The sequence below is a fragment of the Prinia subflava genome, chromosome 2 (genome assembly GCF_021018805.1).
Source record: "Prinia subflava isolate CZ2003 ecotype Zambia chromosome 2, Cam_Psub_1.2, whole genome shotgun sequence".
Classification (NCBI taxonomy): Eukaryota; Metazoa; Chordata; class Aves; order Passeriformes; family Cisticolidae; genus Prinia; species Prinia subflava.
This window is the reverse complement of record NC_086248.1, coordinates 77,738,414-77,800,517: the sequence shown is the minus strand read 5'-3', so window position 1 is coordinate 77,800,517 and position 62,104 is coordinate 77,738,414. Positions and strand designations below refer to the sequence as shown.

The window sequence follows — 62,104 nt, the reverse complement described above, 5'->3', positions numbered from 1 at the left end:
ACCAGTCTTGCCCTCCTCTGCCTCCACCCCCAGTCCTACTCAGCTTTTAAGCTTTAAAAGAATAAATCCAGCTTTACAAAGAAACATCCTCCCAGACAGAAGCTATCTTCTCAGAGGCACCTTCCTCAGACAGGTGAAGTCTTGGGCAGGGGCAGGGATAATATGCTTGCTGACCAGAACTAGTCTGAAGCATGGATTTTCCCCAGCTGGGAAAGGTGAGCCATTTTCCTTTCAGTACAGCAGAAGAGCTGAGCTGCACAGCAAGGTTAGGGGGAGCCACTGCCTGAAATTTTACATTTTTTCCAAATTAAACAGCCTGTCCCCTCTGTGGACTGTAGCTCAAGGACCCCTCTATGGAAATCAAAGTGAAAGCATGCCCTATGCACTCCTCTAAGGTCTTCCTCAGGGGAAACCTGGAAGCCTTTGCCTGAGATAGCCTGAGCAGCCACAGGAGGATCCTTGCAGCCTTGGACACTAGTTCTAGAAGCGTTAGGCATCCATATGGGAAATACAGATTTCACATGAAAGAAAGCTGCATGTGAAGGATGGAGACAGAGGACAGAGGCTGGAAAAAAACCAACAAAGCAAAACAAACCCCCACAAAACAAACCAACCCCCAAACCCCCCAAAACCCCAAAACAAAGCAAACCCCACCAAAAACAGAGAACAAATAACAAGAAAGACAAAGAATAAATGCAGGAAGAAACACACTAAGAGACCCTTTCTCTATGTGACACCAAGAATGGCAGGTGATCCCAATGGAGACCAAAAGGGGGGAGGGCGGGGAGGAAGGAGGGAATGAAGGACTGAATGAAAATTTTGTGGAGACAGGAGGCAGGAGAAACAAGGGTTTGTTTGTTTTGTGACTGTTATAGTGCAAAGAAACTCTAATCAAGGTTTGCTTCATTCAGGATCAGCCCACTAACTGATGAATATCCATATAGCACAGAAAATAGTTCCAAGTACTTCTCAAGAAACCTTGACAAAAGAGCTGGCTCACCCAGGGTCATTGCAGAAATGGACGCAACTTTGGAAAAAGTTTTTGAGTTATCAGCACTGATCTGGATTTCAAAACGAGCATTGCAGCCAACAGGCTAAACTTATTGGAAAATCTGTGTGCTGAACTTTAAAGTGCTGTTTACAGCTGCTGACAGTCTGGTCCTAGGAGACAGAAAAGCCATCAGCAAAAGGCTACCGCTGGGGCAGTATGAAATTTAGCCAGAAAGTCTGCTTTTTCCATGAGTGGAGCTAATGCCGGAAAGTTTAAAGAGGCCTTATCACCTTCATCTCTGCTTCATGTGTGAAAACGAGTTGTGACTTCCACCTGCCCACAGCATAGGCAGACTCCCTCCTTCTTTGGTTTTACAATAGTGTTTTCCTACTTTTTGTTCTTGTTTTTCTCTCCTCTGTTGTGGGAAAGACCCACGTGGACAAGAGGGGAAATTACTGGACAATAAAGGGGAAACAATGACACTGACAGCAGTCGGAGCTGTAAAAAGCACAAAGTAAACACAAAGGAAAAATATTTTTTCCCTTCCACCTTTGTTTGTCAAGCCATTAGAGGTGTGACTTATTTTGGGCCAAAGAGGGGAGAAGGCAATGTTTACAGCTGGTAATAGCACTTACTTTTTCAGATTGGGTCCCCTTGAAAAGTCCTAACCTGAAATAAGCAAGCACATGAGTCTACTGACAGCCTTCACAGGGGAAACACCTTGGCATACCACTCTCCAATCACAACATTGCTGTGACTCTAACCTCAGGGTTTGCTAGCAGGCTCATAAAGCAAACTCGGGGTTCAGCATGAGCCTGCTTGTTTAGAACTGCTAAATCATGCTCAACACCTTAACAACGCATTGATACAACTGTACCATTCCTGTTGTCCAGGGAAATCAGAAGTTCAGAGAGAGCAGAATCACAAGCCTGACTGTCAACACCTGACTCTCTACTGCAGTCTAAATATGGCAGAACTAAGACTAAATTATGTGCAATAAAAAGATACCTGAGGGCTTTTGTTTGCAAGTCTTCATTAACCTAACAGGGAGCTGAATTAACTTCTAGTACCACAAGAATTGACACAAGCCTTTTGAACACTCAAAAGTCATCAGATCCTAGTGAGAATCCTTATTCTCCACTGCATTCTTCCCACTTCTGCAGTTTAATTTTCATTTCCTAGGTGCATAACTCATTACAGGGAATACTCCTACACCACAGGATTTTTCAAACTCCAACCACTTCTCCTATCTATTGTCCTGAGTCCTGCTTCCTTTCTCCCCAGCTCTTAGACACTTGACTGGTAAGCCTCTAGGTTCTAATTGAGCCTCAGTGATCCTGAGGTTGGTCGAGGCACTTGCCACGTTGCTCAATTCAGATGCAAATAATAGTTTCATGGAGACACACAGCCAGAGCCTTAAGGCAGGTTACCCACATGCTCTGGCTGAGAAGTCTAATCTGTAGCTTGAGGAGCCCCTCTGGGGCCATCATGGCACATCACCATGGAGCTGCACACTTCAGGATTTTGGGTGCTGAAGTAGAGGAATGTCATCAAGTGAGAGATTACCAGCCAGCTAAAGAGAAAACTACTCAGGGAACAGCCACAAGCCAAAAGGCTCTCTGAGGTGAGTTATGTATGGTGCAAGCTCAGTTTGACCCATCTTCCCTTGTTGTGGTACGCCCTTACATGCAGTAAGAAATCATTTTTTATCTCTTCCTCAGACCTGCAAGAAAACCCAACCATGAGTACAGCACATATGGATCATGGTATTCCAAGTCATGCACCTGATGTGGGAAGCAAGAGTGCCACCCTCTCCCCATAGCTACATTACTGCACAGTGACAGCGATCCTACCAGAGGAAATGGAAAGGCAATGCATGTGAAGCCTTTAGGAAACAAAAACTGCTAGAGAAAAAAAGGCAGATGGGAAAAACAGAACAAGATGTCTACAGCTTGTGGGAGAACAGTGGCAAGAACAGGAAGGCCAAGAGGAAGAACACTGTTCCCCTTGCTTGCTTACTTAATTGCCTTTTTAATCTGCTGGAGTTCTGCTTTTGATCAGGATGCACAATGGAGCCAAGCATATATACCCAATCCACCACAGTCTAATAACATCCACAACCCATCTCTCCTCTCCCAGCTTCTTTCAGAGATTTCAGAGATTCCTCCCAGTGCAGCAGTGGAGGAATCATGTTTGGAAAACAGTAAATATCAGAGCATCATACAGAGAATAACAAAGCAGTGGCTGTTTGCTTTCATTAATCAAAGCTGCTCTCTCCACATATACAAAGCTTGTTTTCTCTGGGGAACAAAGAAGTCACAGCACACTAGGAGGAAACAATAGAGTAAGGAAAAACAACAACAGCTGGCAGAAGCAACGTGTTTTCTTTCCTGTTGGAAGAGTAAAGCCTCCTGTTTTTGCCTTCTGATTTTTTTTTTTAACTTTCCCCCTCAAAGAGCAATAAATTGGGACTTGGCTTACCCTAAGTCCTGGAAGAGGGAGGAGGAGAAGTAACATATTTTGATGAGAAAAACCTATCTGGGAGGAGAAAGGGGAAGCTCCCACCCTAGCATTAATTTACCATGTCACAGTGTGCAAAGGTGAGACTCTCCACGGCAGCAACAGCTATACCCTTGCAGAGGAGCTGGCAGCTCTGGCACAGAAAGCAATCCCTGAAGGTGCTGAAGTAACTCTAGCAAGGGCTCTCTAAAGAGCCTCCTGAGTTCCCTCTCGCTAGGAACAAGTTTACAGCACTCTTAATGCACCGACAGGAAACACCATCCTCTTTGCAATGAGGAGTATGAAAAAAGCAGAAGCTGTCATCTTGAGATTACATTTCCAGCAAAAGGCTTTTTTAATTTGTCAATCTCTTTACATTTGCTAGGCCAGGACTGACCCCACTGTAGGAACCCTAATTCTTAAAAAAAACCCACTAATTATTTTTTCATGAATGCAGGTGGTCACCAGCTAATGCTGGTAAGATATTACTCTCCCACAGTGGGGACACCTTCTCTGGAGAATGCTGCTTAAGAAACCATCAATAAACCTTTGTAAAGCAGCAACATTCAGTTTTAGATACTGATAATTTGAATGGTGTTAGGCAGAGACAGGTCTGTATCAGTGATCCTCGGAGACGTGGATTCAATACAGAAAGCTTTTCCCTCATCAGGCTTATTAATTTTTTTTTGAAACACTAAAGGGGAAAAGCCATTAAGTCAGATTCCCAAGTGCCTTTCTCAGGGATCTTTGCTTCCAAACCTGCGAATCACTAGCAGCATCTAGTGGCCACAATAAATCAAACAGATTTTCAGGTTGACTGTGGCATGAAATACAGGCAATTCGGTCCTAAATGTTATTTTTAGCTTATTTACACAATTATCTTAAATTACAGCAACACCAACATTAGAGAGATTGTCTCAGAATCTCATGCTATTACGGCAAGCCAAGGAACTCTTCCTGCCTGCATTGATCTGGATTCATCCCAAAGGACAAAACAGGTAGACTCTGCCATCATCACAGCCTCTGCTACAGTGATCTGAGCACAGTAGCAAGAACCTACATTTCCATACGGCTGGAGAGCACCAGGAACTTCCCAGAAGCAGCACACCAAGTTCCCAGGGCATGCAGGAGCATAACCTAGGAGACACATGCTCACACAGGCTAAGAATAACTTTACACAGCAAGAGTACTATGAGCTGCTGCACCAGGTCAGAGGAAGGAACAGAATGAAAGTGACTTTCCTTCATCAGTTCCTCCCACCTGCTCCTGTTCTGACAGCTCTTCAAAGGGCAGAAAGCATGGTACAGCTGGGACAACTACAAAATATAAAACAGATTAAAATAAAACAGAGCTGAAGAAGACAGAAATCCCCATGAATTCCCAGCCACTGTAGCAACTGCTTGTTACTCTCAAGAAAAAGAAACTAAAGCAAACAGAACATACAGACACTTTTATTGCTCACCTTTTATACAACAGCACACCTTCAGCCATTTTCTTTCACAGCTTTTTGACAATGTTTATGTACACAAAAAAACCCAGCAAGAAGCATTATGTGGCTTTCAGTAAAGAAAAAAAACCCAAACATTAGAATTCCAAACTCAGCCAGGTTTTGTTTTCTGCAGCAATAATAAAAGGGCTTCCTCTAGGCAGGAACTAATCTTCCCAGGCCGTAGTGCATTTCTTTGAAAAGACAACCCCCAAAACAAATTGCCCTAGATTTGCTGAGCCAGTGGTATTAACTTGCAAATAAAATAAACTTCAGTTTGTCATTTCTTCTAGCTGATTTCAAGTAAAAATTAGGTTTGGAGGAGGAGCAACTTGTTTTGGATGGATGCAGGTCAGTTTGAATTGCTACACCTAACTACAGGCCTACACACACTATCGGTTCACAATTTAGCTTAGTTTGAAATGATCTTTGCAGATTTTGGCGGCGGTCAGTCCTCAGAGTTGAGCGGGTGGGGAAACGCTGTGGAGCGGGAGATAAGGCTACTGAACATGGCATCCACAGCAGAGCTCAGGTAACACAAACCCCTCTGTCAGAGGAGATCCCTGTGCGTGCACACGCGCTGTAACGTCATCGTGACTCAAACAAGAGGTCGGTGAGCCGAAAAGCAACACTCCAGACTGGTTTAGAACACGTAACTCAACAATAATTCAGGGGGAAAAATGCAGAAGTGCTGCTGTGTACTGTAACAGACAAATTTGACAGGTATTGGTATTTTTCCAAATCAAAACAGAAGGCAAACACAGCAGGCACATTTAGAACAAAAGCGTTTTGAGCAAAGGGAACCAGTCCAACATCCAAAAAGCATGGCTATCAGTTGATATTTAGGGTGCAGGGGGTAGTGACAGTGTCTTTCATTCAGACAGGCAGAGGTGGGTGGGGAGGAGAGGTCTACACGAAGTTTAGACCTAAACTAAACCTTCGTGCTTTGCTCTATGCAAAACATCCCACCCGAGGAGATTCTACCTGCTGTGTACAAACTTGTACTAATTCAAGCAGCATTTAAGTCAGGCCTCTGAAACCAGGTTTCTATTACGTGAGCTCTGCTGAAGTGTAAAGTTTTAGCAGCCTCAGCTGGTGAAGTGTCTTCCTTGTCCAAAGCCAGACTGATTATACTGATAACCTCCATGCTGGAAGTGCTGCTCAAACTGCCCTCCTTGATTAAAGTTCTGTCCACCTCTGCCCCCCCAGCCACCTCCCTGACCTCCTCGGCCACCGCGACCGCCACGGCCACCCCTCCCTCCTCCGCGCCCACCCCCTCGGTCACTGTGGGACCCACCATCTTGGTATCTGTTGTCTTGCTGGTAGCCACCGCCGCCACCACCCCCTTGGTAGCCACTTCCAGAATAAGACGACTGGTAGCCACCATAGCCTCCTCCTTGGTAGCCACCACCACCATGGTAACCACCTGTTTGAAAACCTGCATCTCTGTAGTTGCTCTCCCTGTAGCTGCCATCCTGGTAGCCACCACTTCCACCATCTGTCCAGCCTCCTTGAAGCTTGTTTCCTCTGCCTCCTCCTCTGCCACCATGATCATAACCACCACGTCCTCCTCGTCCCCCTCGATCATGGCTTCCTTGTTCATGACCTCCTCGTCCCCCGTACGATGAGTCATAGCCTCCTCTTCCTCCTCGGTCGTGACCCCCGTGGTCATAACCTCCCCGCCCTCCATAGGAAGAGTCGTAGCCACCTCTTCCTCCTCTGCCACCGCCTTGCTGCGAGCCACCCTCTGGTCTTTTCTGCCACGGTGGCATCTCAGGAGGTGGAGGTTCAATTTCATTGGGCCTTCCTCCTCTGTCAGGCACTCTGCCCATTAGCACCTGCAAAGGGAAAGGGAAAATTGCCACAGGAGTTGTGACACCTCACACAAGAGACACACCACAGACAGCACCCACTCCAAGGTTTTTACATCCAGAGGCAAGCTTTGTGTTTGAATGTGACAGACCTCTGTCTCCAGTTAATAAAAGTTAACCAGGGATTATCTAGTACCTGAAGCACTGCTAACAAGACAAGTCAGGAGAGCTGTGCTTTGTGTTCAAACAGCAGGCACCACCATGGGCAGCACCAACACAGTCTTTCACACAATTCTTTATTAGTGCAGAGCGCTAAACTCAAATAAGCACAAGCACAATGCAACACATCTCTCTCCTAACTAGTGCTCTGAGTTGCTGCAGAAGCCATTGACTTGGTAAATAAAGGGGAAAATTCTGTTTTTCAGTGAGGATATGCAGAAACTTAACAGACAGGTGTCAGACAGCACCGATCAGAGCGGGGCAAGACTCTAGAGGTCTTTAGCTGCCTAAGGATTGTGTCATCTTAAAAATTTAGCAAGGCAAAATGGGACAGACATTTGTACTGCTGTAAGTTTTAAAACAATTTAACAAAGTAACTTCAACTGAAGTAGGTTACTTTGCTATTCCACGCTACTGTCTTTAAACAGTAGGAAGAAAACATTTAATATTGATAATGGAAATAAATTAACAGATTATGCATCAGTGCAGTACTGCATTCCTACTAAAACATATATACAGTCTGATGACAGAGTCAACCTGTCTTACTACTTAATTTCTTACACTCCAACAACACTAAAAAGGTGCAGAAATTATTTCGGTTGGATGGGCTGTCGCCAAATCAGCACACAACTATTCTTTCCTAAACTAATTAGAACTTCACCTGAGGTACAGTCAGAAGGCAGAAGGGCATGCACCTATCCCCACAATTTTAAAGCACAAGTATGCTGCTGTAGATAGCTACTGAGCTGCAAGTTCAGCATACATACTTTTGTGAGCCTATTACTCTTGTAAAATTGTGATTTTTTTGAAACAAGGCAAATTGTTTAGTTTAAGTCATGTTTCTACTACATCATTATTAAACTATACACTTCACTGTAATCTATTTATGTACCTAGGGCAATCTAATTTGTGGGATCCTTGCCTTATGATCTTAGCAGATTTCATTTACACAGACCAGAAATACAGTTACTGTGTAGGTGCTATTTTAGACATTGTGACAATCAGGTAGCAGTAGGGTAAGGGCTTCAGTAATTCTGGTAAGACAGAGCAGACCTACTCCCACTGAAAGTCATCCAATGTATTTCAGCAATTTTTACTGCCCCAAAGAAGGGACACTGTGAACCTCTACAGCTGAAATTGCACTATCCATAATCCAGTGATGCATTATCTGGAATATATAAAGACCAAATTTCTTATCCTTTATTTCCAAATCCCACTTACAATCCTGAAATAAATCAGGATTTATTCCTACATTCAAGTTACCTAAATATTCCTAAAAGAACAAGCCATTTGTCACCAAAGGTACCTTATTAATGGCACATGCAGTCTTCTCTCGGATGGACCCGCTGCTTGTTCTCATAATCTTTGACAGATCTTGCCGAGCTGCCAAGAGATTTGCAATTGATATAGTGCACTTAGTAGATAAGAGGGCACGTTTGGGCTGGTAGACTTTAGCCAGTTTTTCTGTTTGACTCTGTTGGAGCAAAGAAAAATAAAACCCAGTCAGTTCAAGCAATGGGACATCTCATCACAAGAATCAAATCAATACTGAATAACAAGCCACTACTGCAAACAGAACAAAAATATAAAATCAGTGAAAACCACTTTATAACTGAGGAATACTTCAAGAAAACTAGCATTTGTCACATTAATTTCTTAAGTAAATACGAAATAGAATTTTGACTGAAATGCCAAGACACCAGAGAGCTGACAATTTTAACAATATATACATGCAGACTGCAGTACTTACAGGCAAACACAGACTACAAGTGTGCCATATAGTTACATGAATTACTGCTAGAATCCAGAAGATACTGAAAGTGAAACCCATCTGTGTTTAGCCTACAGACCTCCTTCTGTGCCTTCACCCTGACCTGCACCCATTCCAGCTGGGCCACTATCACCTCATCTCCAACACTTATCAGCAAAAAAAGGTCCTGATAACTCTTGTCAGTCTTCATTCCAGTCACTGTCTTCACAAAGACAAGGCACCAAGAGCTAGAAATGAGATCCTACACTCATCTTTGCCTTCTATACAATGTCTCTTCCTCTACTGCCTTTCAGCATTAACCATTCTGGCTTTTTGAACACCTCAGAAGTCTTCCAGCTGAGACACAGGAGAAATCTGTGCTACCACACACAAGTTACTACACAAGTTACATCTCTCTTCAGTCACCATCAGAGTATAGTGTGTGATACAGTTAGGATAAACCAGATTACCACCTGAATGCAGATGATTGCAGTAGTGACAGGCAAGCCAGCTTTTCCAACACATCTTAACAGATGCAAAAACTTAAAGGCACATTTTAAAATCCTAAAATCTTATTTTCCATCCAAAGGCAGAAAACTGGAATATGACACTAGCTAAAGGTAGGAGAAGCAAAAGAATTCACCAGAATACTACTGTGTTTTTCCCTTATATGTTTGACTGAGCTCTGAACACAATATTTTGGTCCTATGATACTGTTTTAGGTGAAACTTAAAATTTTAGCTTCAAAAAAATCCCTAGTAATAGACTGCAAGAGTTTTTTTCCCTGGTGCTTCCACTATCTGGAGAAGTGGCTATTTCGTCATACTATTCTATTCTGATACTTTTCAAATAAAAAAGAAAATTAACATCTTGCTAAAAGTTACCGGTAAAACAAACTGTATTGTATGTCTGGAATACGACAGCAATATTCTCCAAATTTGAATCGTTATGCTTCTAAAAACGACTTGCATTTTAATAGATAGAAATGCATATACACAATCTGTGAGTTTTGTGAAAATATTTTGTGTAGGTAGTCAAGTTCAAAAATATCTAAGAATTCCTAGAAAAAAAAAATCAAAACCATATGGATAAAGATGCCAGAGCTGTAACACAACTAGAAAGTAATTTTTTAAACGTAATTCACATTTTTGCTCATTTTTATTCACTACTAAAATTTTTACCAGTCAGCTAGTTCTTCAGTCATCTACTAAAAAAGCCTGAAGAATACAAGGTTTAATAGAGAGTACACCAGAAGTCCTACTCAGATGATGAAACAGAAAATGGGACAGGTCACAGGTTATTATTAAAGTATAGTTGCTTTTTAAAAAACATTTATCAAGAAAAAACACTCAATGATTCTACGTGTCACAGCTCAACACTAATAACTCAGTCTCAAACACTGTCAGCAGCATACTTAACACCATGTTAGCAGATCTGTTTTAGTCTTGGAAAATAAACTATATGTACTAATTTTTAAAATCCTGTAATTTCTTTCTGAGACATAGGAAATAGGGAAACCACATAATTATTTCTAAAAGCAGAATATGTATCCCGTACTCAAGGGAGAACAGTTCTCATGTCACAGCCACTTGCACGGTTCAAAGACAAAAGAAGCACATAAAGCATCACCCTGTCTATGAGGTAAGAACAAGTAGTGCCTTAGCAGCTTTTCTCATGTGCATCTGTGGAGTTGTGATTGCAGATGCACTTGGAGTTAAGGAAATCTGATCACTGTGGTCAGCACAAAGATAAGGGACGGTAAACAGGAAGATGCTTCTTCACCACCACACAAGACACAGCACTTAATGGTTCACATTATGGTACTCTGGACATGGTTGGATCAGCAATCTCTACTTTTTCCAGTGGCTTTGGTGTGTAGTTACACACAGTCTGACTTCTTATTTTACAGATTGATTTAAAATCCAACAAATCAGTTTTAAGTAAAATATTTTTAATCATCTTCAATTGTCATAAACTTCTTTAGAAACTCCAAACAAAACCAGACAACTCCTGTGAGTATTTCTGATTCATGAAGGACAAAACAATGACACAGTTTTCCAGAGATACTTATTACAAAGGGTTATCAACCAGGACTTCACGGCAAGTTGTTTGTACCTTAGCTCTGTCTGACCAGCCGAAGGATTGCACAGTAACATCCAAACGTTTGACTAACAGTTTTCTTCGGACTTCGTATTCGTTGGCTATGGCTTGGTTAATTGCTTCAATTTTTTCCTGAAACAAAAATTTACAAACATAATCTATACATTGAAGTGTTTGTACTTAATTAACTACATGGATGGAAGAGAGTATGGCACAGAGATACTATGCAGGGCTCAAGACTGCAATTATCTACCTTGTCAAACGGACTCACAGCCAAGCTGTGCCTGCTGATGTTATTTTCCTGAAGCTTCCATGGCTCATGTTCAGCCTTCTAACATTTCTAACAGTACAAAAACCACACACACTGCTGAGGCATTTGTCAACATCCACCAGGACAAAGAAGCAAAGGCGAGAAGATACTACAGGCAACAAGCTTAAGCAAGGGCATACGTAACTCCTAAGAAACAGGATATCCGTGCCTTCTTAAAAAGTCGTAAGCTTAAGGACAAAGATAGAGCAAAGATAAAGGACTACAAGTAAGTACAGTACTGTAAGAGGATCATGATCAAAGTACAATCTGCCTACAGGCAAAACAATACAGTGCCCTATAGGAAAAAGTCTTCTTGAGAAACACCTGGTAGCAGACAGTGGTTCAGTCAGAGCAGCAGGTGAGATGTGCACCATTAGGGAAGTAACAGATGTATGTAAAGAGGCCTGGCTGGAGCAAGGGCAGCGGGGCCCAATTTCAGTCTCAACAATAAAAGCACTGAAGGAAGCAGACTGCTGGGAGAAGATGTGCTTCAGCCTTAAGCAAGAGAGACAAGAGAGACCCGAAGTCTTGCAGCAGCAGCCATAGCGTTGAGCTTGGTGCAGCAGCAGTGATTAACCCAGGCACCATGCTCCTGGTCCAGCAGGTGACAAATCCCAGCTGGAGAAGACCATAACTCCACAGCCTGGGTGGACAATGTCTCTCCCAGCTCCTACCTGCATCCTCACTGCCTCTTGAAGAGGCTATGAAGGAAGCAGACCACTCCAAATGAGAAAAGGAGGGTGACATTACGAACAGACCCACAGTTCAGCTCAAAAGAAGCCCCAGAAGCAAACCTGACACCATCTCAGCAGGACTAGGTCACACAGACACTGCTGGCCAAGGGCAGGAGAAGATTTAAGCTACTACACAAGCATGCTGGTCAGCACCACCACTGTAGATCTCTCATTTTGGAAAAGTTTAGCCTGCACCTGGACCTAGAGATTCATATAAGATCTTATCAACTGCTGTACATTTATTGCACCAACATATATATTATACTGCAAGAAATCATATTCTTGTCTTCAGAAAAAGAAAAATTATTTTGCAACACAGAGAATCAAGATCAATACTTGGTATACTTCAAAGAGGGAAATGGGCTCTATTACTTGCAACTACTCACCCAGTGAGCTGGTCCCAGTTGTTTCTTCAATAAAGGTTTTCCAACATGATTAGGTGGAACCTTTGCTAGAGTTTCCTTCAGCTGTTAGGAGACATATAAATATATAAGCTTTGACTAAAAAAAATAAGTTTTTCAAGATTCAAATTAAAGGAGAGGACTACTGGACAGTGAAAGGCATGACACAGCAACCTCCAATATCAAGTTATGTTCTCTGGAACAGAGAGCCAAGCACACTTCTTTTGGAAAGTAACTGTTTTTAGATTTCTGGTAGTTTCAGCTATAATTATTTAAAAATTAAGAGAAGGGACTACAGAATAGATCTACAGTTAAAACAAAAACACCATAAGGTACTGCTGCTCTTGAAGCCAGAGGGATTATTCTGCACATCATCTCTTTACTCCAGAAAAAAACCCCACATTGTATCAAAACCCTTACATTAAGGCTGCGTGAAAAATACAATATGACCAAAGAAGGGTCCCTCTTCACAATCAAAAGAAGAAAAATCTTTAATATGAAATTTTAAATCTAACTTGCATTTTAGGAGTTTGGGCACACATCATCTATCCCATCTCAAAGTTTCTTAGGACTTCAAGGGGGAAGAAATGGAGTAGCAGAGACAAAAACTTCTAAAGTAGTTTAGAAAAAAACCCATCAACCTGTTCATTCCAGCTCGTGATCTAACACATTCAGTGACCTGGTTTTCCAATGGTACTGAGACCAATTTATTTAAGATTTTAAACCTAAGTGCTTTCAAATCCCAGAGGCAGCTCATTCACGTATCAGTTCCTTTTTTAATGTGGTGGATCATTAACAGAGAGAGTCAACTACATAAAGATCCTACTCCAAACTGTACTACATATGTGTGAAGAGAAAGATAGCTTGATTTTCATACATTAAATCAGAACATTGCCATTCTAAGACTCACCCATTTTAAAACAAGAACACTGTGCTGTATTTTCATTTACGAAGTGAAGTAAGTTTTTCAGTTATTAGTCAGCTTTACTGTCTCATTCTCAAATACTGCTAACATGTGAAGCATTCAGACTGTAAACAAGACCAGTTATATACAATTTCTGCTAAAACTAGGTTAGAAATTCCTGATTGTATTCCATTACACTGTAAGGATGGTTAAGGAGGAGGGAAGTTTATGTAAGTCATTGAGAAAATATTCATTTAACCTTACTAGACAATGTAAAAGAGAAGTATGTTAAGAAAACGTAACAGAATTCCCAGGGTAAAAGTATTTTAATCTACCTTATATTCTGTATTTTTAGAGAGTCTCTTTCAACAGCAAAGCTTCCTAGCATTGTCCATTATTATGAATATTTTCTGCCTTTTATATAAAATAGAAATGGCCCAGCATTTCTTATGTGTCTGTGTAGTGCCCACAATAATTCCAAAGTCAGAAAATAAACTGCTTCCATTCTACACCTTGGATTTCTGATGGGAAACCATCCTCCTTCTCTTCTTAAACAGGTCAAACCGAACTGATATCTTGCACAGAAACAAAACACTATTTTCAGTTTCTTGGTTTTACTTAAGTAAAGTGAAACAAAAAGGTCTGTCATACTCTGAAAGTGTTTTGGGGAGCTTTATAATCACAGAATGTTCTGCATTGGAGGGACCCATATCTGTTCTTGAAGTTATCAAGGCTTGTCTTCTGCTGCTCTGCTCTCCCCTGTCTCACAAATTAAGTCATTAAATGTGACTTAAAAGCTTTCCATCCCCTTGGATGGAAACTTTTGGTCTTGGTCTGTGCACTGGACAGTCCATTCCATTTAATTTCTCTGATTTATAAAAGTTACTTAAAAGTAAATTAATTTTTTTAAAAAAATCACAACAGCCTGGAGAACACACATGTGAAGGAATAAAAATAAACGGAATCACAAGAGTTGATGAAGTCTTAGGAAAAGGGTGTTAAGTTTTTACTTTAGTTACACGACCTTTTAACAAAAACATCTTTAAAACATTAGGTTCCCTTACAAATTTGTTTAGGTGTATTTCTTGAAAAACATTTCTCTTCAGCATTCTTCCTGAGGCCTAAGCTGAGCATTTTCTGTCTTCTGCAACAAGTGATGGCATTAAAACCTAGAGCAGTCACCCTGGAAGGTGATGACAGGAGTAGTCCCTGACCTCACGCCTTGGCATGGAAAAAGCCTTTAAAATAATTTTCAAAATTATGACTCTGCATGTGCAGTAAAAGACATTAACTCTCCTTCACAATTCAAAACTGGAGTTTCACAAGAGGCAAATCTTGCCTGTGTAGCAGAACTATTTTCCACCAAAACAATATTTAAATATTCCAATTTTTCTTCCTTTACATCTTACTTTTTTTTCAATTCCGCTGAAGAACTGGAACATCGTTATGTTGGCGGGAGGCTTGGACATGCCTAAAGCAATACAGATGCCTTTTAGCTCCTGAAAGACTTCACTGCCACCTCCTTCCTGGGCTTTTTTAGGAGGGGCATTCACACACAGCATTCTGGCAGCTTCCAGTTCTGAGATGAGGTATGCTGGGTAAGAAAAATCAGATTTGACCATCAGATATAGCAGAGTTATTTCAGAGCCAGTAAAAACTCAAGTGCTTACAACCAACAAATGCACAAATGGACTGTTTAGATAGAGTGAAAGATAGAAATTTTATATCTACAGAACACTCATATTTACAATTACTGAGTTCAGTGCTAGAAACACAACAAACAGAGGACAGGTTTAGAACAACCAATGAAAGCCTGGAAAAAATCCCTATGATTCCAGCACAGCTTTTTTCCCCTCAAGTTTTGCCCAGTAAAGACAGGAAACTAGGAACAGGGAAACAAGCAGGATTAGGGACTGGGATGTGCATTTTAGGGCAAACAAGCAAGTACTTCTTGAGGCTCTAGGAAACAAGAAAGGAAATGAGTAGAGATAAGTGAAATATTAGATGAATCTCCTCTATTTCCCCATGCAAAATGCAGAGTGGAAAAATAATCCCTCTTAGAAGTACTATTGAGAATTCATGTTTACAATAACTTCATAGAGGAAGGCTGTAACTGATGAAATAGAAGCTAGAATGGCTGAAGTTTTCTTCAACATCAGAACTGTAAGAGCCTACCATTACATTGTAACTTCTTTATCAAACAAAAACAGAAATATCAAAATCACAATTTCTGAACACAATATATGCCCAGAATTTCAGCACCAGGTGTAATTTACAGTGATATAAATTTACAATTAAATTAACAGCCTTTATTTGCAGATGTCACAACTTTAAGGTTTGAATTTTATAAAACACACAAGTTTAACAATACTTTCCTCATTAATCACAGTGAGTGACCATAGCAATAACGTACATAAACACTTCCAAAAATAAGAAAAACTGATACTGCAGACACACTTGTGACCAGGGAAGTAAACCCAGGGCTATACAAAAGAAGCTTATTATTTATAAAACTGGGAGAGATAAAAAGATTAAGAACAGAACACAACATTTTAATGATCTCTAGAATGTCTTCTGCAAAAGATACAGAATACCTTATGAATAAGAAAATTCTTAGAATATGTAAAGCAGTGAAGCATCCTTTATATGTTCTTTCAGCAACACTTCATACAGGTTTTTCTTACCTTGAACATTCAATTGTTTACACTCTTTTCAGGACAACCAAAAAAGAAACTAGCAGGAGAATTTTGTTTCCAAAATCTAGAGATCACATTCATGCTATCTTCAACCTCCTCTGACAATGACAGAAATTTTTATGCCTATCACTAAGACAAATGTTCTTCAGATAGCAATGCTTTTTGCACCCCTCTTCTGAACCAGCCTGAAACTCTTGTACCTTTTGCTTTTGCAGATGCCAGTACCTAACATTGCATTCTAGTGATGCTGCACATTAAGACAATCAATTCTAACTACTTGGGATTGTTTGGTGCTTTCCTCTCCCAGCAATACTGCAGCATCTTCCAAGTGACAAATACTGTGCTGCATTTCATTAAAATGTAAAATACTCTGGCATTTCGTTACAGAGGGTTATCCTCTTTTTCCTGAAAAAAACTAATTTTATGGCTCACATACAACAGGCTACCTAATAAGTTCACTTCACACAGCTAAAGAAAGCTATGCAACTGTGGTGGTACACAAAAAAGGAGTTTGGCACTACTGCAATTTCACATTTGACAGTAAACACAGTATTCCTGCCAGATGGGATAGCAGAGCTCAGCTCCTGAGCACAGCCTTATATTACCAAAACGTGCATCCTAAAGGACCTCTGGGATAAACTGTGTGTCACAGACAAGCCAGATTTATTGAATGGCTTGGCTTACAGAAAACAAGCTGAAGGGGAGACTGTTTGAGCTACAAACTATTCTAAATGCAACAACTACCTCACTTCATCTGACCTTTTTTTAACACACTATAAAAAAATATTCAGATTAAGTCTAATCATCTTTCACCTACTGTTGAAATACAGGAACCTACTCTGTAATTAATTTCTTGTATGTCAGATGATGGCAGAACTAAATTTTTGGTTTGAAAAGTTAAAGAATCAGCAGCAACTGAGGCAGAAAATAAAACACAAACTCATCTTGAATTTAAAATTAAATTAAAATTAGTACTACAATGTCTAACTCTAAAGGTTGTATTTTTTTATTATAATGTGAATTAGTATCACACATCTTTCACAAAGTCAAGTACTATTTCTTCTCCTCTAACATTTCATAAGCAGAAAAAAACCCAATTTAGCTACTGAGATCTGATGGGTGGAAAAGGGAAGACATCGCCATCATTAATGTTAATTTCCTTTTAACCAACAGAAAGTAACAATGAAGCTATGTACTGAGGATGATGATCAAAAGAACTAGGAGCTGGGATAAAACATTCTCTCTTTGCTAACAATTCTGACTGCTGTCAGTGTAGGAAAATGCAGGTTTTATTACACGTTCCAAGTCACCACACTGGGAGCCTCTAAATGACGACGCTTCTGATGTTAGTGGTCATTTTTACAACCATGCTAAGCAGAGTTCAGTGGCTAAATTCTGGCAGAAGTCTTCAAATAATTCCCTCTTTGTTGTGCCTTTTGGGAGGTAATAGGACAGGCTTTTTGCTCGAGAATGCAAAAAAGGTTAACACTCAGAATATCTTTCATCATATACTGGGTACATATTGACTGGCAAACCCAGAAGTACAATACTTTGACACTGTAAATTGCAGAAAAAATAATCGATATTTTCAGGTAACTAGACTGTGGTAAACAAACCAGTATCTCAGTAAGTGTAAGAAACAACACTAAGAATCTAGCAGAAAACCAGATTTGCTTGCAAGCACCCTTTTAACTTACTTAGCAGCAAGAGACAGTTCTTTTGATTATGAAGGCGTTTTGTCACATCTCCTGATGTTAATGACACATATGGACAGTTCATTTCAGACAGCAACCCACTCATTTCAAGCTGAAATTCTTCTGCTTCATTTGGACCTTAGAAAGAAAAGAATAATAATTCATTCACTGCTGATAGATATTGAGCTATGATTAGAATAAATTAGCTATTTAAAAAAATAAATATTTTGCTCAAGTTGCTATTTAATATTAAGGCCTGTTTATAATGGAGGCCAAGTGCATTTCTTGGGTTCCTCCAGGACACAGCACAACTTATGTGGAATCATGATATGTCTCTTCAATATAAAATCATGTTTCACTGACAGCTTTTCCATGCTACAACAGACAGGCACTAGCAATTTCTCCAATGAAAGCAGACATCAAAAACATTGCAAACTTTACAGGCATTACTTTAAATATCAATTATCTCTTCCCATTACAAATGTATCAGATGGTGATGACAAAGTCATGAATAATAAATATGGCTTATGAGTTCTCTTTTTTTTCCTATTACTTCTCCCTGTAAGCTCACATTTGTCAATTGATTTTATTTCATATCAATATATCCTTTAAAAATAAATAAGTCATGTAAACCAAACCTTTTGACTGATTTTTGTGAAAAATTATTGAAACTAATTAGAATTTCCTAGCTAAAAAACACCCCAAAAACAGTCATGAGAAGTAACATTTTTTTATCTTTTGGAAAGAGACTTCAACCCCAAATGTCTGCTATTCCCAAACTCAAGACATACAAAATGAAGGTAGGACCTGACAGTACTCCAGCTAACATGATTCTATCACTGTGTTTAAGGAATTTGAAATAGGAGTTGGAAGGCTTCTGGATTGCATTTTTACACAAAACAAAGAATAGAAACCTTATACCACTGGAATGGTAGTATATATCACATTGTTTCTCTGTAACAATACATTATCTCACCCATGTAATAAGGTATTATTACATTAGATAATGTATTGTTACAGAGAAAGAATGTGAAATACATTTAAAGAAGAAAGAATGAACTTGTCAGAAACAGAGATAAAGGAAAGTAACAGATGCTGGGGTAAAAGGCAGCAACCTTTGGCCACTGAGTACATACAAAGCTAAGCTCATAAAGGCATTATGAGTTAATATATCAGATACTCAGGAATATGGGTTGTCATGCCAATTTAACAATTTCATCTGTAGAATGTCACAACAAGAAAATAACATTTTCTTTGAAAGATAAGGTTTGCTTCCTCCAGCAAAATGAAAAATAATCATTTACAGGCTTCTTCTCAGTGATTCATGAAGAGGGAAAAACTCACAGCAAGCACAGAGTTAAGGGAACAGCAGCAAAAAGAAAATACGGTTACTGTAGTCATGAGAATGCTACCTTGAACAGTAGTACTACTGACATCAAAATAACAAACAGAACCATGGAAATAAAAGTATTCGCATGATCTAATAAAAATCCCACTAGCATTAATGGTTCCCTAAATCCATGTAAGCATTGTAAAATGCAATATGGTTGAAAAATTAAAAGCAAAAGCTGTTTTCAGAAGAAAGACTCTTTGATCCCCACTATTATTTCAACCTCTACCGGGTTGTTCACTAGGCAAATCTGAGGTGGAAAATACCCAGAATCTGGCAGTGGGTAGGCAGCATTGCCTGGTACAACAGATACCGCCAGCCCTAATCTCTGCGGCGTGCAAGAACACACATTCAGTGCATGTCTGTGCTGGAGTCAGGACTACTTACTGTTGGTTGCCTGCACGTTTTCCTCTAGTTTACAGAAGAGTCGTAACTCAGATACCAACCAAGCACAGAGTTTGGTGAATTCAGGGGAACTGGCTCCATGAGAGACTGCCTGAGCCAGCGCTCCGTCGTCTAACAATGGACCTTTGTAACTGAGAAGTAAAACAAAAGCACAGCTCATTAACGTTTGCTGGGACCAGTGTCCTTTGGCAGATTTATTTTATGCTGTACACATATAGAGCTACAACCACAACACATCTGCAGTGCTGATCTCCTGTAGTGGTGATTCCTGGACTGAACTGTAGCAAGAACCACATTGAAAACATCAGAGTAAACTCAGAAATTGTGTGCACATTACCATACCATCAAAGAGACTGTGTCACAAAGTATCATCATCACAGGTTTCCTCCTGGAGAAGGTTGCCATGTACAGTGGCAACTTCTCTGTCACCATCTCCTGAAGATCTTACTGACAATAGACCTATCTAGGGCAACTGCAGTCTCAGAGAATCCCACCTGAGCTCTACATACTGCTTTACAGTATGCTGGATAATTACTGCTGAACAAGTGCATCTTTTCTGTCATTCCCTATCACGAATGAAAGGGTTGCCTGACAAAACAAAGCCTTTGATAGAAATACTACAAAAGTGATCTACATAACAATATCCTCTCTTGAAAAACCAACTTCCCTAAATATACACAAGAAAAAGTAATGGAATTGGTTCTTTGCATAAGCAAAATAGCCAAAAATCAGATCTAGAGTAAGAAAGCACGAGCTTATAGATCAGATCTTAGAAAACATACTTTTGAGGACACCTGTGTACTGATAATCTCTCAGGGGGAGAATGAAGAGTAGGGAGAAGGCTGCCTTATTAACCAGGTAGGCACCCGAGTCAGAGTCTACCTGAGTATTTTAGAAAAACATATTAGAAAAAAAATGTACAATATTATTTTGATATACTGCCCTGAAAAGAGAAAAATGTCCAAGAGTGCTCACAACCAACTGAAATCTCTCTTGGAAATGTCTGGGTAAAGTCACCACTACATCACAACAATCCAGTGAGTCCACGCAACTCTTGGCAAACCTCAGGAATAAAAAAATCATCTCAAATTGAAATGTAATTCTCTTCACTCTGCTCCTGTGCTTAATACCACACACAAAGGATTTGGCCTTCACTGTCATGGCCTGTTACTTCAGCCAAGTAAAATGAAGAAGCCACACTCAAAAATAACTTTTAGCTCACGGAGCAGCTTGATTTGTGACACAGTTAATCTACTGGCAGCTGGTGGGAAGCTGTAATCTCATGTATTACAATCCTACTGCATGACCACAATAGGCTGGACGCTTCGAGAGGTTAATGAGAGCAAGTTTCAGTCCCTTCCACACACCTTTCAGGCCTACATGTCTGGGAATATCTGGGACTCAGAATAGAAACATCCAGTTAATAGATCTAAGCAGAAAGGAAGCAATGGCAAGCCTTTTGCTTTGGCAGGATTGGGATTTAAGTCTCTGCTCAGATCTTCTAGAGGTACCTTTTCTAGAATTTTTCTTTAACAGAGGTAGCATCTTGAGTGTGTTATTGCTTATAATTATGACTTCAGCTCCACATCAATCTGGCCAATAATCCATCTTGCAGATTCCTAACTGCAAGCAGCTTCTTCCTTCTGTTTCTGCCCATGGCACATGTTCCAGAGCTATGCTCTCTTTTGGTAACATTGTGCTGTCCCATCTGTTTGCTTTTCCAACAGTTCAACAAACTGATTTACAAGACAAGAGGCCACCATCTGAACACCTTCAGCACAGTTACAAAAAGAAACAACTCTCTAACATGTAACGCTGTAAGAAAAAAAACAAATAAGTGATATATTAGAAATATCTTCAGTATCTGGAAAGAAAAAGTTTAATCATGAAGACCACAGAGCTACTGCCAAAGCATAAAGCCTCAAACACCCCAGTTTTTCCAGACACCAAGAATCAGAAGTCCTTTAGACACATGGAATAGTTTTCCCAGTTGTTACCGATATTGCTGAGGTCTCATGTCTTTCATTCTCCAAATTTTCTTTTCTTTTCACTGTTGTCAATTTTGCTTCATATAACTTATTTGTTCATCTACTTTCACTGTTTGCTTTACTTATTTATGTCAAAAACCAACAACACTTTCTGTCTATAACTGCACAAATCAGGAGCACAAATCACAAGTCCTTCAAGTCACTAGTATCCCTTTAAATGTATGACAGAAAAAAGAAGCCAATCACAGTATTTTCACTGTGGCAGAGCTGCCTTTTCACATTTCAGTCAAAGCAATATCTGCCAAAACAGAAGCCTATTTGTCAAGCTTTGCAACTATCATCACTAACTTAGCCTGGAAATACAATTTTTGTTGGAGCATAATGACTCTAGCCACAAAGTGATTTATGGGAATGGGGCCAATGTGAGTAAATACAGATGTTTGTACAGAACCGGCAGTAGAAGTGAAAATTTAGCTACCTGTCCTCTGAACTCTCAACAGTTTACAGACATGAGAACTTACAGCAGGATGTGTTCTCCATGCTCTCCCTTTCTTACTTATGCAACCTTTACTGACTCTGACAAAGAAACAGGTTTACACAGCAAGTCTCCTGTGCTAAATTACACTTTAAAAAAATGTAAAGAGGGAAAACACTTACTCATTTCAGATTATTTTTACTTGACCCCCCCCACCAAACATGAAACCTGAAAGTTTTCCTCTTGTCTGACATATCTCTTTATCCCCTCCCACTCTCAGCTAGGGTCGCTGTGCAGAACAGAGGAGCAGTGGACCGGATGAATCCAAGAATCGAGGAGATCAGCTCGCAGGGAGAAGTGACACACTCGCCAAGGCCGCGCAGTTAAAAACCTGCCCCTTTGGCTTGGGACATCATCACCAGCCCCGCTCTGGGGGCGCTCCTGACGAAAAGGGACCGTTCCTGGCGCTGTCCTGAGCCGCGGCCCTCGGGCGGACAGCGGCGCCGCCTGTGCGGGCGGCCAGCGCCGCCGTGCCCCATGCCGGGGCCGCCCTCTGCTCCCGGCCCACACCGGGAGCGCCCGCACCCTCAGCACCGGACACGTACCCCAGGTCCTCCAACGACTCCAGCACATCGTTCTCCAGGAGCTCGAATTCCATCCTGCGGCGGGGCACGACGGGGGGACCTGCGCGACAGCGGAACTCAGCCCCACCAGTACTCCCACTCCCACCGCCCGCCATTCCCCCCTTCTCCAGCCCATCCCGGCCTCGTGGGGGAGACTCAACTCTCACCCCGCGCCGTGCGGGGAGGGAGAGCCCCTGGCGCCGCAGTCCGTCTCCCCGCGCTGCCCATGCCCGCCCTTCTCCCCGAGCCCCGCGGCCACACGCACCGCGCTCGCAGCTGCGCCGCCGACTGCCGGGTTGGCATCTCAGGGCGGGGAGCGCGGCGCCGCAGGGCCCCGGCCTCGCTCTTCACCCGGCTTCTCTAGGGCCGCCCGCCCCGGCGCCTCACCGGCGCCGCCTCCCTCCCCGGCAGTCTCCGCCTATCCGCCGCGCGGAGCATCATTGCCACACCGGGACACGGGTGCGAGGCCGGACAAAGGGCCGTTTTTGTGGGAGAGGATCCCGGGACGAGCCGAGGATCTCACTTTTGTGTTCAGGCACCACCACGGGCAGACCCGGAAGAAGGACTCCTCCCTCCCCGCCGCGCAGCCCGCGCAGGAATGTGCTGCGGCGTCGCGGCAACGGCCGTGGGGAGGGGGGGGGACGGGGCGGCGGAAGGGTCAAACCGCGCCAGAGAGCGAGATTGCGTCCCCACGCTGCAGGACCCCGCGCCACGGCCGGGACCACAAATCCCGGCATGCCTTGCGAGCGCTAGGGCTTCTCGCGGGGGGCGGTCGGCGCCGAATAAAATTAATAAAATTAATAAATCGGAACCATCTCAGTTCAATTACTTAATGCAATCCGCGGGTTGATTCCATTGCTCCGTGGTCCGGCGGCGCGTGCTACAGCGGTGCCCCCCGCAGGTCGGGACGTGGCATTTAGGGATGCTGAAGGCAGCGCTGGGCGGGCTGAGCCTGCCCGACTCTGTGATGGCCGGGAAACTCCTCGAGGGGACGCTCTGGCAGCTTTAAAAAATTATTTTAAATTCAGGGGGCGGGAGGGGGACAGGGGAGTGGTGTAGCAGCGTTCACTTTTTCTAGTTGCTCAGTTGCCAGCGTGTGGAGAGGGAAAGCGGTGCGCGGGGTACAGATGCATCCTCAGGAAAGCACGCTCGGTACGGGGCCAAAGGGGATAATTCCGCTCGCTCGCTGCAGCTCTGCTAGGCAGCACTGCCCGGCCGCCTGGGACGCAGCAGTCCCAAAAAAGCACGTCAGTGCTGGAAAGGAGGCACGGATAAGAGGATATATTGGGATGGCTACGCCATGCTAGGGAAAGCCAAAACCACTGGTGCCAAGAATTATCCCAGTCTGTCACCAGCAGCGAGCTGAGGCTGCAGGAGGGGAGTACTGTACTTCATGAAACTGCCCTTGGCAGGCAGAAAGAAGAAAAGCTGCAGACAAAATATGAAGGATCTTGTAGCCCCAAGATCGGAGGATAACGAAACAGTACCTTGAAGGGCTAGAAAGAAGAAATACTTCACTAGCAGACAGCTCAGTTGCCAGTTCTACTACTAAAGACATGCCAGTCTACACATTTAGGGGAAAACTACCTCTTAAGACTAAAATCTTGTTATCAAAGGAATAATACAGGCATTCTGCATTGTGTATTTGCTTCTGGTTGTATAGTGGTTAGTACAATGTAGCCACAGCCTGCTTCAATTTTCTTAAAAGGAAAAGAAAGAAAGGCTTTGGGCAAGCTGCCTTACCACTGCTGGGCTGTGAGAATTACCTAATTTTCGTTTAGTCCATTCAGTTTTGATTCAAAGCATCTCAGGTGTTGTGCTTGGGAGCCTTGCCTGGGTGGATAGTCTAAACTGGAGGTCTGGGGGATTAGGATTTTCCTCACAAATTAAACACTACTGCTGAAAGCCTGTGACCTTTTGCTTGTTTGGTTGACTTGTGGAGTTCTGTTTGGTTTTTGTTTTGTCGTGTTGCTTTTTTTTTTTTGTATGTAATGGTTGGGTTCACCTTGCTTGCACAGGTGGAAGTGTACAAAGCTGGGCAGTACATCTACATTCTGCTCAGTTGCTGCTGCTGCTTGTGGTCATGATAATGCTTAGCCCTTATTTCCGAACCTTCTTTATTCCTTGCCCTAAATATAGGGTTTAATAGAATTCACAGGAGCAAGCAGTACATGAAACAATCCATTTAGTCACATGGACACTGTTCCTGTGTCCACTCCTGAATCTGCACATGTTGAGAAAGCAAGAATTTTGTGCTGAGGACATTTGCTGTCATCTACATTTACTGCTCAGATAAGCATCGCCACAGAAGGGCCGTATTCATCTTGGCACTCAGCTGATGACATCTGCCTTCTGAAACAAATGAATGTATTTCTCTCTTGGGTTCAGTTGTGCCAATACTGCAGGGTAGGGACAATTTGGAAGGCATCTTCTCCAGTCTCTATCACTCAGTTCCATAACTGCTTTTATGTCTCTTTCTGTGCTGTGAGAACCAGCAGTTTCTTGAAAAACATAAGGATCTCGTGGCTGGAGAGAAGAATAGTTGGAGGCATGATGCTAACCTAAGGAGTAGGCAGCTCCTGGGGACAGGGATGAGAGCTTTGCTTTGTCATTGTGTCTTATCAGTCATGATTATTTCTTTTCCTACCAACATAGGGGTTTTCACCACACAAATTTGACATGGGAGGTGTGAATGGCCACTGTGCAGCATCCCAGCTCCCCTAGAAGAAATTTATTTTGACACTGGACAGTTTTTGTTTTGAGTACAAGCATTTTTTTGAACAAAATAGTATTGTCCTGAGCAGTCTGCTGTTGCACAATGAGATCCAGATCTCTGCAGATGGGTTACTTCTGAAAGCAGCCGCCACTTGGACTTTAGGCTCAGGGAAGGGCTGTAAGTGGGATAGATTTCCCTGAGCTACACAAGGCTCTGCAGACTTGTCAACCTGCAGAACTGAGCAATTCTCCTTGTGTTTGTTCTCTCCCTGGGGTAGGTTTGTTACGGCTGTTTCCCTCCCTGCCCTCACTCACAAAGAGGTGTAGGACTGGGAGCCCAGTGTGTCCCTCAGGCAGCTTGACTGCAATGTCCTGGCTGGAGCTAGACATGACTCCCTACACTGTGTCACTGCTGGAAAAGCCATGTAGTACTGATTTCTCCTATGGGAAGAAGCAAACCAGCCCAGACTGCTGCTGTCCTGTTCATGGGACCCCTGTAAACCCCTGCTGGCCCCTTTAGCCCTGCAGGGATGGGGATGTATGAGGTGAATATTGGTCAGGTGCTCCTAGGCTGTTACATACAGGTTAAGAAAGTTGGCAGCCCATGGCCTGAGGCTCTGCAGCTTGAATATATTTATTCTGAGAGATATGAGGTGCTCCACTGCTTGGATGTCAGTTGTCATTAAACAAAGACAATTGGTTTCCTGTGTGCTTGCCTTTTGTGATGGATAGGTTTTGGTGTTTGAGATGCTATGAGCTCTGACTGAAGATAAACAACTTCCTCCTGTGCATATTCTCCCACAGCTAATAAAGCTGTAGCCCCTCCTTCAGCTTTGCACCAAAAGAACCTGTCACCAGTGTGGTGGAGGCTTGTTGAACTTGCCCAGGTCACTGAAGACACACCCTGATGCTTTAAACCTCACTTCCATAGGAAAGCTAGCCAAAGACAACAACTTTAAGGCAGACTTTATTTCATTACAGACCAATTATTTTTACAGGGTTTATACCACCCCACCTCAGGTCTTGCCTATGGGCACTGTGGTTGTCAAAAATCTCATGACAGAGTCATGAAATATGAAATCTGTATTTGCAGAACAGCGTGAAACATAGATGAGCGTTATCAGGTGCAGAGTGGTAAAGTGCTGCTAAGCACTTTTGTATTAAAATCGGTATTTTTACTAATTTCTCTGAGGATGCTGCAGTTGCTGCAGTGTCTGCATGCAACAGAATCCAGCCACTGTGCTGCAGCTAAAAGCCCACTGTCTGCCAAACATACAGCTGGATTTGCCAGGTATCAAGGAATGTCAGTTCTGGCTGGGAGCATGCTCTGGTTAGCCAAATGGCCTGTTGGTAGTACTAAATGAAACCAGACACCGTGAAAGATCAAGAACAGGACAATGACATTTGACATGTCCCCTGCTATTCACCCAGCTTCTGACTACTTTCGGCCCTCTGGACTTTCTTCAGTCCTTACTGCTGTGCCATCAGGTCTGCCTGAGAGGATCAGAGACAAGAGGGTACCAGGGCCAGGGGACAGGGGGACTGCCCAAGGCTGGTTATTGAGTGGATCCGCAGTCTGTGGGTGCCAGCAGCGAGCCTGGAGGTCTTGCCATGACCTGCTTGCCATGAAGTGGGTATCTGCAGCTGGAGGGAACAAGGATCCTAAGGCTACTGAATGAATGAGAATCTGTCCTGTTACTAAGGAGGCCCATGCTGTATGTCTTCTCTGTATGTTCCACTGCAGACCTTCATTCCAGAGAGGGGAAAAGGATTATGGTATTGGTCCTGTTTCCGTTTGCAGAAGTGCTGTTTTCTGGTTTTATATGTGTCTATCTGTGTGGCTGGCCATGTGCACACACATAGATGTGTTTGTGTGCTTACTGGGAGTACTCACACAGCCTTGATGCTGCCTTGACCTGGCGAGGCAAAGATGCAGGAAGCTTCACTTCTGTTGGGCAACCAGGTTCACCAACTCCAACTAACACCTCTACTGCAGGCAGGAGGTAATTTCTGCCAAAGAACATGGATTAAAATGCAGCCTTTGTGTGGCAAGTAATTTTTTCACTAGCTGTATAGACCATGTTCCTGAATATTTTCTGGAGCAGCCGGATCTCTGCTGCTGTGATGCTTTGATTACAATTAAAGTACAGGCCATCCCTTCTAGGCAGGCTGTATGAATCTACCCCTGGATTACACCTCTGTTAGCCAAAGGATGTCAGTGCTATGGTAATTAGTTTACCAGTCAGCCTCTGCAGTAGCAATTAAGGAAGGAGAAAGAGAAAGTGGATCAATAACACAACAAGCTAAGAGCTGGTAATTCAATACTTAAGATTACACTGATGGATATGACTGACTGTGTGATGTTACTGCAAAAAAAAAAATCTAAAATGTTCTTCCCTGAGGAGCAGCAACAAACTAGTTTGTGAGGTTTTATCATATATCAAGCAGGATGAGCCTATCTACACACTGTAAACCGATCTCTCACACATTATTTTTGAGAATAAGCAACAGCTATGATAAATCTTTGGAAAAAAAAGAGAATAAGCACAGGCTTTCTTTATTCTTTTACATGCCTGGCAGCTGCTGTCAGGACATTTTTGTTGGTGAAACACCGCACCACCTCCCTTGAGATGAAAACTTGTGACAAGAGTTAACAAGGCACTTCTGTGAATATATGACACTGAAGTTTGCATGAATAATTTAACAGGGTAGCTGAGTTTAAAAATAGCTGCAAGATTCCGAATGAAGTATAGAGATAGAAGCTTTAAAAAGCCCTTTTCCCTACTTTAAGCAGCTCTTCCAAGTGATACAGAAGGGTGAGTAAAGGCCCTATGAATCAAGAAGCTTCAGAATCTAGTGCCCTCTCCTGCCACTATTAATGCCTCGTAGTAGCCCGCACTTTTTCAGTCCTCTTTAGAGAGTAATTTTTAAACAAACAACACTCAGAAATCAGTATAATTTCATTAAAGTTTAATGTTTGTTTTTAAAATAACACTGTTTAATCGAGAGAAAGGAATCCACACATACAGAGTCTTCTTGGATGCTGGCAAAAGAGCTTAAATTAGAGACATATCCATGACCAGCAGGTTTACCCAGTAAGAATAGAGAGAAAGCCTCAATTATTAATCACATTAATAATAACAAGAAGAATGTGCCCTCATACCAAAGAGAGGAGCAAAAGATACCATTCCAGTCATGCAAATCTGCACTCACCTTCTCAGAACATGTTTCCAGAAGTCTGCCAATTCCACATAACAATTTCTTAGCTCCTGTGGAAAGTAATCAAGAGCGGCAAAAAACAAAGACTTGTTACAGCAAACTATGTCCATTCTAAAGTCCCACTTGCTGGAGCATCCGGTGGCTTTGACTGTTACAACCCCCAATCTTAGGCCCTTTTAATTGTTTCCCTCCCCTCTGCATCCAAACCTTTCAATAGCTAAGAGCTAGTGTGGAAGGAATTTGTCAAGCTGTTAGACTGGAATGTTAATGGGCAATGACTCAATGGGCCACTTGCAAAAGCAGGGTGCTTTGCACATTGTGCAAGGTCACAGCCCAGGTGCAGAGGCGGCTACAGCTGCGGTTTGAGCCAGGTAAGGGAGAAGCCCGATAAAAAGACCCTTTGGAAGCGGGGTAGCTGGGGAGGCATCGGGCATTCACACAGAGGCCTGAAGGTGTTCATCCCTCCCGACAGGGCATAACTGGCTAAGCTACACTGTCAAGAGAGGCAGCTGTCATGTCTTAGAAGGTGTCACAAACCACTAAGACCCCCAAAGTGCCCTCAAACTAATTTCTGAGACCTTTCACCTATTCCTTCTACCTTTCTTCTTCTCCTTATACATTTTCTTACATGTTATTTTTACACTTCTGTATTGTTATATTTCTACGGATAATAATCAAACCAGCTACATACCTCCTATCCTTGGCAGTCAAATTGTTCTGAAATAAACCTGGCATGTATATATAAACACTGGTAATTTAGTGTCATTTCACTCTAATCCACCCCAAGGGATGTATTATTAAGAAGAACATCAGTTATCCCACCTTCAAGGATGGGTCGTAACAGAAGCATAATACAAAATGTAAAAAAACAGCTGTCAATGAACACACTGTGAATGCAGTCAGTTCACTAGGAGAAAGGATTTGTGAGAAGTAGGATAACTAAAAGCCATGTATTTGATGCTTTAGTCTAGGATCCTAACCATATAAAGCAAAAGGTTTCATCTTACAAACCTGAAATAAACCTTCAACCTGTAAGCCTTTCTTGCATTCTGAAGCACAAATTCAACTCTTGGAGAAGTAATTACACATTATTTACTATCTTGGATGATCTCTCTTCTGTAGACATTGTAGCAGCTTGAGGCAGGTTGTCCATGCCTGTATCTTTTATCAACCGCCAGACAGATCAAATATGAATGACAAAGGACTCTAGCAAGGCAAATATGGGATTTTTTTTCACCCAGCCAAACTGATTCCATTGCATGACTTCACTGCACTGAATACATAAAACAGAAGTGTGAATTACTTTTTTAACCTTAGGTTGGACGTGACAGAGATACACTGATTTTGAACCATTCTCTTACCTTGGTAAAGCAATATAATGTGTGAAACTAACTAGCAGAGGACATGAAATTGAAACAGTGCCTGGAAAGCACCGTATCCAATGGGTTTAATTACATTAAGCCTACAGTTCTTCAGAGAAAATGCACTGATATTCCTTTGCTAATGGACTTTTTATTTTTTTCTTCACTAATCAAGCATGTCTAAATACCCATCTTGCAGGTGCCTAGCTACAAGATTCCTCTCATGTAATTACTGGCATTTACACTCAATTTCTGGTTTTTTCATCTCTGACAGGATATGAATACAGCCTAATGTGAGATCTGATATGAAGACCATCCCTATCATTTCTTTACCAGAGAGCTATTACAGGGATTTTTATCCATCACAGCTACCGTGGCTCCTAAAGTATTATTTTGTTTCTACATTCGTCTAAAGTTTGTAAGCAAATTAAACAGGGTGGTGACACAAATGGCTTGTAGTATTTCAGTGTTGCTTAGGTTTTGGCTGAAACTCCCCCACAAAAGCAGCTTCTTGAAGAAAAATTGTATTTGATTAAGAATTGAAAACATTACCTCTGCTGTCTGTAAAATGAAGATTCTTCAGTCAGGCTGCTGGGAAAGGGAATACTGTTTGCCTTGAAGCAGCTCTGATGCAGGTTTTATGTCCTGCAGGTGTTCCAACTATTCTCCACCACGTGCCCAACCAATCCTAATGGCTCTGCTCTCTGCATCCCCAGTTGATGGACAGCTTCCCTGGAATTGTGACAGCAGCTTGGCTCATTTTACCAGAGCCTATGACTGCTAACATACGATAACCAGCCTTCTCATCACAAGCAAGGTGACAGCCCAAGAAGAGGTGGAGGTGGGATCACAAAACAAAACCCAAAACCTAATTCTAACTGTGGAGCCTTGGATTTCTGCTCTAAGGCAGAATATAAATTCTGCAGCTGCGTTATTCTGCTCAAGTTGGCTACAAACATGAACACATCCATATTGTCTGAAAACAGCTGACAGAAAGGATAGTCTAGCAACCATAACTTGCATCTCTCTCTTCATGCCAGACAGAAGCAGAGGAGTCAAGTAAAATTTTATACTTTATACTCCCACACTGCTGGCATGGAGGCTGTTTGCACGTAACTGTGCAGCAGGCACAAAAGGACTGAATTCTGTCTCAGAGAATGATTTTGCTCCTTTCAACCTTTCGTCATGTTCTGACAGAATAATAAACCAACACAGTATTACATCAGGCACCGCATGAAAACCTGCCTCAAGTGATTCCTCTTGTCCTCTGCACTACAGAAATACAGTTTTGTCATGCTTTGGGATGCACTGGCTTGGTGGACGGTTGTGGGTTTTTTTAAAAAAAAAACCTGCTACCACCACTTACTTTCATAGGTATTTCTAAAAACTGTTTGGGGTTTACCAGGATAAAAAAAAAAAAAAATTACCTTTGCCCACATTTCCTACTGTTTCCATGAGAAAATTTAAGTTCTTTGTGAAGCTTCTCTTAGACAAAAATTAGGCATTTATTACCACCCTTGGCAAAAATTAAGAAATCATAAAACCACAAAGACTGGAGAAGACTTCTAAGATCATTGAGTTCAACTGTTAACCCAGCACCATTGTGTTCATCACTGACCCATGTCCTCATGTGCCACATCCACACTCTTTTGAATACTTTCAGGGATAATGATTCTGGAAAGTCTGTGCCAAATGGCAGAGACCTTATATCTTAATCTACTATTTATACTTTTTACCACTAGGGCATAAATGCATTTGGAAAAACTTTACTAACAGAATTATGGTTGCTACATTTCTTCCCTGCTCACACACTATTTAAAATTCTAAAACAACAAAAAATCCCCCCAAAAGCCTTTCTACTGCTTAGTTAAAACTTAGTCAAAGACAAGATTCCAGCAAGCTAGAAGGAAGGTTTACCTACCCAACAGACTACTCCAGGAAAAATTACTGTGTTTTGCCTAAAATATTTGAAGGTTTCTTCTCATTTCCAAATGTACATTCAAAGAGACTGGAAGAAGTATTAAAAACCCACCTGGCCTTAAAACAGATAGGATGACTGCAGCATTTCTATGTCTCTTCTTCCACTGCTTCTTAATCAAGCTTGGTTTTGCAACAAACTTCATCCAGGAGAAAGGATGTGCCAGCCTCCACTATGACAAACTAAAGGTTACAGCATGAAATGAAGACTTAAGAGTTAATCCATTGTTCTATGAATTTACTAGGTATTTGTGCCTGGTTTGAAGTAAAGATAGAAACATTCTAACTATATTTGTTTCCCTCCTATTAGAAGTTTTCTGAAAACCAGGAAAAAGGTGACTTCTTATGCCTTACGCAGTTTTTAGAGAATTAGTCAGCAAGGAGAGGTAATGTATTGCACCATTCAAAGAGACAAGTAAATCCCCATTAACTCACCCCTCCTCCTGAGGATCTGGAAGAGTCCAAGGCCAGCCTAGAAATTAGGCTTCCCAGTCAGTGCACTATGCTACAGCTCTGCCAGCACAGGGAACGAGTACAGTGGATAAATCATTTACTCTGGAAACCACAGGGAAAAAAAAAAACAAAAAAGAAAAGAAAAGAAAGAAAAAAAGAAAAAAAAGAAAAAATACATAAATAAAAATACATGCCATTTCATGAAATTACAAGGTTAATGCCTCTTGTGTGCCAATCTTCCTAGATGTCATCACTTACACCACCCACTATGTTCTTGCCTGTCCATTCCAGAGGTTCAAGGATTACTGTTTACTCCTTCCCCAAAAGAGACCAAGTTAATCTTCCTTCCAGGAGTAAAAAGCCCTACCTCCTCTCAGGGATAGAATAAAGAGCATGAAGAGAAGTAGTATTTAACTTAGACCACAGGAAGGTTCAGATCCTGGAAAGCTTTAGACATACACGGGGTAACAACTCCCAGTTTCTCCTTTGCAAAGTTGTTGCTTGCCCTTGGTGCTAGCTCCTCTGCATTCATGGCCAGCCAGGTTCAGCACTGACCACGACCACTACTTGCAGAAGCAACTGTAGAACACAGAACAAGGGTCCTGGAATTATATTGTCCTTCCCCCAAAAATGAAGTTATTTTTTAAAATTAAGTTCCACACAGATAACACAGCATTGAATAAGGTTGTCTGAAGAAAACTGTCCAGATTACTCCATTTGCCCCTGTATGCACTGAGACCTTCATGAAAACCAATCTGCAAAAGGAAACTAACCAGAAAGCATTTGTGTATTCCAAGACAGCACCATCTAGAGTGCACAACTCTAGGAACATTCAGCCTTCCCTTTAATATTTCCCTTCCCTGCACTTATATCTCTCAATACAAGGCAGGTAAGAAAATCAATTCCCCTCTTCCTCTGTGGATTTACAAGAAACCAGACACTTTACTGAAAAAAATGGAAAGAAAATGTGGGGAAAAATTTATCTGTCAAATGTAAACAAACAAACTCAGGTATATAACAAAAAAATACAGAAGAAAACCAAGAAGCAGCTACAAAGGACTTCTTTATAAACCAGGATTTAAGCAATCTTTAGTCATTGCCCAACTCCATCTTAAACTATCAAAGCATGTCAAACCTCGTTTTCTTTGGATTTGACAGTAAATCAGCTAACTGATGAAAGTAGGGCAATGATACTAACAAAGATTTCCTACAGTCAATGCAGTAACTGCTTAGCATCATAAAACCAGCTCAAAGAGACCTTCTCAAAACTCTCTTCCCTTCTTAATTACCTTTTTTCTGTTTTTACTTAACTACCCTTTTTACTGTCGACCATTTTTACTAGATTTCCAAATTCAGCTTAGACATTTCTTACATTTCTTGTATTAAAACCACTGCAAGACTCTGAGAAACATGTCATACCTTCCTCACACAGTCACAGAAATAGAAGACAAATGGTGATTTTGCTTTCTCCAGAGGTCCATATGCAGGTAGTGATTACAGAAATTCAAGTTCTGCTGGGGTCCCTCCCTGATGCCCCACCTCTGGTTTTACACAGGGTTCAGGACTTTAAAAAAACTTCCACTGATGATGTTGATGGTAGTTCTTCCACTGACTTCAGCTGGTTTTTATTGAACTGGTTTTTACTGAGCAGGCTAACCGTTGAATATCTTCATCTTCTACAGTTTCTCAATTTTATCAACTACTATAGGAGTCAGAAACTAATTGAAATAAAACAATTTTACTGAGTTAAGGAAAAAAAAAACCAAGAAGAAAGTCTTATTGACCTCCATATGTTTATTTTTTTAAACAATTTACAAATAAAAATGTTGTATTTATCCAAGGAAACACATTTAATACTTTAGTCTTTAACAAGCTATACAAATGAGAACCATCACACTCAATAGCTCAAGGACCATTCAGGGTAGGCATGCATGTGTCTGTATCACATGAAGCGAGTCCAATTCCTGACACCAGGGTTCTGATCTTCTGCTTCTTCAGAGCTGGTCAGCTGCTAAATGATTTAACACAAATAGTTACTGGATCACAATAAAATGAAAGAAAGCCCATTTCAAATCAGGTAAGTGACCTCAATGTGTCTGGTCCAGGTGTCAGGCCACAGAGCCTTACCGATTAGTTTTCTTCTCCAAAAGCCAGTCGGGACAGATTTTCTCCCCTTGCTTAGTGATGTGGCATCCATACATGTGCTTATACAATACAGTGAAACACCTCAAGTACAGATGTAATACAACAGGAATTACAAATCACAGAGACAGATACACAAACAAAATCACATTCTTGCATTTCAAACAACAAAAGTAAACAAAGCCATGCATTACAGTTCAAAGAAATTTTCAGTTTTAGTTCTTCTGCAAGTCTCCATTTCCTCAGTTCTAAATTGCTGTTCTTGAGCTTGTCTCAGCAGCTGAACTACTCACGGTGCTACTGACACAAACTGGGGAGCTGGAAAACACCCAGGAATGGTCAAAGAATAAAAGCCCCCAAAATAAAGAAGACACACACATTATAAACGAGATTCCATTTTAATAGCAGAGTGTAGAAAAGAACTTGTCAAAAGAATTCACATGAAAAAACATTTTACACAATTAATTATGTACAGAATAAAGTATGTGACTGCCTTCTGATGATTTACGTTTCACTTTAGTCAGGTCCTACCACAGAATGCAAAATACACCCAAAACTCTCAGCTGGAACAAAAAGAAAAACAAACAAAACCCATATACATAATCCCAGCTCTGGCTCCTCAAATATTGAGACTGGCTGGATTTACTTCAACCCACTGGGCTTTTTGCTATGCTTTCAGCAATTCCTCAATTCATTGCAGCTTCCAAACTACTGTCAGGAGCTTCTGTTTGCTCAGTCTTCTTGCTCTGGATGGTGCACATTCCCTTGCTTCCTGAGCCACCCACCTTCCCGTGTGCTTCTTTGAGCCCAGGCAATAAGGTTTCCACACACTCAGAAGCATGACTTTCTGTGCTGCCTCTGCCACAGCTCAGTGACGGCACTTCAACAGTGCCACCTTTGCTCTCCTTCACTTGCACAAGTTTCTCAGACGTGGGAGAAATGCCCTGCATTTCTAGAACTGGCATGACCACTTCTGTAGTGTCACTATTTGAGGTCTGTGATTCAGGCTGCAGCATAGGATTCTGAGAAATCTGTGTGCAAATTTTATTTTCACAACTACCAGAAGTCAATGTAGCAAAATCAGTTATCTCTGTGTCATTCACTGTTCTTTCAATGCCCAGTTTTTTAAGTTTACTGGACTCCAGCCTAATGGATGCAACAGTTTCTAGTTTGGTGGCTTCTTTTGCATTTTCCTTTAAAAGTCCTGCTGAAAGGATGCTGAAACATTCATGTTTTACCTTATTGTCCCCCAAATTGAAATCAGTGCTTTTTAACTCAAGCTCTGCTTTCTGACATGGAGTCTTCATGTGTTTCACATCCTCTGATGGTCTCTTGAGAAGAAAATTATCTAATCTTGCATCTGATCCAGTGGGTCCTAATGACTTTTTTTCATTTTCAGCTACTAATTTGAGACTGGGTCTGATTTCAACAATGTTCGAGCAGGTATTGAGTAACCGTTCAACTCCCTGCATCTGAGTTTGGTTATCCAACACTGTATGACCTGAAGGTTTAGGTTGAACTTCTTCCTGAGCTTCTAATAGGGTACTTCTAGTTTCTGTCTGTCTCTCTGTCAATTCTGAACCATTAACCTCATTACAACCAGAATTTATTTCTGGATTTGGAGTATTTGATATATCCCAACCACTTTCAGAACAAGAATGAGTTGTGACTATCAGTTCTTTTCCATTACTAGCTCTAGAAGTGCCCCAGAGCAAGTCTGGACTATCAGTTTCTGAGTGAGTTCTACAGTTACCATTTAACTTTTCCTGTACCAAATGGGAATTTCCCGAACTTTGAATTTCATTCTGTGTCTCAGATAACAAAGTCTTAGGGTGTAGGCTATGCTTAGGCTTTACTGCTTTTATTTGCCAGTCTTTTGTCTTTATGTCTTTCTCCAAGGTACCAGGAACATTTGTGTTTGTAACTGGAGTTTTATTTCCATCTTCCTGTCCAACCTTCTCTTGGACCTCAGTTTTCTGTAGATCACAGAATTCCAGACTGCCTGCCTGCTCTCCACCTCCTGTATCAACAAGTCCAATATCTGCAGGCATCTGGATGCCAGAAACAGGGTTTTTTTCTGATAATTCTGTGACTGCCACTTCTGATAGGTGGGGCTGAAGTGACTTCTTGTTCATTTCAGCCTGATTTTCAACAGGAACAAAACTCCCTCTCACTTGATTATTACATTGTGAGGAATCTACATTCTCAGAATCCTCTTTCAATGAGGATGAGCTACTATTTGTTCTGTGATTTGCAGATAAGTCTGCAGATTTTGTTATATTAGGGTTTTCTCCATTTGGAAGCGCAGAACTCACAAGCTTACTGTCAGCGGAACCCTTTCCACCACTACTGTAGAAAATATCATAGAGATCCTTAGCATTGGCTGTGGCCAAGCAAGAATTCCGTTTCTCTATCTTTTTGGCTTGTTCACTGAAAGCAGTTGAAGGTGGTGGTGGTCTCACGGGCGTTGCCAACATTGTCTGTTCACTTTCAGACACACCTGGAGCTACTTCATCTGCAGGGATGACAGCTGCTGGCTGGATTGCTGGTGGAGGACAGGGTGGAGGGAGTCTATCTGCAGTCTGAGAGGACTCATTTTTCTCTGCTGCTTTCAAATCCTCCTCCAAGCCTTTTAAAATGACTTCTTCTCCTCCAAAAGCTTTTGATATGATATCTGGAGGCAGTAGAAGATCTGCAGTTGTTTCTTTTACCACTGGCAGTGGTTTGGTGGTAGTTCCAGAGGATTTTATGGATAAAAAGGTGTTCAAAGGTGGTGGTTTACTAACTGTTGCAGTAGTAGACTTCCTGAAAATCATGGTGGGGACTGGTAGATTGGGGAGAATTTTTGTTGGTGTCGGTGTGGAAACAACTGGTGTCCATGGGCTAGTGTGTGGAATAACAGTTTTCCCAGACAGCTTGATTTCAATGGGCTTGATATGGGATTTCACAGACTGACACTTGTTATCCTCTTTGTTTCCTTCTGTATTCTCTTCCTTTGGAATAGCTCCTGGGGTTTTATCCTCTCTCTCTGTCTTTTTCCAGCTGAATTTCCCAAAGGAGGTCTGGCTTGGTGATTCCTTTTTAGATTCCTCTTTCTTTTCTTCTTTCTTCTCCTCTGTTTTCTCTTCCTTCTTTAGCTTTACCGTGATACCCATTTTTCGCCCAGAAGAATCTGTTTTGCCTTGAGTTTCATTATTCCCTTCTCCAGACTCTGGAGTACTCTTTACTTCCTCCTTCTTTATTATTTTGGGGTTTTTCTCATCCTTCTCTTCCTTCTGTTTCTCAACCAGTTTCCGTTTCAGCTCGTTTTGCCGCCTGCGCTCTGTTTCCAGAACTACAGCCAATCCAGCTTGACGGTCTAGATTTCTCCTCTCTTCATAGAGTGGGTTTTCATCTATGTATTTCTGTGGAAGTAAACAGCAACATTTTAGCCACTGTTTCTGTGAAAAATAAATACATAAATGCAGCTCTCTGACAATTTTGACTTGTTCAGCAAGTGCCATCTCAACACTAAGAGAACAGGGAACTTTTTCCTACCAAGAAACTGAGCTACTACAAACTGCTTGTAGCAGTGCTGTCACTTTACAGTAGACACTGTTTCAGCTTCATGCAGATAAAATATCTCTATGTAATGATGTAGTGGGAAGTTCTGCTTATTTAATTCAGTAGAATGTAGCCAAGATAACCAAATACAAGGAGTTAAATGTCATTCTTCAGGAAAGGAAGACAGAACAATTGGAAACCAATGTAGGGAATGTCTCTTTCCTAGTACACCAGTTACCAACCTTGTATTTCTCATTGTGGGGATGACTTTTCACATGCTGCTCTGCTGAGATTTGATCTCCAAAAAATTCCTGACAGAGCTGGCAATAATATCCAGTGATGGGAATCAGAAACTCAGAGCCTGAAAAGGCCAAAGCAAATTATCAGAGAAACAAAACTTAATAAATGCCAAGCTCTTAACAAAGTTGGCCAAAGAAAACAGCAAAACCTCCAGTACTGTTCTTTTAGGAATAGTTAATGCTACTCTCCTCTACAGTTACATTATAGGAACCACCACTACCAGGAACAAACATGTAAAGTGAAGAAGTTTATCACTATGGTTCAGATTTAACTGCTCTCCATTGTATTAAAGGTAACTGAGTATTCAAGTAGGTTAACATTTCCTACAAATTTATCTATTTTCCATCTTTCTGGTATAGTCTACTCAAATACTAAGCACCTGGTTTATAAACAGACCACAAATATTTTCACTGAAGTTCAGCAAGGCTGCATCCTTGTGCCTACAGAACCTGCTACAGTTATCTAAGACACTGCAGATTCTTCTTTAGTGGGCACTACTAGTAATATGTAACAGATTAATAAAATGAGTTGACCACTGGCAGGCCTCTTAGACATTCGTATTTTAAATATGAATATATAAATAATTTGCCTTTTCCCTAACAATACAGGAACTATATGTACTCCTGTACCAAGGTAAAGTTTTGAAAATTCCTTTCTCTGAGCAAGTGGAACCTGCTGGAGGGCAAAGACAGATGACAGCTGAGTTAATAAAAATTAACATACCTTTGGCAGGAACCGTTATCTTATCAATGCGTTTTATGGACTCTTGTTTGGTCTCAGTCTGGGTCTTCGAAGCCCAAGGTCTGTTGTAAGGATCCAGGGTCTATTTGCACAGTGATAGAGGTATATAGGCTCATATATTACACTAGCAAGGCAAGAACACTTGTCTTTTTCCTTTTTAATATCCTTTTAGAACATTGAACATTAAAATCAACGTGCAAATATTTACAAGAAGTAATTTTCCTCTCTTTTCCCTCCCATTTTACAATTTACAACAACAAAATAACCTGTGAAAAGTGTAAAATGTAAATGACCTCAAAGAACAGGTAAACATGTGAAACACAAGTGGCAAACCCCAGCAAACTGAACACAGGCCCCACTTACAATAATTGGAATACACCAGTAGCTGTACAACTGCTCAAGTGCAGTATTAGTGGAAAAGAATTTGATAAACTACTTCTTGGGTTCGTTATTACTTCAGGTTCTCTTGTAAAATGTAGTTCTGTGATGTATGCTTTTGTGTTAATATTCATAGCAATATGAAATGCACTTAGTGAAGGAAGCCTGCAACATACCTGTCTGTGTTTCTTATTATGCATGTGTGTGAAAAAGTCAAACATGGTCCCGCAGATGGTATTGCAGTCTTTGCACCAGTGGTTCCCTGCATCATAATATTCATAAATATTGGCCAACTGGAAAGGATGTTTGGAGGACTGTGAAGAGGATTCTGCTGGCTTCGGGCTTCTACCTCTCGATTTTTCATTAGTAGTTTTTGACTCCTAAATTGAACAGAAGGAAACACTTCTCTAAGACAAAGCAGGACATAAAAAATGCTCTAGAACTCAGAACCTGCCTCCAGCAGAAGCCATATACACCAAAAAAAAAAAAAAATATATCACCTGCTTTTCAGCGCCCAGGTTAATTCCACCGTTTCAGAGAGCTGGTATTGCCGACTAAGATGCTGCGTGGCTGCAGTGAAGAGTTTCCAATAAGGGTCCCAGATGTAATGGCTGGATGGTTGTAGGTAATCAAGGAACCAAATGAACAAATTCCCTGTGGCATGCACCCTTCCCACTTTATTGGTTTCACACAACAGTTCCAATTTACCATACTAGCCAAACAGTGCCCAGAAGACCTCAAATGGTTCCCCTAGAGGCATTCAGAAGTTACTGTGAAAGTAGCTTGGATGAAAGCAGAATGGAAAAGGAAGCAAAAATCAGTGGCCTAAAAGTATTTAACTCCATCAATTGTATCAGATTATTTGAGTGTTCCTGAATTCTCCAGAAAACTTGTTGCTTAATAATAAAAGAAAGATGGTGTTTTGTTAATTACCTAAGCATATAAGGTGAAGGATCTTGTGATTTAAACAAGTGATGTTTGCACTTACATTGACCTGTACAGAAAGACGCCATACAGTTGATACAGACATTTCAGGACTCTATCCGAAACTAAACTAACACTTGTAGCAAAACAAGTATTATCTGAAATGTACCATGAATGAGCCCTGGTAATTTAGATTACAATAGTACTAGATGTATTTTAAGTTTTGAGTTACATTTCCAATGGCATAACGTCCATCATTTTGCATGACAGTCTGGAAAGAACGGCATGTTAACTTAGCAGACTCCAGTTGGTTGCATGATTTCCAAGTTATTCACAACCAGTACTGAACAAATTTATTTAAGCAGACTCAAAATTGTCAAATAACATTTGCCTTGCTTTAAATTCCTTAACACCACCGCCCACAACATGCATTGTAAATCAAAGAATGAAGAGACAACCATGCCACTATGCACCCCACAGATATCCATATCCCAATATAATGTAGTTCTTGGTAGCAGAATAAGAACTGACCCAATGAACATTTGCACGTATTCTGTCAGCAAGAACATAGCAAACATTCTCTCGAACAATGAGATCAACTTATGATCTGCAGGAGGTGCATGGAATGATGTTCACAATGTCACACAAGCATCAATGTTTATGTTATTTATAGACATACACCTATAAAAATACTACCTCAATCAGAACTTTAAGAAGACAATGCTTCTCAGATAGACAGGCAACAAGCCCATTCTTAACTCTGGTTGGTGCATTACCCCAGCTCAAAGATGCCTTTATGATTTGCTACTATTTAAAGCCCAGACAGGGTGACCTGTCTGTTTAGCACAGTAACACTGGCTTCACCTCTGCATTGATTGTATAACTGCAACACACACAGACACAGGGTCAGCAGCAAGGGACCACAAGGTACCTTGCAAATAAGCAGAAAGGCAAAGGCTTTTGCCCTCAGGTTGGCAGAGTCAATCAATCTCAGTGTTGAAAGGCCTGCACCATCTTTCTTTTCATGAAAAAAAAGTTAACAATCAGAACTACAACATCAATTTTAGAGGCTGAAGTGTCCTATGTGCCAACATATGTATGAAAATATTAAATGTTCCTGTCCAGAACTCACAATTTTCCATGTTAAAACAAGGAACTATGAAAAGGAGATCAAGTCATTATGGGTTTGGACGACACAAACAATGCAAATTAAAATAATGAGAAATATATTCAACATATGTGCCGTATCTCAAGAAAAGAAAACAATATAACTTAATGCAATGTAGGACTTTAACATTTTTGCCTGCTTTAGTTTTATGAAGTGATGATTGAAGCAAACAATTTGTTAAAGTAAGTAGACAGTAAACTTCAGAGATGTTTCAAGAAACAACAACAACAAAAAAAGCAAGTCTTTAAATTAAAGATACCTAATGAGTTTTCAGACCACAATAAAGCATAAGGAAAATTTTACAGGATAAACAGATTTGAGTGACTTTGTAGGAAATACAGAATCATAAAACTGGTAAGATTGGAAGGGACCACAATGGGTCATCTGGTCCAACCTCCATGCTCAAGCAGCGTCATCCTAGAGAACATGGCACAGGATTGCATCCAGATGGTTCTGGAATACCTCCAGTGAGGAAGATTCCACAACCTCTCTGGGCAATCTGTTCCAGTGCTCAGTCACCCAAACAGTAAAGAAGTTCTTCCTCACATTCAGCTGGAACTTCCTGTGTATCAGTTTCTGCCCACTGTCTCTTGTCCTCTTGCTTAGCAACACTGAGAAGAATCTGGCTCCACGCTCCTGACATCCTCCCTTCAGATAAACTGATATGGTGCCCTCTCAGTTTTTCCTTATACCTCTTACCCTACTAACATTTTCCTCTCTGCAAAAAATATATATACTAAGATCTACACGCAATTCATCTCCAATTTCCCGTTAGCTATTCCTGTTACATATTTGAATAAACATCTGAAAAGCAGGATAATTGATTTCCTTAATACGAGCATAACCTTTCAGATGGTAGTATCCATCCTACTTTCCAAGTAAAACTATCTTCTGGAATGCAATAAGCCTGTTCTGGTACATCCAGCATAGAGTAGCACAGGTCGTGTCAGAGAGACCATACTGATCCATACTGACATTTCTTAAGAGAGAACACATGTACAAAAAAACATGTTATGCTGACCATTGTCTTTAAGTCTTGTGATTTGTTACTATCATCACCCAGTGAGAAGACCAACATGCTCCCAACTTTCAGAGAGCTTTGCTGCTACAAACATTCCTCCCTGAAAGGCCATGACAGAAATTTTGTAGAGAAAAAAAAAGTCTGTCCTCCTGGTATGGTACCAAACAGCTACACACGATCATGATACTCTTCAATCCAACCAACACCTCAGCAAAACCAAGATAAAAAACAAGTGGTGCTGAACTGCACAAAACCTGAGGGACATTATATACACTGATACATTGACTCTCACCTGCATGCACCATCAAAGCCAGTGTATGAGATGTGGTAACAAATGGCATCAAATGACCCTCTAGTAAATGTCTGCGAGCAGCTGTCTCCCCAGTGCCCTTCTCTTAATGAAAATCATTAGCACACAAACTGTAAGACTTTACCTTGTTGGAGGAAGATGTTTTCTCTACGCCTTTTGCATTTTCTGACTTGCTGCTCTTTTCTGAGGAATCCTTAGTTTCCACAGATGGTTTCCGGGGTTTTTCAAATATGTTAATCCCCAGGATTTGTGCTACTTTATCAAGCTCAGACTGCTTCTTGTCGGCCGCATCAGCTTCTTTATGCAGCTCTGCAATCTCCTTCATAATATTCTCTTGTAGTCTGTTCACCTCAACCAACAAGGGGTCCTTGTGTCCGTCCTTCTCACGACGTTTTTTCCTCAACATCTCTCCTGAGCCAATCAAGGAAGCAGAAGAGTCAGAAATGCAAAAGGAAAACTGACTTTACATCTGTACAGTAACTCCAGCAACAAGTAAAATACTCATATAAAATATTATGGCTAAATCTTCACTATAAAGTTGTAAAGATGGAATTGACTCTCAGGTACAGCATCACTAAATCTGCATGATGTGCCTATATAAGGACTACCATAACACACACCCTAAGAGAGGCACCATAATCCTCCAGAGTATCAATTTAATGATCACTATTTCCCTGTGTGATCAAACAAGCATAAGTTAAATTGCATATTCTAACCTGAAAGTATCATTTTCCAAAGATGAGGGAATTAAGTTTTTGCCCGGACCAAACAAATTTTAAAGACACAAAAAATTAGCTCTTTAGAGAGAGGACTTTTCCACCTCCAGATAAGATTCATGAAAAATTGAAAGGCACAATAACATCTTCAGTTACTATTTCTCACTTCTAAAGCACTAAAATGCATAAATTATGATTCCTTTAGCTTATCAAGCCAAGAAGATGCAAGAGCAACTGTTTGCTCAAATTTTGATGCAATTGATCTTAATATAGTAACTAGGTCACCACTTTCTCAAGAGTTGTGCATTGCCAGGAGTATGAAAATACATTCTGGACTATTATTATTTTGGTCCTCCTTCCCCCTTTAGATACCAGCACTTGTGACACATCCCAGTGGGGGAGAAAAAAGAAGCAGGGGCTGGGGGGGTGGGTAGTGCACTTTACCTTGCTGTTTACGAAGCCTGTCCAATTCAGTCTTGAGATAGTAAAGCTTCTTCTGCCGTGCTTCTCGATCATTCTTCAGTTTTTCTCTCTCTTCTATCACCTAAATAAATTGGAAGGTGTCTGGATTTTCTTCTCTTCCCAACACAAGTTAAACGGTCTTGCAAGAATGACAGGAAGACCTCAGCTTTCCAGACACAGAACACTGCTCACTATTCCCAAAATGTTCTTGAGTATTTTAACACAATAAATACACCTCTCCCTCTGTATCTGAAGGTAACTGTATTGTGTGGTCATGCTTCAACCCAGTTTGTGGGCATTTTTTTTTCTTTTGGGCAGTGTATTCCTCTAAACTGCTCTGTTTGTTGCACCACTTCCCAAGGCCCTTAGGCTCAGCTGACTGTCTTTTACAGGGGTAATCAAGATCAGTGCCAAATGGCTGTTCAAAACTCACACAGTATCTACAGCTAGCATGTTCCATCAGCCTTCACAGCCCCTCACCCTGCCTCCTGCTTTGACTCTGGCCCTTTTTAGACATTAGTTAGGTTTTACTTCAATCTGACATAAAATATCAGGATGAAATTTGTTTCTTGTTCAGTAAGGTAAACTGTGGCATGAGGAACTCACAAATCCTTTCTTCATTTGTTTTGACTGATTCTCATAGAAGGAAACAAAACAATACGCTAAAATGAAACCTGAAAAGCTCTTTCAGTTTCTTTTCCAGCTTCATTTTTCAAGAGACAAGGCTCTTAAAACTTACTACAGACTCCTCCCTTAACAAACAAGTGATCTTGACTTCCCTAGACAATCACTTCTACTATAGCAATGTCTATGTTGGCAGGATCCCTGAATCCTTCCTGAAGTAGTTCTACCCACACAGTTAAGCTACATCTTAAACACCGTAAGGAGATTTTTATTATTATTTTGGTCTTGTTTGCAATTTTTTTATCATCAAAGCACCATTCTCTCCTTCTGAGTTTTCTGCAACATGGGTGCATCAAGCAGAGGACGCAAATTTTTATACTCTAAGCCATCCCAGCAAAAATCCAGTGGACTAAACCAAAGTCAAAGATTTCTGTAGTGCAGACAAAGCCTTAGAAGTTCCACCAAGATGCACAGATGCACTACCAGGGTATGTCAGGGAAGGAGAAAACCACACACCTTTAGCCAAGATAGCTCTTCCAAAAGTACTAAATTTCATGAAGAACAAAATTTCAGCTGTGTCAGCTGAGGAAATTATTATTCCTGCAAGCAGTGGAAGCTCACTTATTTGCTGACATAGCACTTCATACAAGTGAAGAAAAGGCTCTTATAATAAAAGATCGCATTGCAGCCTCAATAGCTAAAGGAAGTTTGAAAGAAAAAGGGCTACAGATATTTTACCAAGGTCTGTAGTCACAGGAAAAGTGTCAACAATTTCAAACTAAAAGAGGGTGGATTTAAATAAAGGAAGAATTTTTTTTACAGTGAGGACAGTGAGGAAACAGGTTGCCCATAGAGACTGTGGACTCTCCAGCCCTGAAGTGTTCAAGGTCAGGCTGAATGGGGCTCAGAGCAACCTGGTCTAGTGGAAGGTGTCCCTATCTATGGCAGTGGGGTTGGAACTAGATGTTTTTCAATTGTCCCCTCATACCCAAATAATTCTGTGCCCTTATTTTAACAACAAAGATCGAGTAGACACTGTCTGAAAATGCAAACAACTTTTGGGATTCTTTCAGTTGACAGTTGTGTAACTACAGTTTCCTATTTTAAAATGCATTCTTCACCACTACTCTCTAATTATTGTACAAACCAAGATAATTAAAAGAGGAAAACATTAACACACATGACCTGAACTGATGTCAGAGTCTGCAAATAGAGTTTCCCCTAAATTCTTCTCATTTTGTGATTTTTGTAAGAGAATTAATACAGAGGGAAGATTGTATACGATGGTGAATGATAGCCGTTAGTGTGTACTTAAAAATGTCTAACAGAGGTATAACCATGGTATTTTGTATAGTGCAGCATGTTCAGATGGAAACTCCTGTGTTTAAGTTTGTGCCTCTTGTTCTGTCACTGGACATCACTGAAAAAAGCCATTTTATTTTCTTTACACTGTCGCTTAGATTTTTATATATCTCCAGATATCTTCAGGTATTTCAATATCTAAATCTCAGCAGAATAAAGCCAAGCTGTGGCCACCATGTGCTTTCTCTGTAAGATTTTGTTGGTCCAAAGAAATTCAACTGTTTTTGATTTCACCTGTTCTGCCATAGCTGATGGCATACAACTTTAGGAGGTTTAAAATGCACTTTTTACAAGTGTCACAGATTAATACAGACAAATGCTTAGAAATCTTTAACGGAAGTAAACTAGGTCAAACTATTTTTAAACTGGAGCAACTCAGGAAAAAAAAGAAAAGGTGCACCTGAAGAGAAAAAGCTTCCACCCCACCAATCATGCAATCCAACACCTTCTGAAGTATCACAATACCTAACATACCTTCTGCTTTTGAGCTGCCCGATTTTTTTCATCCGACATCCTTTCTGTGGTATTTTTGAGAGGGTGTGACGACAGACGAAGGGGTGCTTTGGAATGAGAAGGAGTGGTAGGGACTTGAACAAGCACAGAACCATCTCTTTTTACATCTGGGACATCCTTTCCCAGAGAGACTGTCTCAATCACCCGGAGATTGGGACGCGTGGGGTTCGCTGACATGGCCATAGTGAGAAGACCATGAGCTTCTGGTAGCGTAGGATTAGGCTGCTGGGCAGTGGGGTACATGGGCCAGCCAGAGGCTGCATATGCCATATAGTGCCCATATGCATCATATCCTGGAGGAGCCATTGTGGGAGGGGGATAGTTTTGGGGCATTTGAGCAGCAGTGTAGTGGGAATAGTTGGGAATTTGGTATTGGGAAATAGAAGTAGGTGTAGGTGGCAAACTAGGAGGAGTTGGTGGAATTGAAGGAATGAGAGAGACAGAAGGGAGAGGCTGTTCTGGTGTGTGTGGAGGTATCTCCTGTCCCACTGGCTTGCTCTTAGCATAGTCTGATTTCTGAAGAGAGGACGCATCTTTGGACTGCTGGAAAGAGCCCGGAGGTGACGCTGACCGCTGCTGGCCTGACTCGGGAGAACGAGTGTCGCTCCGGCTGCGGCGCAGCTCCCAGGCGTCCAGCCTGCGGCTGTCTGCAGAGCGGCGGTCCGGAGAACGAGATGCCAGCTTTTTGCCATGAAGGCGTTCCTGGGTACGAACAGCCAGTTTTCCAATTTCAGCAACACCAATGTCAAGTCCAATGGTTTTGAGCAAGTCATGGATCTTTGCATACTCTGCATTTGGCTCTTCTAAAGGATCCATCTTGACAGCTGGAGCAGGAGAAGGAGGTGGGCTCATTTTCTGTGTTATTATCTCATTGCCACAACTCACTGGGGGCTTCTCTATGGGAAGAGATTCAATTTTAGTCTCTTCATCCTCATCACCATAAAGAAATTTCTCTTCATCCTCAATGTCAGGAAAGCTACGTCTCCTCTTCTCCTGAGCACTGACAGAATCAGCCATCATGCCCAGAATTCGGGAGAAACCACTGCCATCCTGACTGGCCCTCTCATGAGGCAGCAGGAAGTCAGTATGGCGATCAGTGGGCTCTGACTTGGGTTCTACTTTTTCCTTGTGACTTAAGAAGCTTCCAAACTTCTCTTCAAACGTCAAAGTGTCTTTCGGAGGTCCAGAGAGTGGGTTCCACTCATACAAACCTTCACACAACTCCTTGTTCGAAGACTCCGCAAGAGAGCTTTTGTTAAACCGTTTGAGAAAGTTTTCCACTTCAGAGGCAAAAGGAGCTATGTTGTTGCTCTGGGGCAAAGAAGACGGACTGGAAAGAAGAGGAGGATCCTTGCTGGGGGCTGGACTGCTTGAAAAGTCTTCGGGCTGAAAGAGAGAAGATACTGTTTACTTCTAAGGCACTATGCACCTCACAGAACAAAGGAACATGTTCATCTCTCCTTGAGTTCACAGCTGAATAAAAATGTTAGAAGAGACAATATAGAGCTGAAAGAGAACACAGAAGATTACAAACCAAGCTGCCTGATGATTCTGGAATGTTATGTCCAACAATGAATGCTTATCTCAGAGAACACACAAAATCACAATTATATTTCACAAATTTTTTGCAAGCATAAGAGCTGAAATTTTTAAATTGAAACCCTGTTACATAACTTTGGATATACTTTGAGTTTAGTCATAGTCACATAGGATTTCATTACTTTAATTCAGGTAAAAACTACTGCATTGGGGTTATTCTCAGTCACTTCTTCAGATATTCATAATTAATGCCATATTAAATAGCATTTCCAATAATAGGTATGGAACGGGATCCTCAGTATCAGAGCACTCCTGAGATAAATATGTCACTGTCAAATCAACACTGATCCAACAGGCAAACCAAAGCAATGTGTTAAAACACAAAAAAGTCAGTTTATCACAGTACTCACAGCCACTTGTCTATTGCTCTAATTTTGAGACGGAATTGGTATATGTTTGGTACGAATTAAGTAGGGCTGACCCCAGCCTACAGTCCAAAGGGAAAAAAATAAGGAAATTTAAAAGTTGTTTTCAGACAGAGGTACTGAGGATGCATTAGGCAATTCTCCAGGACTATAAAGAAACAAGAAAGAGACATTGCAACAGGGGATATCAATCAATATCTTGACTGCCTGTGGTACTATGATAGTCAGCTTTTCTATAAAAGCTAGCCCAAATCTCTGCATCCTGCACTGAATTTCCACAAAGACACTTTATTCTGTCTCAGATTATATATATAGAGGTGCATATATATATATATATGTATATATATGATTCCTGATTAAATGCCATAACCATTTAAAGTTTCTAATGCACTTGGAACTTATACAGCCCTGCAGAAAGATATCTGTTCTCTTAAGGACAGGGAAACAAAGATTTGGCTTTTTTATTTTGGAAATCAAATTAGCATTCTGTATCATAAAGTAACTATTTTGGGAAGTAGAAGCACATAGACAGACACACAGAGACCAAACCTGAACAGCTGACTCTACTTCCATATCTACTCGTTTCTTCAAAATAGATTTTTTGGGCATGGGTGGGATTTCTTCAGGCCTGTATGTGTACCGAGGTTCAGAAGTCTGTAATGTGTTAGTCAAGCCAGGGATTGTGTAGTCACTGCCTGAAACATCATGATTCAAGTTTCTACTGCGCTCTTCTTCTTCTCTTTTCCTCCTTGCACGGTCAAGCTCTCGGAATTCTTCATTCAGGTATGACGGGCTCAGGCTTCTACTACGGCTGCGGCTTCGTCTGCGGTAGTTTCGTGTTCCTGATGAGAAACCCTGATGCTCTCCACTCCCACCGTGCATCTTCTCATCCTTTTCATAGCGCGGACGCTTTATTTCTCGTCCCCTCTCCTCTGCCCTCAGTGGGTAGGGGGATCTCCTCAGTTTGTCACCATCTCTGTCAGATCCACGAGGCAGCTCCTCCCGCCGGCCGTAGTGCGGACTGTAATCCGAGCGGTGCAGGAAAACGTCTCGGCTGCGGTAGTCCTCATCGTGCCTCGCAGTGAAGGGACTCGAAGGCTGATCTTCATGCGCTGGGTATCTCTCAAGGCCTCGAGGACATGTGAGGCCTCTAGTGAATATTGGACCATCAGCCATATCATCCCTGTGTAAGAGAAGCACAGAACAGAAGTACTTGAATCAGAGTAAACGAAGTCTTACTCCTACTCAGGGGTAAGAAATTTCCAAACCAGTTTCGAAATAACATCTTCCTCACTAAACATGACCAACATTTTATGTACTTAAAAGGCAGGGTAGAGAGAGAGACTTATTTTTAATGGTACTGTACATCTCTCCTAGGAAGTTACCTGCAAACACGGTGACATGAACAATTCAACTCATACTGAGGAATAAGAGCCTTAAAAAATTGATAGGATGGATTTGTTTCTGTGAATGTGAGAGACTACACGTTTTAAAAAAACCCTTACTATCATATTTCAGACTACAATCCCTTTCCTCGCCTCTCCCAGTAAGATGCCAAGGTCAGATTTCTTATGAATTATTCAAGGTATAATTCAGTTTCACATTGGCAAATGCAACCAAATCCTCTTTTTATCTTCAGCTGTGGACAAGGACCACAAATTCTATCAACAGTTTCTTTTGCAACAGATATGCAGACAGCACTGCCACTAACATCTGAACCCCATACCTAAAAAGAAGCACAGTTTCTAACAGCTACAGACCAGGGAGATTAAGTGTAATGGTACTGTTCTTCTGTGCCAGTATTATTACACACAGTGGATGTTCAACTGCCACAACACCAGAATAACCAGCTTCTTCTCTTGGAGTATCTACTTTTGGACCAATTCCTACAGGCACCTACAATTAGGAGTACTGTTTCAACTACGGCCTTTTTCTCTGTCCCTAAAAACTTTTCTGGGACTTTTCTTTAGAAAAGGCAGAAACAAACTACACCACTTCAAAAGCTACCAGCTGCTGGTTTTACTCATTGGTATTTCAAAATCTAGCAAGATCATCCAAAAAAAGAAAATGTGCTCCCTAAGTAACATCAATGAGACAGAAAACTCTTTCCTGAATGAATCAATTTGAGATAAACTATGTGTGATGGCCTGAATCCACAAAAATCACCTCCTCCTACTCAAAAAGGTCCCTCCATAGATTTGAGAAGGGACAAATCAAGTCATGCCAGAAGACATCTCCAAAAAAAATCTGTAAACAAATTACAGCCCCAGTTTTTCACAACAGACTAAAGAATAACAGAGATGCACAGACAAGGTCTTTTTCTTGGGTATTTTCCCAGTTTACATATGCATATTTAAGAACAAAATCGACACAAAACTTCACTTTTACCCTGCATCATTGCAAAGCATTTATCAGATACTTTATCAGTCCAACACATAAAACAAATCTGGCATGCACCTGTACCCATTATGTAATACAGGTATTACATGGCATCTTTCCAGTTTTCAGCAAACTACACATATCCACCTCCTCCAAATGCACAAAAATATCTAAAAATACTAAATTAAATTTCATAAATAAATGTTGTTTTCACAACCTACATAAAGGTATGTTTATTCCCAGTAGCATGTTTTCTGAGAGCCTGCTAAACCTGTACAAGCTGCATGAACACATCTGATGGAGTAACAGATGTATTTCATCATATACCTTCAGCTGATTTTTGTGCAAATAAAATTATTTAGATGCATGTCTGGCAGCTGTCACCTACAATTCAAACACTCTGACTGCAGTGACAAAGCACAAGAATTTTTAATCATACTTTGGAAAAAGGAACAGCTAACCTACTATATTTAAAACTAGCAAGACATTACAAATACACTCTGAACAGCTAAAATGCAAATTTTAAACCTAAAAATTAAATACAGGTGTGGGAAAAATGATTACTTTCCTTACAGGATTCTTTGAAACGTTTTCTGTGCATGCAGGCCAATAGAGTTACGTCCCTCTTACTTGGTTTGGATGCTTTCAGCCAGTAATGTCCACTACTGGCTACTGCACCCCCAAGAGAGGATACCAGGTGGTACCACTGCGACCATTCCAATTCTTTCACCAACAAAGAATCCAGGAATCATTGGAATTTGCAGTTCCAGAGATGGAAAACAGACCACAGGCTACACACATGCCTCAGAGACCTACAACTAGTGTAAGGTAATTTACTTTTTAGCATGTTTATTCACATACACAGAAATAGAAATAAATCGTGGTATTCTGCTGTCAGCAATCAACAGGACTCCACTTTAATACACAGTCTTTGAATAGGGAGTCAGATGAGCTGTTCATACTCAAGCCAGCTGTTACTCCTGATATTATGCCAAAAAATACTATTTCAGAACGCAGCTTAATGCAGACCAAGTCTCTGCAGTGGTTTGGTCTATCTTTCATATTAACCTCAGATGAAAGAATTGGTGGGATGCTCTCTATAGCTTGTGCCAGCTCAGATAGTAGTAGAATGTCTTAAAAATACTGAGAGCCAGAGAGATAGAAGACAGCGAGAGAGAAAAAGATTTATTTTTCACTTTGACAGATTAAGATTCTGGAAGACATAGTCCAGCAGCATTCAGTGTGCTTATTCAGACATGTGCAGGAGACCAGAGGCCCTGGAAACTTGGGGCAAGCTCTTATAGATGTTTTAGGAGGACCTGCATGTCCCTGAGAAAATCTGCTACTGCAGGAAAATCTGAAAGCCTCCCTCCTTCTTCTCCTTTGTATTTTATTTCCTTTATAAACTAATGAACCTCTCTACCATCTCAAGGCCCTAAAAATTACAGAGAATAATGTGTCAAAGTGATTGCTTGAAATATCAAAGTAGAGTAGTTAACAAAAATAGCTGAGAATAACTAAATTCAGAATTATTTATTCCAATTACTTCAAAATTTGAAGAGACATCTTCAGGAAACACTTTTTTTCTTTTGCCTTTTATTTTTTTAATTAGAATGAGAATATACCACATGCCAAATAAAAATGTGATATGAGCAGTAACAATAAGGACCATTTCACAGCCCAGTGATAGATATAAAATGTCCCAGTACCAAGGCAGCCTCTCAGAAAGGGGAAAAAATACACGATGGAAAATACTTGATAAACAATGTCCTTAACCAAATACCAAGTATCTTTTGAAAACAAATAAAATGGCTAGCAGCAAAGAAACTTAGAATTCAGAACTAGTACCTAGATGATTTAGATAAAGCTATTAGGTGACTTGGTTATCACATACTTTAAGCTTCTGGACAATAGGCATCCCTCAGAAAAGTGCAGCCAGAACAGATTAGACAAAAAGAAAAGTAAATGTAACAACATGAAGTTCTTGCATACTTACACTACAAATACAAGGAAGTCACTTAAAGATTAAAGTCTACATGGTCTTACTTTATCTTCTTCTCATTCTAACTCATCTGTCACTTTTAAACCTTCTCTGGAGTCTATTCTTACTATTCTTTTTTGCATCTGTGGGCTCTGCAACAGAGAAGTCAACTTCTGTGATTTCTCACTCTTAAGTTAAATAAACTCTTCTATACCTGATGCTACTTCTAACCATGCATCAGCACCACAGAACAGGTTAAATCTAAAATCTCACCTGAGAACATGAAGCAATGGGACACACACCACCACCCCTAATTTGCTAGAGAAGTGCCAGTTCCCGACATATCACTTCCTTTTCTTTCCCCACATACACACTCATTTCATTTAGAAAATTGCAGACTGCACAGGGGATTTACAAATCAAACACTGATGCCAGGAGAATGGAGGTAAAGGCATAGAAGTGACAGTACCAGAAACCAAACTCTCTCTCATTTGGCTTTCTACACCTACTGAAATTTAACTTTACACCTGAGAAAGACAGGAAATTCATTTATTCTGCTCACTTCCCTCTCACTCATCTTTTTTGGTTTTTAACAGTTGATGATATTTGCATCAAAACTGGAAGTGGTTTTTTTTTTTTCTGTGCTGGATGCTTATCCCTGACCTGAAAGTGCAACTGTATGCTCCAGGGCACAAGCTGTGCCATCTTTAATTTTGCAATTCATGACAAAGAGAATTATTTGCACGGTTTTCTGATTTTCTTTCTTTTGCCAGATTCTACTGGTTCTCCTACTGAAGGCAACAAGCTCCAAATTGTATCTACTAATATTTATACTTCAATATTCACAGTGGTATTTTTAAGACAAAAGAATTCTCTGCACAACTGTTTCTCTCCAATTTCAGTCAAGGGATCCTAAGAATTCAAAGGCTTCCTTTATAATGAATGAGACTGTCTATGTTCTCTTCTGCAAGGTTTTTAAAGTCAAAATAACAATCTCCTTCAAGCTACTTTAGAGTTTTCTTCTAGACTAGTCTAAAAAATCAGGAAAGTAGACAACTCCTCCCAATAAATGTGGAAGTTGAAGCTTTACACTGTCTTTAGCCTACACAGCCTTCCTTTCAGTAAGGACTAGATAGGTTCATAAGAAACAGAAGGTGCCTGAAGTAGTGAAATGTCAAATCAAGTGTATCCATGTGACATCCGACCCTTAAGGGGAAGGAAGCACTGGAGGGATTGACATCACACGCCCTCCTGCAATATATGATGTGCACGCTTAGTTTACATGGGGTTTAGAAGCAGCTGACAACAATTAGAGAAGAAATATCTGTTTAGAGTTACACAGGAAGAGACTTTTTTTCAGGAATTCCCTGCACCACAACTTGCTGGGGGCTGGGGGAATATTTCCGGGAAGCACTGCTACATGCTTACCCTCATTCCCTAGGCGTTCAGTGGGCTAAGGAGATGTTTGGTCTCATCCTGTAGAGCCATTCCCATGCTGTTTCCCCCCGTGAATCCCCACGTGCCCAGGACATACCTGTCGCTCAGGTTATCAGTTGGTGAGCCCAGTCTATCGGGCAGCCTCCTCCGCTCCGGGGTGCCAACGCAGTAGCGGTCATTCCCAACAGTAATCCGCAGGCTGTGCTCCAGGGAAGACTCCGAGCGCAGACTCGGTGAGCGCCGCTGTAAATTGAAGAAAGAGTGCAAGCCCATCAGTCAGGGGATTTTAATCTCAGCTACTGCAGGGAAAGTGATTCTGCTCTGCTTAAAAAATTCGACATGGGGGGATGGATCAATTAAAACATTAAACTAGACGAACAACAGTTCCAAATACTTCCATTTTATCTAGTTACTAAAGAAAGAAGAGGTATTGACTGCATTTAACTTCTTATTCCAGGTGCTAATAACATGCTCTATATTAAGATTATCTAGAAATTTTCAACTCAAAAATACATTTCATAAAGCACCATTTTGGAAGATGTAAAACCAACGAGAAAATCACAAAGTCCCAAATTTGCTGCTGTTCTCCATCCTTTGTAGGGAAGAAGCAGCTAAACAAATACTGCATAAACACAGTGTCACGCATTTCTTAATAAAGTGTCTGGATTTCTGGCCCTTTACAACTTTAGTAACAACATGAACCAAGGTATAAACCAGTGTAAACAAAGATTTTCCTAGCAGTGATGTTTTTAACAGTTTTCCTCACCTCATGCTCCTTTCAGCAGATAAGCACAGCATAATACTAAAAATACCAATGCTACTAGAAACACTTTCTGTAAGTGTCTAAAATTCCCATTTCCATTATTTATTACTGGTAGAGTTAAAATAGAGTAAACTAAATAAAGTTGCCTCTGAAAAATCTACATCAGAGAAGACCTGAGCTCACTGCCTCTGCACAGACCTTCCTTTGTACACATGCACAGTACACAAAACACCATCACTGGTAAGTTATGCTTAACTCGTTACACCTCACATTATTCTAAAATACAGCACTGGAATACAGGAATGATCAGAGTTAAGGGAAGTTCCATAAAAAGCAGATGAGACTGCCTAAAGACAGAGATACCTGATTTGTTTTTTTAAACCAACACAATGTAGATTCTGCTTAACATGAAGCAGTGAACCAGCCTCAGTTCTGCCAAACCAGTCATGCACTGCACACCACTTTCACTGCTGAAAACTGCAGAAGCAAGCAGCAGGTGCACTGAATTCTCCACATCCACCCAGAGAACATGCAGCAGGTTCAGCTCAATCCTCCAAGAGATCAAAAGAACAGTACATAATCTCCAACAAAAACAAAAGAATTCCCTTACAATTTACCTGACAAAATTCACTCGCAGTACAAATCTGTACTAGAATCCACTGTGCATATAGCTTTATTCTAAGGTAACATATTAGTGATTTCTGTTTTGTTCCATTAAGCTGAATCCCAGCATTTATCCGAACACACTTTAATTACTTTTTAAGACCAACTGTCTTGTCCAGCACAATATGATCCTGCAACAGCCTGGCTGAGATAAAACATATTCAAGGCACATGTGTCACACAAATACATTCTGAAGGATCACTGTAACACAGAATTTTGAGGGCTGCCTCAAGAAATTACTATCTTCAAGGCCATCTTCTTGTCATCAAGATTGTGGACATATAGATGACAATCTCCTGCACTGAAGACAGAGAAGTGATTGATGATTACATCTCAGAACAAACTCTGGACAAAGGAAAGAAATAGTTTACATTGGATTGCTTATGATTGACCTCTACAAATTGCCCAGAGACAGCAGTTAGGGCAGTAAATATTTAAACTTCATGATTTTTACTTTTTAACTGGAGAGATTCCAGTTTTAAAAGGTTTTTGTATCTGGAGCACTGAATACCACCTCTACGTGTGCACTACACTGCATTTTTCTCTTTTCCTGTTTTGCCACCTAAACCACAGTTACCACTGCCATATTACTGAACAGGCTGCATACCTGTTTGTCATTTCTCCATTCTCTGTTGACCCCACATGCACCAATCCTGTAATCTCAGCCAATTTTCTTACAAGAAAGCAAGGAAGCTAAAACAAAACCTTTAAAAAGAACAAGCACTCAGGTCAGCGGGGATAAATAAAAGCAGCATGTGTCAGCCTTGCAAGAACAAATAAAAGTTTGCCAAAATCTCTAATTATAAAGCCCTGACCTTCCTCTCCTCCATTACATTTCTCAGGACTTGCCCCAAACCTTTGCTATCACTCCATGTTCCTCCAATCACCATGAAGTTTTCCTCAGCTATTAAGAAACTAACACCATACCTACTTACAACATCCAACACATGGCTCCACTGGCAGCATCCCAGTTATGCACAACAAAGTGTGCAACCTGGAAATGCATGTACTCCACCTCACAAATAATAATAATAATAAATCACAACAACAAAAGAACAATCAAAAACAACTCCCAGAAGCAAGAAAATTTAGTAAGACATCTCTAAGGCTGCTGCTTTCATACTCCAATTCATATATAGGATAAGGAAAATGACCTGGAACTTGTACTCAAATTTTTTTTCCATTTCAACCCCATGCCCTTATCCCACCAGTGTCTTCATTCTACATACTGCACCTCCCACCCTTATGCATATATTCCCCTCTTTCAAGCTCTCTTTCCCTGTTGCAAATTAAATTCCTCTTCCTCAGGCTTCTGAATTCATGTCCTTTCAGTGACAGCTCCAAAATCCCACTTGCTAACATATCCGTGTAACTCTCCACATCTGCACATTTTGTATTCTCAAGCTTCTGAAGAGAGAGGGTCTTAAGTCATAAACCTCTAAAATTTTTATTAGAACTTTACCATAACTGGTCATGATAGCCCAACATATCTGCTGTCTGCTATGTTTCCATCGCATTCAGTTCCACTCTTTGGAAAATGACAGCATAATCCCACTTTTTATCTTTCTCTAATTAACACTACTTTTGTAAACAGATTTTAAAAGTAAAACAAACCTACATATGTATTTTATGCTTTGTAATATCACTTTTGAAGAAGAAGTATTGTCAGTTGTCAGTCAAACACCTGTTGGACAAAAGCTTCCGAGGAAAATACATGGATGTTACACTCTTAAGAGTTACTTACACTGGGCTTTAGCAAATGCAAGAGTCAGCACAATATAGGTTGAAGAGGTCTATTTAACTGTCTCAAGATCTCTTATTGTGAAAATTGCTTCCTACAGAAGGGCTTTCCTTAAATGCAGTAATCCTGTAAATAAACAAAAAATCCATTTGGCTCATCAGTACATTAGCTAACCTGCTAAAGCCTAATTTCTAGGATTAATAGTTTTTCAATCCTTCTCTGAAGTTAGAATAGGCAAGAAAAATATCATTGATCTGTAACAATTTGCTGAGATGACTGATTTAACTTGAGCCAGGAGGGTGCAAATTAACACTAGAAGAGCAGTGTTTGTTAAAAATAATATTTGTGTAAAGTGGACATTTTTGGTGGCCTAGCCCCACCTCAAAGAGGGAGTGAAAGGCTTCTAGTCAAAACTCCTAGATCAAATTTCTCCAAGTCTCAACCACCAACACAATCAGCATTGAAAGTTTTGTTACAGCCAGCACAAGTTCACAGCCTATCACGGATACAGTGAAATGGGAGACTGAGTGATGGTGAAGTCAGTTTAAAGAAAGCTCTGTCCTGTATCCCAGGTTGCCACCCATCAGTTATGAACATGCAACTGCCCATCAAGCCACAACATAAACCGACATGAATCAGACAGAAAAAACATTTCCTTTTTAAAAACTACTTATTTTCATCATGTACGTTACTAGAAATGCAATTTGCAAGGGTACCATACAGGAAACTAAGGAGGATAGAGATAAGGGTGAAATACCACGTAAAAACAAATGGCCAGGAGCAAGTTTCTTAGCCTGACTAGGCTTAACTGTCAAAGACAAGATTAAAATAAGACATAACAACCTTTCAATAAGACATAACACCAATACCTGAATTTTAATGCCACTACAACCACCTGTGACCTTTTCTATATCTGCAGCTCTAAAGAAATCCGGTAAGAACCTGTACCACCAGGAGAAAGGGCAATCCCCATTGTCTCCTGGGAGTCCCATCAGGCAATGAATGAGCAGATAACACACTTGTTGGGCTGACTTTCAGCTACATTGTTTCCTCGCATCAGCCCACCCTGCGACTCACAAATCCACTCCTGAGCACACGGGAGAGGGCAGAACCCACGGCAAAGCAAGAGGAAAAGGCGAGTACACCGCTCTTTCCAACTGTGTATGTGCTGGATTGAGTGACCATGCAACCACTGCCTAGAATACCCCAGTAAGCAAATCTGTTCTTTCATGATGATACAAACGCCCAATGAACTTATCACACTCCTCAGAGTCACCAGACAAAACAATCACTGTACCAAGGAGCAGCAAGAGAAAACCTAAGAGAGCAAATCCCACCCGCACAAAAAGTCTTCACGCTTTGATTAATTACGAAGGTGTCTGCATCCAAGATGCCATCCACTACAGATGCCAAAACAGAGCTCCACACACCCAAATCAGACTTTACCAAGACACAGAAGACTGGAACACCCTGTGCACAGTCCCAATTACAAAGCAGTGCCTACCAAAGAATACTCTCAAAGGTATAAATCAGCAGCAGTCCTCTTTGTACGCCCGCCGTGACAGCAGGAAGAATTCAAAGTACTCATTCAACATGCTATCTAAAAAGTTATATTCTCATAAGTTAAACGATGTTTATGTACTAACACAACCCAATGTGTTAAATGGAGGAAAACGACTAGTTACACCCTCTGCCTTAGCGAAAGACAGCATCATCTCTGAACGGTCTCTAAAATGGCTCTAGCCAGTAAGACAAATAAAAATGCAATGGAAACTAATAGGAAAACATCACTTAAAATGGACTTCCCCCCCCCCCATTTGGCTCTCTAAGGAATAGGAGGGAAATTGCCGCTCTCCCTCCGCACAGGGAGAGTCCGGGGCCGATGCAATTTTGCAAGAAGCTCGCCGCGCCAAGTTTGGGGCTCTGACAGCCGCCCGGGCGAGGGGGCAGGACCCGCACCGAGCCCCCTCGGTGCACGGCGGTATTTACCCGGCTGCTGCCGCCGTCTCCGTGCTCGCTGCCCCGGCGGCCCCGGGGCCCGCCGAGCCCCGCTCCTCCCGGCGGCGACGGCAACCTCCGGCTGCGGTGCGGCGACGGCGACCGGCGGCAGGGCCCGCGGTGGCCCGATGGGGAGCGGTGGCGGCGAAGAGGCGGCGGACGGGGCGAAGCGGAGCGCGGCGGAGAGGCGGCGGCGCAAGCGGCGGCGGGCATCGGCGGGGGAGGCCGGCCGTGGCCGGGCCCCGGCCCCGATGTGCTGAAACGGGAGGCGCGGGACGCCGACGAGCCGCCCTCCTTCAGCCGGTGGGAGGAGGAGGAGGAGGAGGAGGACGAGGGGCCGGAGCGGCCGCTGCTGGAGCGGTACATGATGGCGCCGGCGGCCGGGGGTCCCGCGGCTTCTCCAGGCCGCCCCCCCTCCGGCGTGCGCGCTCCCGCCGCCCTGCGCGCTCCCGCGCCGGGCGGGGAGGGGGGAGCCCGGGCGGGGGGGCGGTGCCTGGGGACGCCCGCACAAAATGGCGGCCGCCGGCGCCCCGTCACGGCTGGTGGGGCAGGAGCCGGGAGCTGCGGCTGCTGCGTTCGGCCGTGCGGCGCCTCTTTGCCTCCCTCTGCTTTCCGGTCCCCGGCGGCCGTGACTGGGGCACGCTCGGCTTTGGTGTTTTTTTGTTTATTTGTTGTTGTTGTTGTTGTTGTTTGCTTGCTTGCTTTTGTTGTGAAGTTTTTTGTCGTTCCTCCCCCTACACGCACTGTGTCTTGGAGCTGGTCGGTACGGGTGTTGCCTTCAAGCAGTGTTCGAAAGCGATCCTTGCGTGTTCCATCAGGCACTGCTGGTGCTGAGCCCCCAGCACGGTTCCTGTGGTTCCTTGGATGCCGGGAGCAGGGATGGCAGGGAGGGAATGGCTTCCCGCCTCCTGCTCCCACCTGGGCACCTGCTGCCCGCCGCGCTCACCGCGGGACGCGCGCTGGGACTGTGCCCGCAAGAGGAAACTGCTCTTGCTCCGTGCTGGGGGCTGGCTCCGGACAGGAAGAGGGGTTTCAATTAACTACGGTGGGCTAGCAGTCAAAAGAAGTGAAAGCAGAGAAATGAAGGTTCTCATAAAAGTCTTCAGCTTCATTTCCAAAATCCACAAGCTGTTATAGCTTGATTTGTATTTTGGTGTTAGCACAACGACATGTGAGGGCTTGTATTTGAAGAGCCAGTCGATTTTTGGCTAAAATTTTGCTTGTGTGTTTGGGAATGTATTTGCTCAAACATACATACCATTTTGAAGCATACTATTTATAAGTAGCAACAAAGAGCAGCAGGGTGGTGTTAAAAAAAAAAAAAAAAGCATAAGCTATGTTAAGACTCATTTTCTGTTACTATTTGTCCTCTTCTTCCCTTTCTGTTCTAAGGCTTACAGTGTTTGTCAGCGACCTTAATTGAACTGTAAGAATTCCGGGGATAAGAATTTCATCTTTGAGGATGTGCAGCAGACTGCAGATCTGCTTCTTGTGGGACCAATGGATGCTTAACCTGTTCCAACTAACTATCCTAAGCAGCAGGCTCAGTGACACCCAGAGAAGCAGAGCACTCAAGATAACCACAAAACTGATGAGTGTGTTGGAATTTCCCCTTTACTTTTTTGTGGTAGAGCACATGCAAGTAGTTATCACTATAAGGAATATACTGTTACCCAAATGTGTTCTTTCATTTAAAGAGCAGCATGTTTTCATGCCTTAGTGTCAGGTGTCTGCACTGAGCACTCAGTTTCACCAACTGTAATTGGTGAAATAAATAAAAATAGCTGAGTGTCATAAAAAGAGTGAGAAAAATGACTTGTTTGGGTTTGAGCATCTCTTCCGTGCTGTTGCTTTTGTTGCATCAGTTTTTAACTATAGTTTGGTTCTAAAACAGACAAGTAAAAAGCCACAAACCCAAGAAACTCGGAAAAACTTTTTAGAATTCAGTTTTCTATAATATTTATAGAAATATTTATAATATTTATTTATATTTATAATATTTATATTACAAAATATAAATAATTTCTATTATATTTATGTATCTAATATTGAAAATTTTTGCAAAATGTGAGAAAATTAAGTTTTTTTCTAACTTTTTTGCCTTGTATCCAAAAGAGGCCTACAGGAGGTATTCTGGTGGTTTCTGATCATAGATTTTAGTGGCATTTGGAAGGTGAAAGAATCCAGATAATAAAAACTGAAGAAAAAGTTCATTACAGTGTCTTACTGCACAGAAGTAAGAAAACTGCTCATGGGAGAAATGGTAAAAAGAAAGCAAACACCTCGTGTGTTGTGATGTTAAAAGATTTCCTAAGAGAAAAAAATCCATTTGTTGGAGGCTGACCAGTGCTCATTAGCATTTTTCTAGCACCCTGTCATCTTACTGAGCATTGCCTTACAATTACAATTTATAATTGTGATTTATAAACTCATGTTCAACTAGATGTAGTTTCATCTTTTAACCCTATGCCTTAGTAAGTTAAATTTTTAAAGGGACTTAGCATCCATAGTCACTCATAGTGACTGGGCATCATAGATTTTAGAGTACCTAAAATCAGTACTGAAATCTGGGCCCAATGGTGCAGAGCAAATTGAGAGTTTTCACATCTTTGGAAGAGGAAGCACTACAGTTTGTCTCAGGGATTGAAAAAACCAGGCAAGGTCCTTACCTGCTTTGCAGAGGTTTTTGTAACATCCCTGCAATTGGTGCTCTAGACTCTCACTGGATGACAGAGGTACCAGTCAGTCTGTTCTGCAAGAACTCCTGAACTCC

General features: G+C 41.4%; 2 protein-coding genes across 6 annotated transcripts; both read right to left on the bottom strand.

Annotated features, from left to right (window-relative positions):
* Positions 1-4,925: 4,925 nt before the first annotated feature.
* FAM98A (family with sequence similarity 98 member A) lies at positions 4,926-22,898 on the bottom strand. Its single transcript, XM_063390670.1, has 9 exons — positions 22,742-22,898; positions 22,459-22,537; positions 19,373-19,521; positions 17,599-17,733; positions 14,615-14,799; positions 12,287-12,367; positions 10,872-10,988; positions 8,313-8,480; positions 4,926-6,814 (listed from the first exon to the last, which is right to left on the bottom strand). The coding sequence occupies exons 2-9, from the start codon at positions 22,509-22,511 to the stop codon at positions 6,065-6,067; spliced, it is 1,638 nt and encodes a 545-aa protein (XP_063246740.1). The 5' UTR covers positions 22,512-22,537; positions 22,742-22,898; the 3' UTR covers positions 4,926-6,064.
* A 5,267-nt stretch (positions 22,899-28,165) lies between these two features.
* On the bottom strand, positions 28,166-61,253 carry ZNF318 (zinc finger protein 318). 5 transcript variants are annotated; one of them, XR_010079372.1, is made up of 11 exons: positions 59,323-61,253; positions 54,264-54,409; positions 48,919-49,552; positions 46,367-47,791; positions 43,889-43,988; positions 42,853-43,139; positions 39,482-39,685; positions 38,910-39,009; positions 38,129-38,247; positions 34,329-37,747; positions 33,976-34,212 (listed from the first exon to the last, which is right to left on the bottom strand). XR_010079372.1 is itself a non-coding variant. In XM_063390661.1 (10 exons), the coding sequence occupies exons 1-10, from the start codon at positions 59,695-59,697 to the stop codon at positions 35,030-35,032; spliced, it is 6,108 nt and encodes a 2,035-aa protein (XP_063246731.1). In that variant the 5' UTR covers positions 59,698-61,253; the 3' UTR covers positions 33,976-35,029. The 5 variants fall into 5 exon arrangements, 3 of the variants coding, with proteins under 3 accessions (XP_063246733.1, XP_063246731.1, XP_063246732.1); XM_063390661.1 differs by having other exon boundaries at positions 33,976-37,747; XR_010079373.1 differs by lacking the exons at positions 33,976-34,212; positions 34,329-37,747; positions 38,129-38,247; positions 38,910-39,009 and adding an exon at positions 39,806-39,916 and having other exon boundaries at positions 39,550-39,685.
* Between the last annotated feature and the right edge of the window lie 851 nt (positions 61,254-62,104).

Excerpts from the sequence above, each read along its gene's own strand:
- FAM98A (XM_063390670.1), bottom strand. The coding sequence starts at position 22,511 with ATGGAATTCGAGCTCCTGGAGAACGATGTGCTGGAGTCGTTGGAGGAC. Across the intron at positions 19,522-22,458 it reads GAGTCGTTGGAGGACCTGGG|TTACAAAGGTCCATTGTTAG; the intron begins GTACGTGTCCGG and ends TTTACTTCTCAG. Across the intron at positions 8,481-10,871 it reads GCTGGTCAGACAGAGCTAAG|AGTCAAACAGAAAAACTGGC; the intron begins GTACAAACAACT and ends TTGCTCCAACAG.
- ZNF318 (XM_063390661.1), bottom strand. The coding sequence starts at position 59,697 with ATGTACCGCTCCAGCAGCGGCCGCTCCGGCCCCTCGTCCTCCTCCTCC. Across the intron at positions 49,553-54,263 it reads ACTGATAACCTGAGCGACAG|GGATGATATGGCTGATGGTC; the intron begins GTATGTCCTGGG and ends TCTCTTACACAG. Across the intron at positions 38,248-38,909 it reads GATAACGGTTCCTGCCAAAG|GCTCTGAGTTTCTGATTCCC; the intron begins GTATGTTAATTT and ends TGGCCTTTTCAG.